The 72,089-nt window shown below is 40.0% G+C and overlaps 1 pseudogene; it reads left to right on the top strand.

Annotated features, from left to right (window-relative positions):
* The first annotated feature begins 21,965 nt into the window (after positions 1-21,965).
* On the top strand, positions 21,966-66,647 carry LOC128107878 (coronin-1B-like; annotated as a pseudogene).
* The last annotated feature ends 5,442 nt before the right edge of the window (positions 66,648-72,089 follow it).

Below are 72,089 nucleotides of genomic sequence, written 5' to 3'. Positions count from 1 at the left end.
TCTGCCACCTAAACTTCTCATAGAAGTGATTTCAATATCTTTAATAACATTAAACCCTAGAGAAACTGATGGGTTTGTATATGTTCTCAACCACCAAAAAAAAAAAAAAAATCTTATTCATCTGAAAAAAAAAACCAAAACCCAAGTCTCTGAATGGCTACTTTGTCTAGGTTGGATTGATTCTGGTTATATCCTTGATATCTGCCTCCTGGTGATCCTATTCTTGTGTACAGTCAGCTTTCCACCTCCCTGACAAATGACTCGAGGTGATGAGTTTATGAAGGAGAGGTTAATTTTGCCTTATAGTCTAGGAGTTTCCAGTCTGTGGTTAATTGGCCATGCTGCTCTTGGGCTTGTAAAACAGCATATCATGGTAGGAGTATGCATTGGAGAAACATTTCAGCCATGGCAAGAAAAGAGGCAGGAAGAGGAAGGTGACTCAAAGGAACTTCAAGGACATGTCCCTAGTGACCCAATTTCTACCCACAAAGCCTCATTTCTTGAAGGTTCCATGACCTTCTAGAAGTAGGCGGTCAGGTCAACCAAGCCTTTGGGGGACCCTTATCTAAACCATACCATCAGAGATTCTTTTTCTTTGGTATGCGCATACCTGTGACTTTCCTCTAATCAACAGAATATGACAAAGGTGATGGGATTGATGTGATCAGGCTTGGCAGGGTTCCAAACCCTGTCATACAAAAGGCAGCTTTTCTACCGATGTCAAAGGGGCAGGGGCATTGGGAAAGTCCTCAGAGTAAGGAATTGCCAGTGGCTTCTGCTAAAAATCACCAAGAGATGGAGATAGTGCCGTATCTGGTAAAAACTGTATGTGGCTTGAAATGGATCCTCTCTTCAATTGAGACTATAGCTATGACAGAAACTTCATTTGCAGTCTTATGTCACCATGAAGAAGAGGAGCCAGGTAGGCATTTATCACATGACAGACACATGGAATAGTGCTGGTCTAAGCTGCTGTTTGTGATGATGTCATATAGTAGAAACCTTTTCAACCTTGTCCCCATTTTAGATTATCAAAGAAAAATATTTTCATTGACATTGCTTGCCTGGCATTTTCATGTCTTGTTCCATATTGAGTGCCTGTTTTTTTTTTTTAAATATTGGCTTAGTTTATACTTTAATATCAAGGATTTTGGAGTAGTAAGCAGATTTGTATACTTTTTTTTGTGTTATAAGTATTTGTATACTTAAAGAGAACTAAAATATGCTTGCCTATTTATTTGTTGATTAAATAATTACAAATCCATCATAGAAATGGTTCCTCTCTTCATGAACCTTAATTTTGTTTGAAGAGCCCATGAACAATGATTAGTTTTAAAATTACAATTAATAAGTATTAGCAACTGAAGGGAGAAAATAAATAGATCTCTAGGATCTAGAATAACTAGAGGGTCTCTCCCAGAAAAGACTTTTGCAGAGTTAGCATTTAAACTGAGATTCAGCAGATGAGAAATGGCAAATATATCACTGAATTCCCACTAGTTTAGAACTCAGTGAGTTCTCTTGGTGTGAAATTGCATTTGCTCATGTGTCTGTTTATGTGGGGGTAGAGATAATACAGTTGAGAAGCAGAATAGGAATTGGGTTCAGAAGTAAATTCAAAGGAAATAAATGTTTGGAATTCAGGATATTGAAAGAAAGTATAATGAATAACAGAAAGAATACATGCTGGAATATCATATTTTGATGAATTGAGAAGGAATGGTATGATGGAAGACCATGATAGCAATTCTTAGGGTAAGAAGCAAATATTTTAAAATCATGGAGCTAGATATTGAGTTTTATCTAGCAAATTTGGGCTAAGCACATAACTATTCTCATATTTAAAAGAGCAGAGTCAAGCAGTTTCTGGTGCGTTGTATATCCATCTTTGTCTGACATCTCTATTTTTTCTGTGAATCACTCTGCTGGCTTTTATTAGGCTAGAGACATCTAAAAGCACCACGGACCTAAATCTTTTGCTTATGTCATTTCTGCAACTCACTGCATTCAGAAGAGGCCAGTATGCATCCTGATGCTGCCAAGAACATAAAGAGTTTTCCTTCTTTTGGCTTAAGCTCTTCTCTTTCCAATTAGTTTCTTAAATGTTTGCCTCTTAGGTATTTCTCTTGATAGCAATAATCTTTTTCCCAGAAGTATGTTTAGATATGAGAGTACATCTGTCTTGAGAGTCTGGCACCTTATTAAATGTAAACATGTGCTGTGTGAACATTAATAATGACTGGAAGAAATTTTGGAGATTTGTTTGGAAAGACTAGAGGCAGGAAGGAGACAGGAGAGAGAGAAGGAAAAAGAGAATGAGAAGAAAAGAGAAGAGGATTGGAAAGAGAAGGAAAGGGAAAGAAAAAAGGAAAGGAGGATGGAAAGAAGGGACAGAGAGGTAGAGAGAGAGGGGGAGAGAGAGACATTACAGAAAGAGACAGAGAGCATGTATGGAACAGAACAATAGACAGGAGAAGGAAGAGGCAGAAGAGAAGAAAATGAATGAGGAAATTCTTTGAGAGAGTTGATGAAATAATGAAGTAAAATCAGTTTGACTTAAAAAGCGCTGGGGTTGTGAGACAGTTATGTCAGCACGATGCTCATGGAGCAGACAGAGAAGACGTAGTATGCAAAAGGGGAGCAGCCTTTTAGGGAAAATTCCATTTGCACAGATAGGAAAGTCCCAGCAAAGAAAAATAATGGTTTGAGAATCCAGTCAGGTCTCCTTTTCTGGGTTCAAGGTTTCAGAAGAAGAAGCTGATTCAGGTCCAAGTCACAAGGGACTTAATAAGTTGGGAGCAGGGCTGTTCAAGATTGAGACCAAGGTAAGAGACCCTAGGAACTAGAGAGACTTTTAAGGTATGTTAGAAAAGGAAGACTGCCAGGGAGTCTCCTCCAGGAAGACTCATACCTAGCACCCAGAATCTGAGCTCTGGGGTTGGGGTTTAGTCAGGTGGCTGCAGAGGTGGAATTGGAGAAGGGATAAACCACAAGCCTGGCTGTATACTTAGGAGTGTGAACTAGTCTCTAAGTGATTCTGGATCTATAAACACCCAATGACCTCAGAGGAAGTAAAAATAAGCCAGCAGTTCCGGTGTATTATTTGTGTTTTGACAGAAGGGGTAAACTCATCACTTCTAGAATTCCTGGGAGGTATTTTTAAATTATGCTATTCTTCCTTTTTTTCCCCTACTCTTTACTTTAGATATACCACTGTCTGTCAGGATGTTAGTTTAAAATGTTGTTGCTATTATTATTGATAACTAACCTGTAGTCTTTGGAACATTTCCTTTTTTTTTTTTTTAAATTTAACTCACTATGACATGAGAGCTTTTAAGGCAGCTATCATCTTATAGACTTTCATTCAACCACAATTTGCTGTTCATGGACCAGATGTTCTGTGTGGCTAAAGTGATCACAGTATGGGTCCTGGTTCTTCAGACATCATGGCAGCAGTTTGGTTTAGAAAGGCTTGCATTACACAAACAGACATGGCACAGGGCTATACGTGCTCATCGGGGTATGTTACTCTTTACCAGAGTGGAAAGGTGACCGGAGCTCAGGAAGTTGGTGGCATGCAAAGACAGAAATGAGGATGGGGAAGGCTTTCCAGGGCAAGGGAATGCCTGATTTGAAAGTGTGAAGGAAAAAGGCACATTTCATGTTAGATACAGATGGAAGGGTATGACTGCAGCATGCAAGGGAGGTTTAGGGGAAGAGTGAAGGGCGGATGTAAGGTGGAGAGGAGCCAGTTCCTAGAGACTTGGTGCAAGTGTAACTAGGCAGCTGTTAAAGGATTAAAAGCATTATGGGAAAGTCTTTGTTTTAAAGATAGAACCCTATTAGCTGTACTTGGGGAGGTTTTGGAAGGCTAGATGAAGGAAACAAATTAGTAAAGCTTGCCATTGTTGGTGTGAGGATTGAAGTGGGTCTGGACTGGGTAGGAACAGATGATGGTGGTTGGATGTATCTGAGACACAGGAGCAATGGAATTTGGTAGGTAGTTGGATAGTAGGTCTGAGGAAGGAAGGGGACTCTCTGGTAAAGAAGGAGGAAATGTATTTGGGGAAAGATGAGGATCTCAGTTTTGGATATGTGTTTGAAAATCCTAGAGATAAACATAAACCCAAGGAAGTGGAATCACCCGGTGTATTATGGAGAGAGGTTTTCCTGGGAATACTAACAGCTGAGAAAAGGGTCAAATGAGACAGGCCAGCAGAAGAACAGAGGGATTTGCCAGAAAGACTAGAGAATCTCTTTTTAAATGGGTAGATCTGGATATTTTGACAAGTGAATGAAATCTTTGTCCAGAAGATGAAAGGCTCAAACTTAGAGCTTCTTGATACTGTTGTTGCTCAAAACAGTGAACATTTCTCCTAAATGGTCAAGTATATGAGAAGATTCTTCATTAGATCTTGAGAATGAATGGAAGCTTGAAGGTGAGAATCTAGTTTAATTCCAACTGTATAGAAGCAAACAGAAAAAAAACTCTTGGTATTGTGAGTAGACTTTCTTGAGTATTCCACTTTATATATATGCATGTGTGTGCATGTATACACAATCTCTCATCTTTTTATATATTGACTTAAATTTACTTTGTCTAAAAGTTTAATTCAAGAAGATATTGTTACTTTGAATCTTTTGTGGAAGAGACATCTTAGAAAATATTATCTGAGACATTAGAAATTATTGATATAATCATGTCATTGGCTTTCTTTTTCTTTCACCTAAAACTATGTCTTTTCATATCAGTAAAGAAAGATATATAGAACTAACTGTCAGGAATTCCATTATATCTATGCTCAACAGTAGATAACCAAACCCACACTAATGAGAATTTAGATAATTTCTAATCTTCTCTATGTAAGCACTGTTGCAGTGAATAGCCATCCACACCTGTCTTTTTTGTAGCTGCTAATGCACCATATTTATAGAATAAAAGCAGAATTGCTGCATGAAATGATAACATACAATTTTAATAACTATTACCAAATCACTATTGTACAGATTGCTCCAATTTGCATTTTTACCAGTAAGATAGGGGTTTATATTTTCTGCTTACTAACAATTTGTTTCCAAAATGTCAAAACCTTGCCAATCTGATGAATGAGAAAACGTGGTAGGATAGTTTTAATTCTTATTATGAATGTGATTAGAGATAGTTATTATACTTCAAAGCATTTTGTAACTTATTTGTACATGCATTTGAGTTTTCTATTTTGTTTCTTAAATCAATCATAGCAATTAATTTTGTATATTAATGATAAGAATATATGCATTTTCCTAAATTATGTTTTGTCTTTATTTTATTTATGGTGGTTAGTAAAAAACTTTTTAAAACCTTTTTTCTTGTAGTTAAATTTATCAGCAGTCTCAAAATTCTTCCCAAGTTGCATAATTTGGATTGTGAATTAGTAAGAAAAGTCTCTTATTTAATCCTCTGTTGATTTATGATTTTGTTTGCTTTTTGCTCTTTGCTCCCTAAAAATTTAAACTATTTGGAATTTTTCCCAATGTAAAGTTAGAGTCCTTGTATAAGGACTTAAATTAGAGCTATTTCTAGATAAGAGAATAATTAAGAGAGCAGAATGTTGAAGATATTCTTCTAATGTAAAGGTAGAGCGACTGAGAAAACGTTGCAGAGGCAGTGTATGTGAAAGATGGTTGCTATGATTTTAACACAAAAAATTACAAGCAACTTTATTTGTCCTCTTAATTTTCTTTTAGTAATGTGCTGAATAGAATTTAGCCAGATGAAGAAAATCCTACCCTTCTATTAGCTTGAAGGCAGACATAAAGAATTCTGATTATGCACATCAAACCCACCACTAGATATCATATCATGTGTGTTGGGAAGGCTAGCAAAAAATAATAAAAGGTACATGTGGTATATCTCAGTGGTAGAGAGTTCGTCCACCATGCATGATGCCCTGCGTTTGATTTACAGCATGCATGTGCATATGTACCCTGCATGTGCACACCATACACACAGAAAAAAAAATAAAAGTAATTGTTGATTGTGTGGAGGAAAAAAGGAATCTTAGGACTGTGGGCAGGAATATGAATCTAAAGCTAAGGTGTAAAAAGTATGGAAGATCTTCAGGAATTCTTAAATAAACCTATTATGATCCTAAAGTCCCATAACTGGGTTCATAGCCAAGTGAAAAGACATCTGTATGTCAGAGAGATAGTCATTGTAGCATTATTCACGATTGTCAGGGAAAGAAACAAGTTAGATTTATATCAACTGAAAAAAATGCATACAGAAGATATATCCATTCAGCTTTAAAATGCAGCAAATACTGCTATCAGTAACAGCGTTGGGCAATCTGGAAAACACTATGATAAATGAAATAAGCCAGACATAAGAGGTCAAATATGAATGATCTCATGTGTGTGGAATATATCTTAGAAAAATCAAAGAACTGAGAGCAGAATAGATATTTTCCAGGAACTTGGAAAGAGGAACATGTCAGTCAAATAGTTCAAGACTACAGACTGAGCTCTGGAGATCCAGTGTGCAGCCTGGTGACGGCAGTTAATAATGCTGGATGGTGCACTCAGTTTTCTGGGAGGGTGGATTTGAAGTGTTCTCCACACACCAAAAAAACAAACAAAAATAGGAACTCTATTAAGCAATGGAGATGTTAGCTTAAAGGGTGGTAATCATTTTATAGTGCATGTATGTATTAAATCATCATATTGGAGCATAGAGATGAGATGTTGCTCTGTGGTAGAGTATGTGCAGAGTATATGAGACCCTTGAAGTTCAATCCCCAGCTCTGCAAGAAGCAAAATGTTATATATATTTAATTATGTAATTAATTTATGTGAATAATTAATTACATAATTAATTAATTAAATTTATTTAATTATTGTGAATTTTATTTTAATAAAGCTGAAGAAAAACCACAGAGTTATTTTATGCCATCCCTATCACCTCCAAAAGCCAACCTAAACTAAACCAAAATATGCCTAGAATTCCAAGTAGGATGAGGGGAATCCTGAGTTCACAGCAAGGCTTTGCAAAGCCTTAGTGTAGAATGAGAGTTCAGAATCAGAAATAGGGTCCCTTGTTGGCCTTTTGGCTATCATAAAGTGCAGGCACAGAAAGAGAAATCACCTAGTACTCTTTCTTGCTAAGCAGATTTCACAGTGAAGCTGCAGAAGGATTATTGACTACAGTGTTGGACAGTAGCCCCAGTGGAGTGATAAATAAAGTCTTTATATAGCCCTCGGGTTGAGTTCTGCAATCCAGTTGGTTCAAGTTAGGTTAGCTATTACTGCCAATGAGTTTCTGAAAAATTTGTTTTTATAGTTTTTTTTTATTTTTAAATTTCTGTTATGAGATTATAAGCACATACTTTCCAGATTCGCTGAGCTCCGTTTCTCTGCAATGGTTTCTCCTGAAGCCACCTGGATCAGCAGAGAAGTCTTGTTCCCTGTGGTGGAGACAGAAGTGAATTTTGCTCTTCAGATAATGATTACAAGAGTGAAATCACAGACTAATGTTTTAAATACGTCTTTACCTATAGTTTCAGCTAGTGAATGTTATGGATAAAACTTTTCCTATCAAATACACATACATACAGAATATACCCAGATACCCCAAATTCATTCTTCTCTCATTTTATACTTTCCTGATCACCTGTTTGTGATTGAAAGTTATTATCTTACTGGCTGACCATTTTGTATGTGTCTTCACAGTGCACTCTGCCCAGCATTGAGGTAACAAAGGAAGAATGAGATGTTTTCTTCAACGATGTGTTGACTTCAGTGAGTGTAATCCAGTGTGTAAGTGTTAGGACACGTAGGTACAGGGTGCACTGTCAATTCTATTTCCCATTCACAGTGAAATCCATGCATCCCTCCTTTGAGCCCTCCTTGCTTTTTAGCTTCTCTGGGTCTGTGGATTGTACCATGATTCTCCCTTACTTGACAGTTATTATCCACTTATGAGTGAGTACAAGCTGTGTTTGTCTTTCTGGGTCTGGGTTGCCTCACTCAGGATGGTCTTTTCTAGTTCCATCCATTTGTCAGCAAATTTCCTAATGTCATTGTTTTTAATACCTGAGTTGTGTAAATATACCACATTTTCTTTATCCACTCCTCAGTTGAGGGACATCTAGGTTGTTTCCAGTTTCTGGCTATTACAAGTAAAGCTACCATGAATATAGTTGAGCAAGTGTCCTTGTGGTATAGAGGAACATCCTTTGGGTGTATGCCCAGGAGTGGTATAGCTGGGTCTTGAGGTAGATTGATTCCCAATTTTTTGAGAAACTGCCATGTTGATTTCCAAATTGGCTCTACAAGTTTGCACTCCCACCAGCAGTGGAGGAGTGTTCCCCTTGCTCCATGTCCTCTTCAGCTTGAGCTGTCACTTGTGTTTTTGATCTTAGCCATTCTGACAGGTATAAGATAGAATCTCAATGTCATTTTGATATGCATTCCCTGATGACTAAGGATGTTGAACAGTTCTTTAAGTGTATCTTGGCCATTTTAGATTCCTCTGTTGAGAATTCTGTTTAGATCTGTACTTCATTTTAAAATTGGATTATTTGTTTTTTTGATGTCTAGTTTTTTGAGTTCTTTATATACCTTAGATATTTGCCCTCTGTCAGATGTGGGGTTGTTGAAGATCTTTTCCCATTCCGTTTGCTGCCATTTTGTAAAGTTGACAGTGTCCTTTGCCTTACAGAAGCTTTTCAGTTTCATGAGGTTCCATTTGTTTTGTCGATCTTAGTGCCTGCATGATTGATGTTTTGTCCAGGAAGTCGTCTCCTGTGCCAGTGCGCTCAAGGCTATTCCCCACTTTCTCTTCTATCAGGTTCAGTGTATCTGGATGTATGTTGAGGTCTTTGATCCACATGGACTTGAGTTTTGTATAGGGTAATAGTTATGGATCTATTTGCATTCTTCTACATGCTGGACATCCAGTTAGAGCGCCACCATTTGTTGAAGATGCTTTCTTTTTTTCATTGTATATTTCTGGCTTCTTTATCAAAAATCAAGTGTCCATAGGTGTGTGAATTTACCTCTGGGTCTTTTATTAGATTCCATTGATCAAACTATCTATTTTTATGCCAATACCATTCATTTTTATTACTATTGTTCTGTAGTACAGCTTTAAATCAGGGGTGTTGATACCTCCAGAACTTATTTTTTTTTATTATTAACTAACTTTACTCATTTATTTTCCATCCCAACTGAAGTTTTCTTCCCTCCTCTTCTCCCATTCCTTCCCCCACCTCCCTTTTACCCCACCCCCCAATCCAATCCTCCTCTGTTTCTGTTCAGAAATGAGCAGGCCTCCTATGGGTGTCAACAAAGCATGACATATTAAGTTGAGGTAGGACTAAGTTCCTCCCCTTGTATTAAGGCTAGGGAAGGCAACCTAGTATGAGGAATAGGTTCCTAAAAAGCTGGACAAAGTGTTAGGAACACCCCCTGCTCCATCTGTTAGGATTCCCACAAGGAGGCCAAGCTACACAACTGTTACTTGTATATAGAGGGCCTAGGTAAGTCCCATTCAGGCACCCTGGCTGTTGGTCCAGACTCTGTACTCCTATGAGTCCAAGTTAGTTGTTTCTGGGGGTTCCCTTGTGATGTCCTTGACTTCCTATCCCCTGCTCATATACTCCACAAGTTTGTCCCAATGCTTGGCTGTAGGTCTCTGCATCTATTTCCATCACTTGCTAGATGAAGGCTCTCTGATGACAATTGGGGTAGTCACCAATCTATGAGTATAGCAGAACATTGTTATGCATCATTATAGAAGTTCTTTTAATTGTACAGGATTGTTTTTAGCTATCCTGGGTTTTTTGTTTTTCCATATGAAGTTGAGTATTGTTCTTTCAAGGACTGTAAGGAGTTGTGATGGTATTTGATGGGTACATTGAATCTGTAGGTTGTTTTGGTAAGATTACCTTTTTTTACTGTGTTAATCCTACTGATCCATGAGCATGAGAGATCTTTATATCTTCTGAAATCTTCTCCAATTTCTTTCTTCAGAGACTTGAAGTTCTTGTCATACAGGTCTTTTACTTGCTTGTTTAGAGTTACACCAAGATATTTTATATTGCTTGTGGCTATTGTGAAGGGTGTGGTTTCCCTGATTTCTTTCTCAGCCCATTTTTCATTTGTATATAGGAGGGCTACTGTTTTTTTTTTTTTTTTTTTTTAGTTTATTTTGTATCCAGCCACTTCACTGAAGGTGTTTATCAGCTGTAGGAGTTCCCTGGTAGCATTTTTGGTGTTGCTTATATATACTATCACATCATCTGCAAATAGTGATACTTTCACTTCTTCTTTTGCAATTTATATCCACTTGATCTCCTTTTGTTGTCTTATTACTCTAGCTAGAACTTCCAGTACTATATTGAATAGATATGGGAAGAGTGAACAGCCTTGTCTTGTTCCTTGTTTCAGTGGAATCACTTTAAGTTTCTCCATTTAATTTGTTGTTGGCTATTGGTTTGCTGTATATTGCCTTTATTATGTTTAGGTATGTCCCTTGTATCTCTGATTTCTCCAAGACTTTTATCGTAAAGGGGTGCTGGATTTTGTCAAAGGCTTTTTCAGCATCTGGTGAGATGACCATCTGGTTTTTTTTTGAGATTATTTATATGGTGGATTACATTGACAGATTTTTATATGTTGAACCATCCCCGCATGTCTGATTCCCAGCAGTCATCCTAAAATATTCTTATTGTTTCCTAATTCTCTATTTTGTTAGTTAGAGAATCTTGGATGGTTAATGTATATTGAGAATGGGATTTTTGTTGGGGTTGTTTGGGTTAAATTTAGGAGTAAAATCTCTGGACATTTTTATTATTATTCATTATGAACTGGAATATCACATATCACTTTCTTCATCCCTGTCTAAGGTGTCACATAAAATTCTGTCCTAGAAGTTGAGAGAAAAATAGAAGAGACGGTTTCGGCATTCCTCTTTCTCACCATACTGTGTATTTCCCTCCCTGATACAGTATCTGCTTATCAAATTCCACAGCCATTGGCGACCCTCATTTCTCCAACTCTTACACATCCCAGGGCCTTTGCGTATGCTGTCTGGAATTGTTCCCTTTTGTTCTACTCGTGGCTGTTACTTTCCCACCTTTCTGTTTTTAGATGACGGTATAGATTCATAGCTGGATTGTTCAGTTTTTTTTCACACATAAAATAAGGATGGGCAGATATTCCACACTCATTTTTATTTGGGTCACTTAATATGAACAACGAGTGAAATTAGCATAATGTTTTCTAAGTAGATGAGAAATTTGAGGACTAGAAAGCTAAAGTAACATTATCAGAGCCAAGAAGCCTGTGCACAGTGAAATGCATTTGAACCTAAGGTTCCTGGTAGACATGGCCCTGCGGCTTCTATCAGGTGGTTGTTTTGTGTGTGGGTCATGGTGCCTCATTTCCAAGGAACAGCATTCCTTTCAGATAAGTCATCTTTGGTACCAACTCTGCGTTTTCTCTCCAGTGCCTGCTTCTTTTTTTTTTTTTTTTAAACAATTCCTGTAATCTGAAGTAGATCTTTTAGAACTCAGTGGAAGAAGGATTTTGTTTTCCCTGCAGAAGGGAAATTCCCACTCTTTTCGGAACTGATTAGAAGTGATGCTTTCCCTGGGGACATAATCAGCCCCGGACAGTTTGTTCTGATGGAATCTGAATTTCTGTCTCTTGCCTTGCCCTGAGGAGGGTGAGCAGTTTTCAGCCTTTACTTTTTAATGACCATGTAAGGAGAAAAGAGCAAGCTGATGCCAGGGGAGAGGTCAATCATACTGGAAACGGTGAGGGAGCTGCAAGGTTAGAAGCCGTGTGTCACTGGCAGGGGGCTGATCTGGGAGTCCTCTCCCTGTCCTTGGTGATTATTTCAAGGAACTTAATCAAGTCCACTGTAGTTCTCTGTAAATCAGAGAGAGAGAGAGAGAGAGATAGAGAGAGAGAGAGAGAGAGAAGACTAATTGCCAATTTCTTCCTTTAAATTACATCACATCCTCTCATTAAACCACTCCAGTGCGCAGCTGCGCAAATGGAAGTGTCAACTCTATCTACTTGCAAAGTTTCTTCCTTTCATACCTCTAAGCTGGGAAGAGGGGCAACCCTGAGGAATCAGAATTTCAGAGAGTCCTGACAACCAGCTAATGAGAAGATGAGAGAAATTGCTCAGGATGAGACATACCCTCCTCTTTCCTTGGAGCTGTCTTGGAGTTCTCAAAAATGCTTTAGTTTTCATATTATGCTTTAAAATATAACATTGTATTTAATGTTATTAAATATTTTTAATATTTCATTCCCATACATTCTTCCTTGGGAACAATGGTGTCATAGATAACATTTCTTGTTTTTGTTGTTCTATTAATTCATTAATTCACTCATTTATTTTTTTGAGATAGTGTCTCATTATAGTTCAGACTGTCCTTAGATCTGCAGTGTTCCTCTGGCCTCAGCCTTCCAAGAGACAGGGTAACAGGCATGTGCCTTTGTGGTGATGTATTTTGTACCCTAATAAACTTATCTGGGCATCAGCAGCCACTAGACATAGAGGCCAGACAGTGGTGGCACACACCCTTAATCCTATCACTTGGGAGGCAGAGATCCATTTGAATCTCTGTGAGTTCAAGGCTACACTGGAAACAGAGTCAGGCAGTGGTGACACACACCTTTAATCCCAGCACTTGCGATCTCATTCCTTTATTTGGAAAACACACATGCTCTTAACCCCGGGAAGTGACATGGCTGGGTGGAGAATATGGTATATAAAGCGTGAGGAGACAGGAACTAAGAGCAGTTCAGCTGAGATCCATTCAGATGAAGACTCAGAGGCTTTCAGTCTGAGGAAACAAGATCAGCTGAGGAATTGGCGAGGTGAGGTTGACTGTGGCTTGTTCTGTCTCTCTGATCTTTCAGCTTTCACCCCAATATCTGACTCTGGGTTTTTCTTTTTTTTTTTTTTTTTTTTTTTTGGTTTTTCGAGACAGGGTTTCTCTGTGTAGCTTTGCGCCTTTCCTGGAACTCACTCGGTAGTCCAGGCTGGCCTCGAACTCACAGAGATCCGCCTGCCTCTGCCTCCCGAGTGCTGGGATTAGAGGCGTGCGCCACCACCGCCCGGCATTTGGGTTTTTTTTTTTTTAATTGATAAGACCATTTAGCAATTCATGTTACATACCTTCATGTTCAACTTAGAGAAAAATTTTAATACTGTTATTTTGAAATGTTTTCTGTGGAACTGAAGGCCACTGACAGTACCCACAAGAGCACTGTTGCGTGGCAATTTCCTTCCAGATAAACATTCCATACTGGAAGGAAGCTAATTAAGACACAGAATGTTAGGAGAGAGGGAAAGCAAAGGATGTCCTGAAGGGGGAGGACACATATACATCTTGCAGAAAAGCTCACTGAAATAAAGAAGTAAACAATTTAATACCTTCTGAAAGTCTCTGAAACTGGCTAGATTCACTAGGTCCTTTCCTCCCCAAGGTTATACAAGCAACAAGGACTTCCAAGAAACACTGGCAGGCTAGCCAAGCTAACTAGAAGGGACTTAGAGCAGCTGAGCCACCTGGAAGAGACAGAGACAAGCAGAAACATCTGTAAGAGGCAAGGACAAACTGAGATGCCTGAAAGAGACACCCTCCAACCTGTTGAATTGACTTTAAATTGTGCAGCAGGCTCCAATATTGTAGCTTTCATGAGACTTCACCCATGCTGGTGTGGGCTTTGGGGATGCAGTGGTCTCTGAGTCATTTCTGTTCCAATAAGTAACCCTTCAGTCATATTCCTGTGAGTTCCCCTATAAAATTCATAGGTTCACCAAGTTGGATGTTGGCAGTATCTGTACCTTGGTCTGTCGTCAGTTCCCTATCTGGGGTGACCAAATGCTTGTTCAAATCTCCCCAGGAATAGCATCACACAGAAGGCACCACTGTAGGCGGACTTTTCTTTCCCGGCCGCCAATCCCAAGTAACCACACAGAGGCTTATATTAATTACAAATGCTTGGCCCATAGCTCAGACTTGTTACTAGCTAACTCTTACATTTAAATTAACTCATATTTCTTATCTATGCTTTGCCATGTGGCTTGGTACCATTTCTCAGTATGGCATGTCCATCTTGCTTCTTTCTGCATCTGCTGGTGACTCTCCAGCTCTGCCCTTCTTCCTCCCAGCCTTCTCAGTTTAGCTCTCTCACCTAACTTAATCCTGTTCAGCTATTGGCCGGTCATTTTCTTTGGTAAACCAATCACAGTGACATATATTCACACAGTATTAAGGAATATTCCACACACCACTGTCATTCTTCCCACTCTATTAGGGAAGGTTGCCTATGTTAGGTGTGCATGGTGGTGGTGCAAATGCGCTCTGTGTCCTGCAACACCATGGTGGAGCAGAGACTCAGTTTATACTTTTACCTAAATCTTCTGCACTCAACATCCAGGAGCTCTAGCAAATGCCATTTTATCACTGCTGTGGCTGGTCTTTAGCCTGTCACAATGTAACCACCTGTTCTCTGAGTAATTTCCTACTTTAGCTGAGTATTTCCTTGTGCTGTCCAGTGGAGTCTGCCACAGGGAAGCAAGTGTTAGACACCCAAAGCAGGCTCCAGATTGGCAGTGCTGATGGCAAGGTCTCTACTCCCACCTGAGCTGGGTGTTGCTAGGGAATAGTATCCTAAAGTGTTTTTCAGAAGCTCTTAAAAGCTGGCTGAATGCTGCTAACTGCACCGATCAGCACCTTCTCTGTCTGAAAACATCCCATACTAGCCACCGGGATGTTCCAGTGTCTGAGCAGACTCTCTGTGGTATCCACCCATATAAAATACAACCAGTGTTTGTAGCTGGGCATTGTCTTCCATTGACCAAGGCAGCTGGACAGTTTTCTTTTTAAATCAAAATGTTCTCTTCATGAAGTGTGGCTGTATTTTGTTGTTTCTTCCCTGCACCTTCTTACATTTGGTACAGAAACTCAGGAGAGATCCTGAGGTTTTCCTTTGGAGCCTTGTCCCTTCTTCAACTGAACCAAAATTACAGACTTGGCCCTCATGTGGTATGGATCATTTGCTTTTGCTGGCTCCTGCTACCTACGACATTTGACTCAAAATCTAAGAGTCTTTCTCTTCAGCCATTTTTCTCCTCCATCTCCTCTATCCACTTATTTCTCCCTGCCGACTTGCAGCTGCCTGCTCTGTCTCACTGGAGCCTGGTATGGAGGTCTTCATTGGTACACTAGGTAGCCCCCCTATGCCATTTTAGTCTCCTCATCCCACCAATGAGAAATGCCTGTCCACAAGATCTTGGGCATCTCTTCGACAAGTCTTGGTCCCCAGGGGACACCTTCAGATACAGACCTTCCTATGACACCCCTTACTGTGTTGACCTCCTTCTGTCTCTTTGCCTATACCATTAGAATCTTCCTTCTGGTGGGATTCCTGCTTACGACCATTCCTTTCCCTAAATCTCTCCCTCCTCCTTGCCGTGTTCCTGGAAACTCTTTCCTGCCACCATTTGAAGGATGCATCCTTTCCTTCCTGTTCTGTCTCTGCTCCTGGAGCTTGCTCTGTGTCTCTTGCTCACTGGCTAACTAAACTAACCATGGACTTTTATCAGATTCATGGACTCCTCTCACTTGCATTCTCTAATATCTTCTCAAGCTCAGAGGTGGCATTAAAGCCTTGTCACTTTATTTTTACTGCAGTATGGCTTGGCCTCAGTACAAATTAGATAATCAGTCCCGATGGTCAGAAAATGGCACACTTGATTTCCAAATTCTCACAGATTATGACAACTTCAGCCACCACACAGACAAATGATCAAAAATTTCCCTCATCTCTAAGTTTTCTTTGTTCTCTCTGTTCATATTATTCCTAAGCCTTCTTTGCCCTCTCATTTTCATCCCTCCCACTAATCACTCAGTTCGGTCTTATGGAGATTCAAATGTCTTTTGTGTATGAATAGTATTAAAATATTGTCACATGCTGTTCTCCTCCATTGAAAGGTGGCTCTTGAGGGGGGATTTGGCCTGCTCACTTAAGACCCATGTGTGTTTGCTTAAAAATTTCCTCCAAAGTTTTTGCCGTGCTTCAGGTTGGCCACCTGACTCTGTGACAGGGGAAAGGAGACTAAAATAAAGCACCCCAGGGAAAGATTGGAGGTGCTTAAGAAGAGCTAAGAGGTAAACTATTCCCAATAGAGATTGCTACTGCTTATCTCACAGCACCTTCCTTTTTTTCTTCATTTTTTTTTTTTTACTATCTTTAAAGGTTTTGCTAAAATATAAGCTTTCTTTATCTCAGGTTCGCAAGTTCATTGGGTGTAGTTTTAAAAGAGTCTGTAAGATCTGTAACAAAAAAATGAGCTTAAAACTTCTAAGAAAAGAGTTAATAGTAAAAGCTTCTAACAAAAGAATTAATACTAAAAACTTATAACAAAAGAATTAATAGTAAAAACTTATAGCAAAAGGATAGATAACTAAAAATCCAGGTGTAGATAATCTTGGTTTGCTACAGTATACTTGTGCATCACTTGGATTCAACTCTTGTTTATGAAAATAGATTTTCTATTAGACTAAGGAGGCAACACCAGGCATCCAAGATGATTTGTTTTATTGTATTTTCCCTAGACTAATTAGACAACACTAGGCCTTTAAAATATCTTGGATAAGAAACAACACACATTTGATGACTGAACTTTATAAATTCCTAAGGTTATAAAAAGTCCATCCAGCTAACAAAAGGTAAAAGATATATGTCTAACCATTTAATATCTTTGCTAACTCTGTTAATCTTTAGATATTTGAGTCATAAAAACCAACCAACCAACCAACCAATCCATGGTATTAAAACATCAGTAAAATGAGGTTTCTAGCCTCCCCTTGGACTGTATTTGTCTTTTAGAGTTTGTATAATATAAAATAATATTCAAATCAGGCGCTAGTTGATCACCCTCAACCCTCTCAGAGAGATCTGCTGAATATGGCATTTAAGGTGTTTAGTGGAAGGGAGGAACAGGAAAAGGCTTCCCATGGTAGACAGAAACATCAGCTTCTAGCAGCTGCCCTTGAGGCCATCTTTATAGAAGATGCGTCACCTGTGGCAGACTACAGGAGTCCAGCTCCTACCTTTCCCATCTTTTCTAGGGTTCTTAGGAGGAGGAGAGAGGGATCAGAAAACATTAGCTAGAAAGAGAGACCTGGAAGACAAGAAGAAAGACAGAAATACAGAATAGCTTTGGGAGGGTCTGGGTCAATATTGATTGGCCTAGAAGGTTTATTCAAAAGACTTTTTATAATATGCCAAGGGGAGAGGCAAAAGACCTTCCTCTTACAAGATCAAAGCACACTGCACAGCCAAGTGTAGACCCTTCCAAACACCTGGTAACCATGCCTGTGGCCAAATCATCCATTATGCAGCCCTGCTGGGTAAAGCAAGCTCAGGTTCTTAGACCCTGAGTAATTTGGGCCTCCACAGTCACCAATAGACTCATCCTGGGATTTGCTTCGAGTGTGGCAGCACTGGTTACTGGGTGAAGAACTGTCCTTCACCTTGTCCACTACCCAAACTGTGGCCAGACAGGACCCTGGAGAGTTGACTGCCCCTCTTGTCTTGTACAGGTATGTCAGTCACCCAAGTTCCTCCTCCACAGGAAAATCTCTTGGATCTTCCAGACCTGGCAGCCAAAGACTGACCCTGCTCTGGGACCTCTGCTCAAACACCACCAAGATTACCAGGGAGAGGCCCAGGTAACTGTCCAGATAGTGGGTAAGTCTCTGTCATTTTTAATTTAATACAGAGGCCATTTGGTCTATACTTCCTGCTTATTCCAGTAAAACTCATTATCCGATCTCTGTGATGGGTGTTGACGGCTGGCCCCATCAGCCCAGGGCTACAGGTCCTCTCCTCTGTTCCCCTAGGGGCCATCTGATTTCCCATTCCTTCCTGAAGTTTCTATGGTCTCCTAGCCTCTGAGGACCAAGCTCCTCTAGTTTAGCTTTCTTTTAAATACAAATTAAATATTTTTTCCTATTTCATATAAAGTAAGTAAACTAAATCAGTCATGGAAAAATAAAAAACACCCCACAGAGATACCTTGACAGATATAATATTCATCCGGTCAAAATTTTCAAAGTCTGCTTTCACCTTAAAAACATCCTGGTTTTATAATAGCTCTGGGCATAAAAGATAGACATGTTGCTTTCTGATGATACAAATTTAATAACTTAAAAAAGTTAAAATTACCTGATTTTTCTTAAGTGAAAATGCTTTGAAACTGAGGCTCAAATTTCCTGTCTAAATTCATCTCAAGTGTAAATTCAGGCCTTGCCTTTTCCTGGAGGTAACAGGAAACTGAGATAGGTAAACTCACCAACAGGTTTCAAAACAAAACAAAACAAAACCCCTCAGAACTATCATGCTGTTGTTACTGACTTAAAATCTAAGAAGGAACCAAACTGAAGCCATTTTGAATAAAACTTCCATTTGGAGTAGGGGTCAAATAAAGTTTAAGTTGCCAAGACCCTCCCTGGGTGACTGACATCCTGGGTGGCAAGTTGAGACATGAATGTGGAGCAAGCTGCCCTGCCACAGTTGAGTAAACCAACCAATGAGAACAGGATGAGTGTACTACAAAAAAATGTTTCCAGGAAAGTTCCCTATCCCTGAGTCCTGATAAATTGAAAATGTAATTGTAACTTGGCACAGATGTTGGTGACTTTTGTGATTTTTGTGCTTAAAAACTCTGTAACATTCTGGATCTGGGTCACAGTTTAGCTCTGGAGTCTGTTCTATGCCCCTGATCCATCAGTAGGAGCTTGATTACAGTAAACTTTTCTTTCCTATATTGACTAAGTGTTTGAGTTGTGTTGGATCCAAGTGGACTCCATAAGAACACCTTGCTTTTTACTATTTCCATATGCTCCAGTGGTGATTTATTGCTTCTTCAGTGACCACTCTCAATAATCAAGCATCTGTCTCATGGTAAATGATTGGGCATTTCTAGATACAAACAAAAGACAAAAGTTTATACAAGTTATTCAGGTTTTCAGGGTCTGAGGAAGTGATTTAAGTTATTCAAAAAATGAGACTGTATCAGTCAGTGTTCTCTAGAGTAGTGGTTCTCAACCTATGGGTTGCAACCTCTTTGGGAGTTGAATGACCCTTTCACAGGGGTAACATACTAGATATCCTACATATCATATATTTACATTACGATTCATAACAGTAGCAAAATTATAGTTATGGAGTAAAAATGAAAAAAATTTCATGATCGGGGTCACCACAATATGAGGAACTGTATTAAAGGGTTGCAACATTGGGAAGGTTGAGAACCACTACTCTAGAGTAATAAAACTTATAGAACAAATCTCTGTCTCTCTCTCTCTATATATATAGAAAGGGGATTTATTAGAATGACTTGTGGGCTGTGGTCCAGCTAATCCAACAATGACTTCTTATGAATGAAGGGTCTAAGAATCCAGTAGTTATTCAGTTCATGAGGCTGGCTGTGTCATCTGGTTTTTAGTATATGCCAGAATCCCAAAGAAGTAGGCTCTAATGCCAGTGAAGGAATGGACTTGCTAGTGAGGTAAGAGTAAGCAGGCAAAGAACAAAAGCTTCTTTTTCCCATGTATGGTCCAGGTTAGAGGTGGGTTTACCCAGTTCAAAAGATCTGGAGTAGCCGGGCGGTGGTGGCGCACGCCTTTAATCCCAGCACTCGGGAGGCAGAGCCAGGCGGATCTCTGTGAGTTCGAGGCCAGCCTGGTCTCCAAAGCGAGTTCCAGGAAAGGCGCAAAGCTACACAGAGAAACCCTGTCTCGAAAAACCAAAAAAAAAAAAAAAAAGATCTGGAGTAAAGGTGTGTCTTCCTACCTCAAAAATTCAGATTAGAAGTGGGTCTTCTCACGTCAAAATAAGCAAAACCCCTCACAGATATGCCATCCACTTTTGGGTTTTAGTTAATTCCAGATGTAGTCAAGTTGACAACCAAAAATAACCATCACTGACTTAAATATAATAACATGATTATTAAAAATTTGAACTTCAAACTCTAACACATCAGTGTTAAATATCTTTTTAAATCAATAGAGTTGTGGTAAGTGATTACTGCTGGTGACAGTTTTAAGTACTGGCTACTAAAACTTTAAAAAATCATTAAAATTAACATAGTGACAGTCTCAAATTTTTTCCTTTGGTTTTCTGTTATAAATATAGACTTAAAAGTGCCAGAGACATCTCTGTCCATTCTGTATGTCTCAAACCCTCTTAATGTGGTGATATGAGGACATCAGGACAGAGGGAAGAGTGTTCATGCTTATTTCCCAGAACTCTTCAGGTCCTCACACCTTGCTTCCCCTCTTTCTGTTCTCTTTCCTTCCAGGACATTTCTGTCTTGTGCAGATGAATGTTCCTGTTTGTGTTAATAACTTTTCAGTCTTTATTTGTGCTACAGCTCAAAGGCATGAGCCTGCTTGGGCTGTCTGCAGACACTTATTAACTGCTTTCTCTAGAATGAGGACTTCAATGCAGATTAAAACAGCCAGTAGTCCTGCTGACCTCTTTTTTGTCAACCTTAAAAGATGCATGTAAGCTTCAGGGAGTTACAACTTGGTCCATCTGCCCCAGCTCAAACCTGCTCCATGTCCCTTGTCTGATTAAGTACTCCTGTCAATCAACAGCTTAAGTGCCCCCACCTGTCCCACCTGTCCCCAAGGATGGGCTTTTTGTTTGACTTGGTCTTAGGGCTCCTTCCTACCTTCCCAACTACCAGGACCATGTAATAGGCTTGGAAGTTTCAAATATATGCCCAAGATAAAGATTCCCCTAAACTCCAAACTTCACCTCCTATCCATAGTCTCTATCTGTCCCAGCAGATTTCCTTCCAGCTGGCAGATGCAATCCAGGAATCAACCTGGGACCTCCAACTATTCCACAACAGCTCAGCCCCCAGATTTAGTGGTCCCACAAAACTGAAAAGCCCTCTACTTGGTGACCGGGAGGCACTTGTTTCTTCCTCAATGAAGAATGCTGTTAACTATGTAAATCAATCTGGCCAGGTGGAAGGACGGATTAAAAATGAACAGGAGCTGGCATGCAGAGTCCCACCCCTGGGAGCTGACGCCAATGAAGGACTCTCACTATGTCTCCTGTGGGCTCATGGCTCATGCCTTTCTTCTCCTGGGCTCTCTGATTCATATTCTACTCATATTAATAATCAATCCCACCTCTTCAGAGTTTTTTTTTAAATTTAAATTTTTATTGATTCTTTGGGAATTTCACATCATGCCCCCAATCTTGCTCATTTCCTAGTCCTCCATATCCGTCCCTTACCCTCATAGCATCCCCACAAAAGGAAATTTAAAAAATATTAATTAAAAACAAAACAAAAACCACATTTTACTCCTCCATCTTTCTGTCTCTCTATCACCTCTTCATTCATCTTAGTGGTATTGGGAGCTCCAGTGTATCATGCAGTATACCCTTTTGTCCACTCAGCTTTACTTATAAATGTTCACTGCAATGAGTTGGTTCAAGGCTTCCGGCTTCTGGTACACCATCAATACTAGACTTTCATTGAAACTTCTCTCAGTTATCCTGCTGTTGCCCCAAGTCATGGAGGTCCTGTAGCTGTGGTTCATCAGGACCAGTCCCTTCATCACTCCAGCAGGTCATAGATGGGTTAGATGTTGGTTTGGGCCAACTCAAAGTCCTGCATGTGTGCCTGAGTGGTAGGTAGCTGATTAGGTCAGTCTAGGCTGCTGAGACCAACCCTCTCAGGCAAGGGGTGGAGCCAGCTCTTCTACACCATGCCATCTGGGCCAGCTCTTCCATGTCTGTGGTGAGGGGTGGGGCCAGCTCTTTTGTTGTAGTGGCCAGCGAAGGGCATGGTCAGCTCTCCCAGTGCCAGCAAAGGGTGGTGCCTGTTCAACCCAGCCCTCAGATTTCAACAGGTATGGTTCCTATGGACCATGGACTCAGATATGACTCTCGGCAGCAGCTCAGGCCCAGATGTCACCATGGCCCCGGTATCAGCATGGCTCTAGGACACCAACATGGTCTCAGGTGGCTAACCAGACCCCAGGTATCCCCACGGCCCTCAGGGGTACCAGGCTCTTCAGAGATTTTTAAGGAAAAAAGAAATCGATGAGCTGATCATATGCTCTGTGAGCCAGATGCTTCTGATGGAATTCCCTCAGGTTTCCTACTGTCACTTGCTGGTTTGAGCCCCTGCTTTGGACTAACATTCCAGACAAACCTTTTCCAATGTGCCCACTCAACCGGAAGTAGCCAGAGGTTCACCATTGCCCTTTGTCATAAGCAAAGGCTGGAATGTTATGTCCTCAAAGCAGGCCCCACAGTGGCGATGCTGGTGGTAAGGACTCAAGTCCCCGCTGACCTGGGGTTTGCTAGGAAATGGAATCCTAAAGCATTCCTCAGAAGCCCTTAAAGGCTGCCTGAATCTCTAACTGTAACTGTCAACACCTCATCTGTCTGAAAAAAGTCCCCAGGCTAACCACCTGGCTGTCTTGCTTCTGAGCTGCCTGCCCTGTGTCCACCCACATAAAACCCAACAAGCTTTTGTAGCTGGGAGTAGTTCTCCAATGTCCGAGTAGCTGGACAGGTTTTATTCATTTGTTTGTTTATTTGTCTTTCAATTAAACTGTTCTCTCCATGGAGAGTGACTGTGTTCAGTGGCTTCTTAGTACCTGGCCTAGTACCCCATGATGACACCTGCCCCTGCTTACATTTAAGGAAGGGTTCTTGGTTCTCTAGCACCTTAACTCCCTGAAGATGCCAAGCAAGCTTATCAACTTGGATTTTAACTTTTTTTTGATGAAAGAATAAAACTTGCGTTCTTTCCATCTTTCTACAACCCTAAGTACAAACCCTGGGGAGGAATGCAGTGAGATGGTTCAGCAGGTAAAGGAGTTTTCTACTTGTTATGTGACACGACTCCTTCCTGGGTCTTGGTAGACATCCCTTGACTTTCTGTTTCTATAAATTTTCCTAGTCTAGATATTGCATGATAATGTAATATTATGTTTATCTGTTTGTATCTTGCCCATTTCCTATAGCATATATATTCAGGATTCATTAGTATTGTAGTGTGACAAACAAGTTCATTATGTTTAAGGTCCACTAATGTTCATTCATTCATTTATCCATTGTTCATTCATTGATTTATCCATTATTTGGGGACACATGGGTTGTCCCCAGGATTTGGCTATTGTGACTAAGGCTGCTGTGGTTGTTGGGGTACAAGTATCTGCTGTGTATTTGTATTCAGTTCCTTATGGCTTTGTACCCCAGTGAGAAAAGAAGTGGGTCTCATGAAATTCTGTCCTTAAGTTTTGAGGAATTACAGACTTTTTGGGCAGCTTACATCCCCGCCAGAGTGCACGGAGGTTTTAGTCTCTGCATCTTTATCAACATTAGGAATCCACTCTGAATGACAGCTGTTTTGTGCAGAGGAAGTGGGAGAATGCCTTTTCTGATTCCCAGAGTGTCTCTGCTTTCCTGGAATCTCACATGGAATTATGCAAAGGGCAAGTTAGAGCAAAGAGCTTCACCGCTAGTTTGATTTGGGAATCTTTTCTTTCAGAGAACTTAGAGCTGGGAAAAAGTCACTTCCTGGAGAATCTTGAGGTCAAAACACATCCAGATTCTCCAGGTTATAAAACATCCCTTGGCAGCTAGCATGGCAAGAAGAAAACCCTGAAGATCATCTCACACGTATTCCAGTTGTGAATTGTCAGCTCTCTTGCCTATGTGCTGCATGTCTTCCATACAAGTCTAGCTGGATATGACCTTGTGTAACTGCTCATACTTTTGTTTCCTCATTAGAAATAGAGCCATGGTGTGCTTGCATAATAGGATTGACATGAGTATCGCATGATTCGGTTTATGTGATTTCTTAGAATCCTGCTGTGCACCCAACAAGTGCACACAGTGTGACTATGTTAGAGTTTCTCTTTTTATCAGTGAAGATATGATAATTGTAGTCATATTAATATTAAAAATCCTTAAAAACAAGCCTGTTAAGGATGTTGGAAATGGAAGTATATCAACTTGAATCAGGGTTCTCATTTACAATTTTGTCTTTTATTCTCAGGAGACAGAGTCATTTCCAGAGTTGATGTAGGCTCAGTGGATGCAGGCAGAGCACATCTGCCATAATTGAGAGAGAGATTTATTTTTTCCTGTTCTGAAGAACTTAGACAATAACACAGTATTTAACTTCGGAGAGGCTGCTGTGATGTGTGTGGCAAAGGTGATGTTCTAAATCCGCAGTTGTGTGGTGACTGAGGAGGAACAAAATGACTCATCAGGATGATTTCCTGTAATAACCATGGACTCCCATGGCTCAGAACTTCAAGAAACAAAAGAAGAAACACTTGATTCCCTGTTAATGGAAGTTTTTTTGTACTATGTAAGCATCATGTGTATGTGTGCACATGTATATACATATACACAAAGTGTTTATGACAGTCCTATAACCCTTTCATTCTGTTGTTTAGTTCAACAGTAATTTTTTTTTAGTGACTTAACTGTTCATGTTTCAGTTTTAACCAGAATGGCATCAGATGTTGAGTTTATTGCCCGCTTCACATTTCATACCATTTCTACCTACTTAGCAGCTCTCCCAAGCACACTTGTCAGGTGTCCAGTCAGAAATGAATGTCACCGAAATTAGCATAATTTGAGCATGGTTTAATAAATGGATTATTATAAAACATTTGGGAGTTAGAAACCCCAGAATACAGTAGATCATCTGTTAGTAACAGAGGACTTCAGTGGGGAGGAATGAGAGAAAATTCTGGAATTCTAAAGGAGCCAGGACCAAGAGGGTTATTTTGAGAGGAGTGGCCATTGCCAAGTGAAAAAAGAAATCAGTTAAAGTCAACTTCCCAGTGACTGATCCTAAGGGAAAACAGAGTCTGAGTCCACTGATCTGGTCCCATGGATTAGCTGTCATGATAGAGCAGGATTATTGTGCATGCAGGAAGTATCTTTAGGCTTCTTTCTTTATCACATCAGAAGAAAGACTGTCTGGCTATATCTTTCCTGTCATATTCTCTCCTGTATCATAGATCTCTTCTTTACCACTAATTCCTTCCAGTCACTGGATAATTTTGCTTAAATTTATTTATCTTACCCCCCCCCACACACACACAGCAAAAATCATCCAAACATTTCTTCTGTATATCCTTTAGCTTCCTGAAAAAAAAAAAGGTTAAAAGTCATGAGCTGAGAAAGTGCTAGGCAGGTGAAGAGTGCATTCTAAGCACGGAGAATGACAGCTTCAGCAGCTGGAATAAGCAAAGCCCAGTGTGGGCGGAGCCTGATGTGGTAGCAGGTAGCACGCTGGATAGCAGAGGCTAGAGAACTCAGGGAATGGCAAGGAGCCAGATTCTGTGTCTGTGGGAATCTAGTCTATTTACTGTTTTTCAAATTACTCCAAAGCTTAGTGACATAAGAACGACAATTTTATTTTTACTCAAAAGTTTGTCTGTTGTTAGTAATTCAGAAAGCAGCTGACTGTCAGTTTTCATTTATGGTCTTATTATGTGATCATGGCCACAAGTTGTCTGGGGCTACAGTCAGGGGGATTGAAGATGTGACTGGTGGGAGACGCTAGCTCTCAGCTGAGAGTGTTCACTGTGGTCCCTGTGTGTGGCTTTCTAGAACAGTGGTCTCATGACAATTGAGCTTTTGTAGGCTTCTACCCAAAACACCAGGTCTCAAAGAAAATAGCTGGCAGCCTGGTGGACTTTTTTCTCTGTCTTTTTGTCAGGTATTTGATAATTTTGTACAATGTGTTTTGATTATGTTCACCCTTCATTTCACTTCCCCCAGTTCTATCTCCATTTCCAAATCCTGTGCCCCCTCCTTTTCCTTTAAAAACCCAAGTCCAATTTGTTCTGTCCACGTACTATTGGATGTGTGATACTCACTGGAGCATGGTCATCCTACCAGGGACCACAACCTTAAAAAATGGACTCTTCTCCTAGAAGCTATCAATTGCTCCTTGGCCAAGGTTGGGACCTTGTGTAACTCCCCTTTCCATGCTGGGATTTTCTACAGGTCAATTGCTCCTTGACCAAGGTTGGGACTTTGTGTAGCTCCCTTTTCCATGCTGGGATTTTCTGCAGGTCAATTGCTCCTTGGCCAAGGTTGTGACCTTGTGGCTCCCTTTTCCATGCTGGGATTTTCTACAGGTCTTGTGCAGGTTGTCTCAACCATATGCGAGTTCGTATGTGCAACTGCCATATGCGAGTTCGTATGTGCAACTGCCCTGCTGTGTCCAGAAGACACTGTTTCCTTACCATGTACCACTTCTGGTTCTGAAAATTTCCCACCCCTTCTTCCACAACAATCCCTGTGCCTCAGGGGGAGGGTGTATGATAGAGATGTCCCATTCCTAAATGAGCATTCTGCAGTCTTTTTCTCTTCACCTTGACCAGTGTGAGTCTTGGTGCTAATCATCATCTGTTACAAAAAGAAGCTTTTCTGATGAGGGTTGAGAGATGCACTGATCTGTGGGTATAAGTCATTAGGAGTCAGTGTAATACTGTCTCCATTTATCAGAAGAATGCAGTGCTCTCCCCAACCCTCACTGAATATGGTACCATAAGTCTTGTGTCTGGCAATAAGACATGGGAATGCAAATAGGAAAAGAAGTAGTCAAAAAATCCTTCTCTGTAGATTGTCTGATTCTATACATAAAAGGCCTCAAAGAGCCCAGCAGAAATCTACAATTGATACATGTAGAAAAGTAGCAGGAGACAAAATTAATACAGGAAAACCAGTAGCCTTCTTATATACAAGTAACAAGCACATTGAGAAAGAAGTTAGGGAAAAAAATTCCATTCACTAAAAATATCTTGTCAAACCATAGAAGTAGAAAACTTATACAACAAAAACTTTAAGACATTGGTGGCTCTTTTGGACTGAGCTCAGCAAGTTACACTCTGTCATTTCCACTGCATGTCATTAATTAATTAGAAGTGAGTCACAAGGCTAGCCCCAATTCAGTGGGGGTGGAGTTTACTGAACTTTTGGTTGGGAAGAATTGGGCTACAAATTGTTTAGTTTGTTGATATGGCTATTGCAGAATACTCAAGCTTGGATGATTCATAACTAACAGATTTATAATCTCATGGTTATGGAGACTGAGAAATCCAAGATTTAATTGCTGCCCTTTGATATTTTAAAAATATTTTCCTTTATTTATTTATTTATTTATTTATTTATTTATTTATTTATTTAGTGTGTGTGTGTGTGTGTGTGTGTGTGTGTGTGTGTGTGTGTGTGTGTGTGTGTGTGGTGTATGACAGGAGAGAGGCCATGGCAGATGTACAGATGTCTGAGGAAAACTTGAGGTTTAATATCCTACCTTTAACTATGTGAGTTCTGGGGATCAAACTCAGGTCATGAGACTTGGTGGCAAGTGCCTTTCCCCATCTTGTCAGCCATCAAGAATGTATTTCTAATGTCACATAATGGAAGACAAAAGGCTAGGAGAGAATGAACCCAGTCCATGCCCCTTTTATAGTAGTTATTAATGCATCCATGAAAGACAGTCCTCATGACTGAAAAATCTCTTTTGAGACCCATATCCCAAACATTGCCACTTGGATCAAATTTCTAACACATGAATTTGAGGAGCCACACATTCAAACCATAGCATATGTGGAAATTGTGCATGAACCTGTACATGGAAGTTATGCTGGTCTTACAATTAAATGCTATCACTCAATCTATCAATAACCTTGATTAAATACTAATGTGAGTTAACTTATGTTTGACAAATGTCACTATGATTGCTGTTCATCCTATAAAAAACTGTCACGAGAGCCCAGGGATAGTGCAGGCATGAGATAATGCAGTCTCAGTGTAGAGTGCCTCAGGAAGGGAGAAATGAGCAAATCTGCATTAAATGGTAAATTCTGTTGCCAAGGTGTGGTGAAGGGCTGCATGTGGAATGTGTGGGAGAGGGTATGACACGTGTGACTCCCAGGCTTCTGGGTGTGAAGCTACTTAAAATTACAGATGCCATTTATGGAGTCTGAACAGTCAAGGAGAAAGGCAGATATGAGGGGGAAATCCAGATTTCAGTTTAAGATAAATCTGAGTTGGGTTAGGGACATCCAAGTGAGTTTGCCAGGAATGCTGGCAACCTGTAGCCAAGTTTCTAGTTGAAATGGCCAGAAATTTAATGTAGTTTTAGTAGAAGATATACATTCATATACATATATACATATACAATGTATATTTCATATATCTTAATTATTACATATATATTGTGTATGATTTCTTACCCACATGGGCTACTATAAATATCTGACTGGAATGTTAGGTACGTTCCTGAATTGCTACTAAAAAGGGCTTTTCCTCCATGCTTTGCAGGCATCTTTCATACTTCACAGCCAAAGAGGCACCGTCTGATACTCGGGTTTCTGTGAATGGGGTATTTGTTCAAAATAATTAAACATTCCAAGTGTTAGAAATGATGCTCTCTATCTGTTTCCAAATGACTTATTTAGCATATCATGTTCTTTTTATTTAGAAAGCACCTCTTTCTCACAGGTATGAAGTCATAGTCTATAATTAACTTAGAAAGTGAGCATCACATCCTTTTACTTAAGGTTCTTTATTTGGCTTCCTGTCAGAACTATTCTGAGGTGAATGTGTTGAGAATCAGAAAAGTGTATTTACATATGACCTGCACATCTCTTTTGTGCTAGCCCCAAACATCCCTAGATTATGTGTAGTAGATAAAATGTTGGAAATGGTAAGAAAGAGTAGTTGTATCATTTCCTCAATACATGAGTGTTGTCTGTGAATAGTTTCAACCAACCATGGATGGAAACTACTTTTAAAAAATTATGTCTGTATATATTTTAGGAAGTATCTACAGTAGTATGTTTCTTTATGGCTTTTTCAAAAAAGTTTAGTGTTAGTTATCCCTGCCTCTATTTCCTCCTCTACCCTGATTCCCCATTGAGTTTTTACTGTCCCATTAGAACATTTTCCGCCTTTAATTCTACATCTATATTCTATCTCCCTTCTTTCTTCCTCATGGACCCTTATTAATTTCTTGACCTCCATTGGTATTACACATGAAACACACATAACTGAAGATTCAAAGCCAACATCTACATATGGAAAAAAAAAAAACAAGTGATGTCTTTCTGGGCCTGGGTTACCTCACTTAAGGTAATTTACCTGTGAATTTCATATTTCTTTTTTATAATAATTGAATAATATTCTGTCATGAAAATGTACCACATTTTCATTTTCTATTCAGCAGTTGATGGGTATATAAACTGTTTCTATTTTCTGGCTATTGTGAATAGAGCAGCAACAAACATGGCTGAGCAATTATCTCTGCAGTAAGATAAAGAATATTTGAATGTATGCTCAAGCCATTGTTCTTAGTTACCCTTCAGAACTTGATGAGAAGACCTTATTGCTGAGAATACCATATACTAACATCTTAAAACATGGAAAAATCAAGCAGGAAGCTTCCACCCTACTGTCTACCGTTCATGGTGATTTTTTTTCTTGGTTTTTTGAGACGGGGTTTCTCTGTGTAGCTTTGTGCCTTTCCTGGAACTCACTCTGTAGCCCAGGCTGGCCTCGAACTCACAGAGATCCACCTGACTCTGCCTCCCAAGTGCTGGGATTAAAGGAGTGTGCCACCACTGCCCGGCTTCATGGTGTGGTTAAGTGTTAATGTGCACTGCCATAGAAGAAAAGTAATCATTGGTCTTACCCATCTGTAAACCCTGTGAATTACAACAATGACTGTCCTGAAAAGGTATGCCTGCTGGTGTAATAGTAGTATGACTGTTATGGGAGTCACCAACCATTTCTGTTTCTGGGTTTAAGGTATAGTCCATGTGATAAAATCCATATCTGGTACCATTATCTGGGCCTAAAACTTGTGTTAAAATAGGTCATATGCACAAGGGGAGAACCTACTACTACTAGTCTACTGAATGTATATAGTATAAAGACAATTCCTAAAAACTTATTGCTATATCAGTAGATCAGTGAAGCTCACATTCTTCATCAGAGAAGCTTATTTTAGTGGTAGATAGCAGTTAACACAGAGACCCACAACTGATCAAATGCAGAGACTGTGAAGTATTAAACCCTGAATAGGATGTCTGTTTCACATCCCTTCCCCAAAAGCTCACGGATCTTTGTGGGAGAGGGGGACAGAAAGATTGTAAGAGCCAGAGTGATAGATGACTTCAAGGAAACTGTGTTTGATGGATGCAGCAGGACAGATGCACATCTGAACCCATAGTAATTTTTGACAGCATGTACAAGACCTGCCAAAGCTCAAGCCAGACAAAGTCCCTGCATGGAGAAGAGAAGGAGGGCATGAAGTCCCCACCCATAGCTGAAAAGCTATTGGAATTTGGTAGCCATTAGGAAAGGAAGAGTCAGTTTTCTTTAAGAATGTGGTTTTTGGTTTAGGCCCAGCACTCAAGAGTATATATGCAACACATATTGGACTCCATGGGTTTAAAAAAGAGAATATGAAGTTGGGTGAGTTAGGGAGGAGAGGTGTGGGTGGATCTGGAATTGGGGGGTGAATACCATCAAAATACATTCTGTGAAATTCTCAGAGAGTTAACAAAACATTAACAAAATTGTAGTATGTATATTATCATCATCTGTCTGTACTAAACTTACATAGACTTATGGTCATTATGGTAATCTGCCTTATGCCACCTTAGGTCAAATCAAATCAACAAACATGTATTGCCCTTCTAAATAATATAGGTCAGCAACTATATTATTTGCATTGTATCAGGCACTGTATGCCACCCAGAGATGATTTAAAGTATGTGGAAGGATGTATATAATTATATGCATACAATATTTTTTATAAATAGGATGTAGTATCTGTATATTTTAGTACCTGCAGGGGTACCCGGAGTCAATTCCCAATAGACAATTGAACACTATAACAACAAAAATGTCTATATCTTTGGTGTAATTGCATTTTTTCTAATAGTTTTGGTTCACGATTGGTTAAATCTGCAGATATGGAATGCATAGATGTAGAGAGCCAACCCAAACCAAAATCTAGTGCCAATCTCCTCATTAAAATTTCCCTTGGATACTAACTAGCGAAGGTAGACCCTAGTATTTGTGCTTAACACATATAGGTAAGCATCCACGTACACACTCACATGTGTACTTGTGTTGAAAACATATAAGCATGTACTTGCACACATGTGTACACATGCATGTACATATACATTTGATGCGTGAGTGCAATAAACATGTTTCTAAGAGCCCTAGAAATCAATAAAGCAAGGAGGAATTCTTTAGGGTATACTAATGTGCAATTATAATGCTTCTTTTTTCCAGCCATGGAAACTAATTTTTAAAATTACTCTGAACTGCTATAACATAATTTTTTAATAGTAAGCCGCCTCTCTCCAGGGGGAGCTTTCCTAGGTAAAAAGCAACATAATGGTTTTGTTCCTATTGTACAGGTTTCCTAAAAGCCGGCTTCCTAATTGTCATCCCTTAGACCTGCAGTCCAAGTTGTCTTATGTGTTTGCAAGCAGTTTATTCCAGAGTCAGTCATTCCCTGGAACTAAGTGTTTTAAGGACAAATATTGGTTTATGCATTACCCAGTATCTACTCACATTAGCCAGTGCAGATGGCTAGATCTGTAGGTGATTTTCAGAATTCCATATACTGCACTTTAAGTCTTAGGCTGGATTGGTGCTATAGGGGTACAGTGAGTGACATAATTTACAACATAATTGCATTTTATATATGAAAGAGTGACATGGAGAAGCTGTGAGACCTGCCTAAAAAATTGCCTCTAACCTGGAGGAAGAATCAGCTTTTTATCCTTACGTTTTCCTCTCCTTATGATCAAGTACTTTTCTGAAGTCATTGGAAATCTTCCTTCTACACATCTCCCTAAGGCTTTAAAACAGGGATGACCTAGGAGCAAGTATTGCTCAAGGAAATGGCTGGGAGTCATTTCCAGTCTTACAAATAAGCTCATGAAGTACTGTGGTGTGACAGACACAGCTTCCTGTGACTTTGAAGCTGAAGATGCTGAAAGCTGAGTGATTTTCGAGATCACCAAGACATAAATAACTATCAGTAAAAATAGCAAGTACAGTGGTCACTTGTGGAGATCAGTGATGTCCACCTGCAGCTCAAACTGCCATGGATGTTTTTCAGAAGAAACAATGTGTTGAGATTTTAATTTCTTTTTTCAGGTTTTGAGAATTACTGATTTTTTTTTAAACCTCAAACGGTGTCACTGATTTTCCTATAATTAACTGTGGCTTGGTACCATTAACCTAAACTGTATTCAGTTCCGGCACACTGGAAGAGTAGCAGATAGCATCATAGAACTCTGCCTTATGCCACCTTAGGCCCAAGTCAACACATATGTATTATCATTTTTCCAATACTGTTCTATGATAACTTCCCCGAGAGGAACCGTGAGAAAGTATCCTTTATTTCCTGGTTTTCACTAGGAAATGAGTTAACTGGGAATTGAATATTGCTTGGCCAGTAGTCAAACCAAACAGGACTAAGAAAACCTGTCTAACCACAGCCTTACCATCCTTCTCAGGTTTTAGAATTAAATATCATTGAATCCTAAGAAACTAGAAAAGGATGCCCAAATAAAGCCAAAACATAAACACCAAACAAAATAAAAAGACAAGAAGCAATTTAAATTTGTAAATTTGTATAAAGATAAAATTACTGAGATGCTCCAAAAGCTACAGAGAGGTCCAGTCTCAAAAAACAAAACAAAACAAAAAAACAAACCAAACCAAACCAAAACAAAAATTACTGAGACCAAAAGCTTATCATAATTTAGATATTATAAGGCATTAAAGGCAGTATCGACTAATAAACAGCAGAAGACTGACTAAAAAACCTGACAATTTGGTAGGTAGCTATTGACTAATAAATCTGTCAATTTGAATGGAATGGAAAAATTCTTTATAAGACTCTCATAGTTCATTGGAGAAAAAAACAGCTAATCTGAGAAACTATCCCAAATACAGAATTACTTCAATATGTATACACACTATAGACCTCAATTGCTTCCCTGGTGAATTGCACTATATGTTTAATGAAGAAATAGCACTCTTTCATAAAACTGAAGAAGGGAGAACATTACCAGCTTTTCTTAGAGGGTTTCATTGTCCTGGCATCAGAGGCCAGAAGTGCCTACGAGGAAAGAAGAGACCAACATTGCTCATGAAGAAAAAGTAGAAAGCCTGAAAGGTACTTCAGAAAAGTGTATCCAATTTATGTTACAAAAAGATTATCTTGTCTCTGTGGGGTTTGTGCCAGGAATTAAAAGGTTTGCATATCATTAAAAGGTCAATTACTGTAATCCAACGTATTAACAAACAAACAAGAAATTGTACAGAGAATCTCAATAAACAGTAAAGCATTTAAGTCCACCATCCTTTTATTACATATATTTAAAATCTTTCAACAAAGTAAGACAAGGGGAAGTTTAGCTTGAAGAAAACTTCTAGGAAAAACCTAAATCTCACAGCGTAGAAAAACAGGATACTTATCCCTAAAATTAGAAAGAAAATACAGGTATCTAGTTAATGTTGAATGTGACTGTAGCCACTGAAATAGGGAAGATAATTAGAAAATAATGCCAATATCAGAAAGGAAAGGGCTAACAAGTGTTGGTGAACAGTGACCATGAATATAGAAATTTGATAGAATCCATGAAAAATACACGAACTTTTTGATCTATAATGGTGACCTGCCTGTAAGATGCATTAGTGCAGTAGTAAGTAGCAAAAAGCTTACAGGAGTAACTGACCAGTATCTGATTGGATTAAAGGCTCACTCCATGAGTGAAACTCATCCCAAACACTGCTTGGGTGGCCAAGAACCTGAGACTAAATAGGACAGGGACCTAGAGGAAAGTCAAATACTTCTGTCCTACTAATAGAATGTAGTGATAAAATGACTCCTAATGACATCCTGCTATACTTGTAGATCACTGCCTTCCTCAGTCATCATCAGAGAAGCTTCTTCCTGCAGCAGATGGGAACAAATACAGAGACCCACAGTCAGTCAATGTACAGAGAGTGAGAGACCTTGGAACACTCAGTCCTAAATGGGGTGTCTCGCCAGGCTCTCCCTCAGGGCTCAGGGAACTCTGTGGAAGAGGAGGTGGAAAGAATGTAAGAGCCAGAGGGCATGGAGGACACCAAAGCAACAAGGCTGTCTAAACAGAGTAAGACCGATGTACATGTGAACTCCCAGAGACTGAGGCAGTATGCATAGGGCCTGGAGGAGTCTGGTCCAGATGGGATCCCAGCCATAAGAAGGGAAGTGGACACATGGTCCTGTCCTTAACCCAGAAGCTATCTTCAATTGACAACCACTTGTAAATGAAAATTTAGTTTTTCCCAAGGGAGTCTCACTAGGTATGCAAACCACTCTTCAGAAGTGTCCCTATGCCCAGCAATGGACGTCCACGTCAATGTAAATGGAGCTCAATGGCATTTTTGGAGGTTCTTTGTCTCATAATGCTTTCCCAGAGAGTTTCTTATAAAACTTTACAGGTCCTTTGTAGATATATTATGGTTGTGGGTTTTTTTTTTTAAATGGGATTTCTGGGTGCGTGAATGTGTGTGTCTGTGCATCTATACGTGTGTCTTCTGTTTTGTTTTTGGCTTTTTCTTCTGTTTATTTGTCTTTGTTTTTTTGCCCTATTCTGGTTTGTTTTTGCTTTATCTCATCTTGTTATTATTCTTTTAGATACCTGTTTTCTAATGAGAGAAAGAGAAAAAGGACTGTGGATTTGGATGGGAGAGGATGTGGGGGAGATCTGGGAGAAGTTGGGGGAGGGGAAACTGTAATCAGAATATAGTGTACGAAGAAAAACCTATTTTCAATATAATAAATATAGGAAAAAAGAGAAGAAATAATGGGAAAAATCATATCAAGGTCAATGACATAAACTTATTCTATGAAAGCTATAGATTGTTCTATAATCTATCAGCATCAATCAAAACACTGAATAAATAATGTCAGTTTCTAACATAAAGCATGAAACAGTGACAAACCTGTACAAAATAAGTATACAATTTGTATGTAGAAAAAGTATAAAAGGTTTCTGACAAATTAAAGACTATATAAGTAAATGGAGAGATACACTCACTATGTTTGTGACAATCTTAAGGTATTGATTCCATTCAAAATAATTCATAGGATCAATGAAACTTCTAAAATAAAAAAAATTAATATTGCTTTCCTCTTAAAGTTAAGAGATTCTAGAGTCCATGTGGAAATAAATATGCTATAGTAGCCAAAGGAATTTTGAAGAAGATGATGAAAACTGGGTTGATACTACTTATGTCAAGGCTAACTATGGACTTGAAGTAATAGTTATTATTTTTACAAATAGATGAGAAAAAAACTGAGGTCAGGCATGGGTGGCATATGCCTTTAATCCCAGCACTCAGAAGGCAGAGATAGGTGAATATCTGTGAGTTTGAGGCCAGCCTGGTCTACATAGCAAGTTCCAGACCAGCCAGAGCTACACAGTGAGAACTTGTCTAAGGCAAAAGAAAGTATTGAACATAAAGGCGCAAATAAATCCACTAATTTATGAAACATTGATATTTGACCAAGCAACAAAGGTAACTAGTGGGGAGACTTTCCAGGGAGTTTTCTCAAACAAATGAATAGCCATATGGAAAATTTAAAAAACAGACAAATGACAAAGAACCATTTTTCTTCATACTTTGAAACCTGGGATCATTTATTTTATTTTATTTTATTTTTTGGTTTTTTGAGACAGGGTTTCTCTTTGTAGCTTTGGCACCTTTCCTGGAACTCACTCTGTAGTCCAGGCCGGCCTTGAACTCACAGAGATCCTCCTGCCTCTGCCCCATGAGTGCTGGGATTAAAGGCGTGTGCCAACACCGCCCGGCTTCCTGGCATCATTTATAACACTTAACCTCAAGAGGATCGTATGTCTAAAAGTAAATTCCAAACTTCAAAATTCTCCAAAAGCAAAGAAAGGAGAGAATCTTCATGATACTGCCAGACAAATGTTCTTTGAGATGATGCCAAAGGTGTATGGTCTGAAAATGAAAGCAATAATAAATTATGCATCAAAATTAAACATTTCTCTCCAAAGACACTGCTGTAAGATTGAAGAGAAAAGATACAAACTAGGAAGAAACATTTGACAATCAAATTCCATGTAGGGCTAGAAGTCAGTGTATAAAGTTGTGCCAGCAGCCAGACTCAGTAACTTGTGAGAATTTCCCAGGTGGTACTGGTTTTGAAGGCACGAAGGGGTCACGAAGAGCAGCTGAGGCTTGGTACTGTGAGAGGCCAGGAGAGGCCATTGGTGAAGGTGCAGCCAGAGTAGCGGTAGAGACCGCAAGATTGAAGGGGTCGTGGAGGAAAATTGAGGCTTGGCACCATGAAGAGAGCCCAGGAGCGGCTATTGAGAAAGTGCAGCCCAGGTGTAGCCGAGGACTCCAGCATTTTGAAGATGACAGGACCATGGGGTGACTACCAAAAACAGCAGCAGCAGGGGAGTGAAGACTGAAACACAAGCTGAGCATGCTGCAGAGGGCAGAGATGGAGAAGTGACCCAAGCTCCTTGGAGGAGCTTGAAAGACGGTAAGTGACAACCAGACACTCGGCACTGAATTATTTATGTGGTTGGAGTTTGGTTTGGCTTTGTTTAGATTGCGAATGTAAGAAAGTGTTTAACTTATTTTTGATTTTATAGGAGCCCACAGTTGCGAGACTTGGAATTTTTTTAAAAAAGATTTTGGATTTTAAAAGAGAGTTTGGATTTTTTCAGAGATTGAACTTTCAAAGTGTTTGAACTGGTACAGACTATGAGATTTTTGTTTTGTAATATGTTCTATGTTTGTGGTATTTATTAATTTGAGATCTTGGTGATGAACCAAAAAATAAAAAAGTAAAAGGAAAGGTTATGTCTTGAAAAGTGTTGTAGGTCAAGTTAACAAGGGGTCAGTTGTGCTGATTAGTGTTATGTCAACTTGACACAAGCCAGAGTCATCTTAGAGGAGGGAACCACAATTGAGAAAATGCTTCCATAAGACTGGATTGTAGGCAAACCTGTAGGGCATTTTCTTAATTAGTGATTGATGGGGGAAGGCCCAGTCTATTGTGGTGCCATCCTGGGCTGGTGGTCCTGGGTTCTATAAGAAAGCAGGCTGAATAACCTAGTGATCAGGACCCCTCCATGGCCTCTGCATCAACTCCTGCATCCAGGTTCCTGCCCTGTTTGAGTTCCTGTCCTGACTTCCTTCAGTAATGGACTACAATGTGGGAGTGTAAGTCAAACAAACCCCTTCTTCCCCAACTTACTTTTAGTCATGATGTTTCATTATACTAGTACCTCAAACTAAGACAGTAGTGAACTTTCAAAACTTAATAATCATAAAGCAAACAATAAAAAAGTAGGAAAAATCTGAGCAGATATTTTACCAAAATATATCGACAGTAAATAAGCACATGTTTGGAAAACACAAATTGGAGCTATAATATCACTATATACCTGTTAGAATGGCTCTAATTAAAATTTCTGGCTACCAAGAGTTTTATATTATGTGGAACTCTGAAATTTCTGGTGGAAATGTAAAATGGGAAAAGCCATTTTGAAAACAACCTCAGATTTTCCTACAAAGTTAAAATTTTCTTCCAGATGATCCAACTATTCCATTTCAGCCTCTTTGTAAGAGAAACAAAAGCATGTATCCGTACAAAAACTTCCATATGAGTGTTCATAGCTGCTTTACTTATAATGCCTAAAAATAAAAACTATTCAAATATCCATAAACAGAAAAAACAGATTGCTGTGGCTTGAATGTGAAAGGTCTTCCTTTGACTCCTGTGTTTGAACACTTGGACCCCATCTAGTGGAGTTGTGTTGGGAGATTGGGAGTATTCTCTTTTTTCTTCTTCCTTCTTGCCTTCCTGCCTTCCTTCATTCCTTCATTCCTTCATTCCTTTTTTAAAATTCTTCTCTCATATATTGCATCTTGACCACAGCTTCCCCTAGCTCCTGTCTCCCCAGTCCCCCTCCCCTCTCCCTCAAATCTATTCCTCTTCCTTTCCCTTCAGAAAAGGCAGGCCTCTCAGGGTTATCAACCAAACATGGCATATCAAGTTGCAATAAGACTAGGCACTTCTCCTCAAATTAAGGCTGGATGAGGCAACTCAGTAGGAGGATGAAGTTCCCAAAAGCAGGCAAAAGAATCAGAGACAGCCCCTGCTCCCACTGTTAGGTGTCCCACAAGAACGCCAGGCTACACAGCCATAACATTTTGCAGAGGTCTCCGTGAGCCCTTGTGAGCCTTGGTCAGTTGATTCTGTGAGCGATTTTCTTGTGCTGTCCTTGGCCCCTCTGGCTTCTACAGTTCCCCCTCCACCTCTTCTAAAGGATTCCCCAAGCTCCACCTAATGGTTGTGGATTTCTGCATCTTCTCCCATCACTTGGAAGCCTCTCTGATGATGAGTATGCTAGGCTCCAGTCTACAAGTATAGCAGAGTATCATTATGAATCATTTAATTGGTTTCTTTTTCCAGTTGTGTTTGGTTCTATCCTAGGTCTCTAGGCTAGCCAGTCTCTGGTTTCTGGCCCTCCAGGCAGTGTCAAGTGTGGGTCTCAAATTGGACAGTCACTTGTTGGTCACTCCCACAAGTTCTGCACCACCTGTGCCCCAGCGCTTCTTGCAGGCAGGACAAATTGTAGATCAAAGGTTTTGTGGCTGAGTTGATGTCTCCATCCCTCCACTGGAAGGCTTGCCTGGTTAGAGAGGATGACCAATTCAGGCTCCGTATCCCCTAATACTAGGAGTCTTCGTTAGGATCACCCTTATAGATTCCCGAGAGTTTTCATTGCACTAGGTTGCTACCTTACCCCTCAAATGCCCTCCAATTTCAATCATCTCTCCCAGTACTCTCTCCTTCCATGCCTCTAAGGAAATGCAAAGAATCATCAGGTCATTCTTCAAAAACTTGTACTCCACAAAATTGGAAAATCCAAAAGAAATGGACAAATTTCTTGATAGATCTAGATTAGCTTTAACTTAACAAAGTTACATCAAGATCAGAGACTGGGACTTTTATGAAGTGGAGCCTCACTGGAAGAGGTAGGCCATGGAGGGCGAGCCTTGGAGCTTTACAGCCCACGCCCACTTACTCTTTGCTTTCATCTCTGCTTTGTGATTCATCTGGATGTGAGCAAATGGCTTCATCTTCTTCTACTCGATACCAGATGGGCACTCCTTGCATTCCCCATCACAGTGGACTGTGCCCTCACACACGAGCCCAAATAAACTCCTTTAAGTTCTCCTACTCTGGTCTTTATTCACAGCAACATAACTAACATAGAAAATTGGTACCAGAGAATGAGGCTATTGCCATGATTACATTGTTTGTGGGCCTTTGGAAGTGGTTTGATGGAGAATTTGAATCTGTGGGCTAGAGAAACCCAAGAGGGCTATATGCAGAGTTTAATGGTACATTCTAATAAAAGTACAGGAGACCAGAATATTAAATATACACAGTAAAGTTTGGGATCCTGAGGTTCCCAAGGGGGGAAAGACTCCATTGAAATCTAGAGTAGAGGCTAGTCACATTCTATTCTGGGGGAAGAATCTGGTTATATTCTGTCTGAGTCATAACAATTTGAATGACTCTGAATCTAGAAGTAATAGACTAAGTTGGTTGATGAAGAAAATTTCAAGACAGTGAAACATTCAGGATGTGTAATGGTTATTGGTCACTTCATTTACCCAGATTTACAGTAAGGGGTGGTGGGGGGAATGGAAAAGAAAGATATTAAATGTGTGCAATTCAGTAAGGAAGAGATCTTAAACCCAGTTAAAGCTGAGGATTGTGCTGTTGTGGATGAAATGACTGCAATTGTTAACGAAAAACACTGAATTTTGCACCAAGACATTAAGGCTAACCTTCCTTCAATGAAAGATGCCACTGATGAAAGCTCCAGAGTGTAATCATGTAAACTTACTTGAAAACCTTCATTGGATTGTTTGATTGAGTTTTGTCTTTTGAGACAAGGTCTCATGAACCAGGGTGACCTCAAACCTGCTATGTGGCTATGTGCTGGGATCACAGGGGGTTATCAAACTCAGGGCTTTGTGTATGATAGCCAAACATTCTACCGACTGAGTTATATCTCCTGTCTCAGAGCTTTCATTTGTACAGACAGTGATTATGCAAAGAGAAACTTAAATGAATCCTCCTGGAGCAGAGTTGCCCTGGGAATTGTTTTCCCAGGCTTAGCCTCAAATGCACACTATTATCTGGATTAAACATTTCAGGTTGGCAGAACTTGGTGTAGTCTACATGGTACGAGTGTCACAGGCATGCAAGATGCAAGAGTGGGATCACGGAGGCATTCATTAACATTTTGAATTGCTTAGGCCAGGCAACCAATAGCAGGTCAGATTTCCTGCATGGAGCTCCTGAATGTGCGGTGTATGAAGCTGTTGAGGTGAAGTCCAAGTTGCAGAGGAGATCCAGGAAAACCGGAGATGCCTGAAACATGGGATCTTCACCAGCATAGCTGTAGGCACCAAGTTCATGCAGCCCAAGAGAGGCCACAGGTGCTATAGACAACAGGGTTGGAGGGGCAGGGCTAGCCAAGCCCTTTGGAACTCACCATGAGCCCTGTATGGGATTGCAGTGTTTGATGTTTGTCCTGCTAGGTTTCAATCTTGCTTTGGCTTGATGCTTTCTTATCCTCCCAAACCTCTCACTTTGCAATGAGACTATTTCTTCTGTATCACTTTGTGTTGAAAATATGTAACTTGCCTTTTGATTTTATAGGGACTCACAGTTACTCAAGTTTCACCACTGTGGAGTGTTTACCCACCAACCCCACAGTTCCCCAGAGTTTTCTTGAGTGCGAGCAGCAGGAAATATTAGATAGAAGGATTTATTGCGGAGAATCTTGCGGAGATAAACGATAGAAAATAAAGGATAGCCTCAAGAGGGCCTGGAACCTATTCCAACGGGCCCCGACTGTCTCTGCCCCAGGGTTTTTATAGAGACGCCAAGGGGTGGAGCAAAAGACCTCCTTCCCCAGCACAGGCAAGTGCAGACCATCTCAGACACCTGCACTCAGGCCCGTGGTCTAATCATCCTCTATGCGGACCTGCTGGGTAAAGCCACGGGGAACCCGAGAATGGGCTCCCACACACCACAGACTGTACTTTTGAACAGCATTGAAACTGTTAACTAAAGACTTTTGTAATTGGAATAGAGACATTTTGCATTATGAAATAGTCATTAGCATGTAAGAATCAAGGGTGGACTAGTGTGGTTTCACTGGGAAATGCTCCCCAACAGTTTCATGTGTTTGAACCCTTCTCCAGCTGGCTACACTGTTCTGGGAGGCTGTGGAAAGTTCAGGATGTAGCGGAGAGATAGGCTATGGGGGGAGGGGGGCAGCCTCTTCATAGCCCAGACCCACTTCGTATTTGTTTAGTCCTTCCACATCCATCCAGATTAGAACGAGCTTCATGTTTCTGTCACCATGGCTGAGGGCTACTCTCACCAACATGACTCTTCTGACATGATAGGATATACCTCCAAACTGTAAGCTGAAAGAAACTCTTCTCCCCATAAGTTGCTTCTTTATTTGGTCACAGAAATAAGAAATAACAACACATGAATACACAAACTGAAATATTCTCACAAGTAGAAACTTAGTGCGAGAATGTATTTGAAATTCATTATTTGGACTGAAAGAAAGCAGACAAGTAAGAGTACCCACTGTGTCACTCTGCTTTTATGAAATTCTAAAAAATAAAAACTAATCTGTAGTGATAGAAAAGAGAGGAACAGTTGCCTGGGAATGGCGGAGGGGTCCCTGGAATGGCAGCAGGAAGAGATACATAAGGTACGGTCAACTTCTGGGGTGATAAAATGTATATATATGTCTTAATTGTGGTGATGATTTCATGAGTATATGCTTCACCTGTAAACTGGAAATATATAATTGTGTGCTAGTTAAATCTCAAACCTATTATAGTACAAAAAACAAGTTTGTAAAGGGATGATGATCAAGGCAAAAGAAGAGATTATCTGAGTATTTTTCATGGATAAAGGTACAAACTAGAATATGAGAACTATAGAAACACCAAGAAACTAAGAAAAGAGCTTGTACGAATTAGATCATTTCAGATTTAAACTGTAAACTCTTTAACTACTCAAGGAAATCCTTGTACAAGAGTATTTCCAATCATGTCAGTTATTACCTTCAGCTCTGCTAAATTTTGCTATCCATCCTGCTCAGTGTTGCAGCTCAAGGGTCTGTCAGATGCCAGGTGCTACAGTTATGTAAAATCCGCTTTCTTCCCTCAGACAAGGAAGTCTCTGCAAACAAATGATTTTCGAATACTGCCTGGCTGTCCTTTCTGTGTGGGAACTTTCTGTCTTTGATGACACAGTGAACAAGTAAGCAACCCTGGCTGCATCCCCCACATCCATCCTTAGAGAGGACAAGAACTCTCACAAGATGTTAGCACTGGAGAGGAGAAAGAAGGCATTAGCAGATTGAGAATGCTTTGTCTTATTTGAGGGAATATTTGTAGAAAATGACAAGTAGGTGTTTTTATAAATTGTGGGTAATCATCAGAAAAGAGCAAAACATTGAATGTTTGACTCCCAAGTCAGTAGGAAAGGAGAAAAGATAAAAGGGAAAAGTGATACATAGAAACATTGGCAAATATGGTAAACAAATATTCATATCACAGCATTTTCAATACATTAAAGTGGAATATAATCACCAGTGAGTACAGATATTTTCTGATTGGCAACCTAGATGTCCAACAAGCAAGATCCAGGAATATGCTCTCTGTAGAAAGTACAATAAAAAATGAGAGAATGAAGAGATTTGGGTAATATATATTCCTACCAGGAAAAACAGTTTAAAACAAACAAAAAAAACCTTTGTGGCAATTTGTGAAATTTATAGAAGGAAAAAATGACAAACAAAGAGGTATGTGATACTGATGAAAGTACTAGACAGAGATCCTAACAGTCACCAAACATATTCTCCTAGGGAATATGCCCTTAAAATGTAGGAAGCATTAAATTTTATTTGCAGATAAGAAAATGGAAATATGATTGATGTTAGTAACACTTATTTTTATGTAATCATTTTGGAAACAGAAAAATAATGCAAATAAAATTAAGCTAGATTTGACCTATAACATAAAACAGGCATCTCTCTCTCTCTCTCTCTCTCTCTCTCTCTCTCTCTCTCTCTCTCTCTCTCTCTCTCTCTCTCACACACACACACACACACACACACACACACACACAATGTTTAAAGATACATATTGGGCTACAAAGCAACTATTAGTTTTAAATCACTGGCAATACACAAATAGTATTGTTTGAATACAAAGCACATGATCAGGAGCCAATAGTAACAATGTATCTTAAAAAGCCCACCTCTACAGCATTGAAAATATCAGTAAATAATTCCACCATGCAGAGAAAGGTTATGAGAAAATGGGAACTAGATAATGAAGTAGTTCAGGTCAGCACTGTGGATTGGAGCTGATAACTAGTTGCAGCTTTGATTATACTCTTCAATAAGAAGAAGGAAGCTATATAATCCCAGTTTCCAATAATCTAGTAAAGGGGCAGAAGTAAATCTAGAGCAGCAAGGGCATTAACGGTGAAGTCAGAAGTTAATGCATTTACAACAGTAACCTTCGCAAAAGTCACATGGAAGCTGAATAAATTAAAAGCTGATTCATCAGTTAAGAATAGTCAAAACAAGTTCTCTAAAAGTAGAAAGGAGGTAGCAAGAATTGCAAAGGGGTAAACTGTAGTAGTTATAGTGAGTATTTTATACTCATAATATTTTGAGAATGAATATCTGTAGGAACTGGAGAAATAACTCAGATGGCTTGTTGTTCTTGTAGCAGATATGTTTAAAAAAACAAAGAAGAAGAAATCCTGCCTCACATAAGGCCAGTACAACTTTGTACTAATATTGAACACAAGAAAATGTAATTTTAAATCTTTTAGAAACTACTGTGAAAAAAATCTAAAGAAAAACAATGCCTGTCTAAATTAGATGCTTTTAAAAGTTTAGCATGTTGGAAGGTAAACTGTCTTTGTGCAATGCAAGGGATATTTGTATAGCATTATAACCTAGCAACATGATCCAGTATGTTAGTAGAGCAAAAGAAAAAAAATGTAGGAAATCACTTACAGATTTTCTACACATGTCACTGTGATGGATTCCAGCTGAGTACGAAGAGAAGCATGCTCTAGGTGAAGACAGAGTCTCCACCAAATCCCAGCATACACATACTATTTATTTTTATAAAACCCTTCTAACATTTAGATTTTTGCCTCTAATTTTAATAAATATAATCTGTTACTACTATGAGGTATGCATCTAGATACACTTGTTGTCTCAGGTCATTACCTAAGACAATAAAAAGACACAATACTTAGAAATCTCAGAAAAATATGACTTGTATGTCCTATCTTGATTGACATATAAAACTCAAAGGAATTGCAGAAAGAACAGTTGCAATAAAAAAATTTAAGACTTTTAGATACATCAAGCTATAAAATAAGTAGAATTTTCCTAAGCTACCAACAGTCAAATAAAATTGTAGTGTTAAAATAAGATGCCATTCACAGTAAGAATAACCAACAGTTAACACACCCAAAATAGCAAGCCACCTTAAGGTATGTATCCTAACCTGTGGCCCATGGGCCACATGGGGCTGCGTGTGGCCTGGGATGTCTATGAATGAGGCCCAATACAAAAAGTTTACTTTGTAAACTTACTTAAAACATTATAATGAGTTAAAAAGTGTTTTTTTTCGTATAACTCCATCACATGGTTCTTGAGCATGAACCTTGTCATTGGCATCATTGTGCTGCAGTATTAACAGTGTGGCACACAGAAATTATGGAAGGAAAAATTCAGCAATTCTTTGGGGGTATACATTTTCAGATGTTGATCAAAGAACATTACGTATCAACTTGTAAAGAACAGAGCAACAGTTCACAGTTTAAGACACTATTTGGGAGGCCTTACCTTTTCGGAGGAGGGGATGGGGGTGGGTTGGGGTGAAAGGCTGGGGGGAGCGAGGAGGAAGGATGAGAGGGGGACCTGTGATTGGTAAAATGAATAAAATATTTCTTAATAAAGAAAAAAAGACACTATTTCTCCCTAAATTAACCTACCAGGCACCAGCTATGTATCTGGGGAGCTGTCTGCCTGTTTTATCAGAACACAGCTTGCTTACACTATCTGTGGCTCTTTTGGTCTACAGCATCTTAGATGAGCTACTGCTAAAGAGACTTCCTGGCTTTAGAATCCTTCATGATTTGTGAATAAAGCCCCAATGTAGACAGTGCAGTAAATATTAGATATTAAATATTAGTAAAAGGGAGATTAGTGAATTTGTTTATATATACAAGATTTTGTTTAAGAAAGTGAGCTATGGAGATAGTTAACAAATTTCTAATAAGCTCTATAAGGTTTTTGTAAAGTCCATAATGAACACTGTATTTTCAGCCAGGATATTAAAAACAATATCAGAAAGCCTGCAAGGAAAAAAAAAAAAAACAAGGAAAGCAAAAGATGACATGCATCAGATGGGAACTTCAGAAGGGAAAACTAAAATCACGGCGTATAGGAACGATGCTCATTTTGACTAGAAATTAGAGAAATCAAACTCAGCTGACAGTTGGAGTCTTTTCACAGTCTAGTTTGCAAAAGGTTCTTACCTTGGATGATCACAAATACTGACAGGATATGGGCGAGAGGGGCCATCACACTGCTAGTGGGTCAGTAATTCACTGACCTTAAAAAGAACAATGCAGCTATACTTAGTGAAGTTCTGGAGATGATGTGCTAGGATTGTTATCTTACTTTGGGGTTACCATTCTAGAGGAATCCTGTACTCATGGAGAAGAGACATTTGAAAGCTATTATTTGATTCTTTGTGATTGCCAAAGTTGAAGTGCCATCCTTGGAGGAAAAAAACCACAATGAACCCTTTTTTTTTTTTTCCCTCCAGAGGATGAAAATCATGCAGCTTCAGGTTAAACAGACTGGCTCTGCATTTACCAACAGGGGTAGAGTTGGCACTGATTTAGAGTCAGTGACAGCATTGAACCATTTGTGAAAAATTAAAAAATTCTCTCCAAAATAAATAATACATTTCCAAGCAGAACATGCCTGCAAATAAAGGCATGGAAGGTGGCTTGGAAAGACATGCCCTCAAACCCAGAGAGGACCTTTAGAACCAGGGGCAACAGCAGGGAGGAGGGGAAAAGGGAGGAGGGGGAGGAGGAGGAGGAGAAGGAGGAGGGGGAGGAGGAGGAGGGAAGGAACTTCAGCTTTGTGGTCTAATGATAGTTTTCTCTGAACTAAAATAAACACACACAGCCCCCATGAGCAAAGGGCAGCTTTCTCAGTGTCAGTGACATGAGAGGGCTGGTGGCTTCTGACACTGGAGGTGCTTGATAAAGTGTGGGAGGTGGCACAGTTGTCTGATCGAGAGGGTGACCAAGGCATATACATTCTGGAGGAGAAGTGGGCTTCTGTGAACCATTTATGAAAACTACATCTATAGCTTTAGAATATGGGCCAAAAGTCGGAAGCACTCCCTATCAGATCTGTGAACAAGACTTGAATAAGCCTGGCTCTGTTAAGTGGCTCAGTTGGAGTAAGGGGCCCATGGGCTAATGTGCTCATAGCTTACGTTTTGATTTTGGTGAAGAACAGATCTTTATGACAACTGTTCTCCACAGCCTCTGCCGTGGTTACATTTGGAGAAGGAGTACACAGAGGCACACATTTCTTCTTCATGAATTGTTTCCCATTTTCTTCCATATTCTTGAAAATTGAAAAGTCATTCTTTGAACAAACAGGACTCTGATACCACCCTTGTCCATTTGAGCCTGAATGTGGAATCTGACACAAGCCAAATACAACGAATGTGAATCATTTGGGGGCTTCTGGCTGTATCCTTTGCAGACCCAGGGGATCCTTGGAGTTGACTGGTCCCACTTCTCTGCCAATCAGCACCTTTTGTGGTCTTCTCTTCAGGACCACTAATTACTGAGATGTGATCACAAAGGACTTGTCTAATTGTTTTAATTCAGTATTTGGCTTAATTAACCTTTTAAAAAATTTAAAATTGTTTTAATACAGTATTTGCACCAGAATTTCATTTGGAAAGTTCCTTAGAGACATTTTTTAGGGTTCTAACCTGATACAACATTTCAAGTATAATCTGAATCTTATCAGTTTGTGTAACATGAATCTTAAACAGTCTTATTAATAAAAAAAAGACTCAGTGGCAGCTATTGGGGTGAATTCTAAAAGATCAGAGAAGCAGAACAAGCCACAGCTAACCTCACCTTGCCAACTTCTCATTGGATCCTGTTTCCATGAATCTTCAGGCTGAAAGCTTCTGAGTCCTCACCCGAATGGATCTCAGCTGAACTCCTGCTAAAAGCCTCAAAACTTAAAAGCTTCTAGTTCCTGGTCCTCAGGTCTTATATACCTTTCTGCTTCCTGCCATCACTTCCTGGGATTAAAGGTGTGTGTCACCATGTCTGGCTGTTTCCAGTGTGGCCTTGAACTCTCAGAGATCTGGATGGATCTCTGCCTCTGGAATGCTAAGATTAAAGGTGTGTGTGCCACCATTTTTCTTGCCTCTATGTCTATTTAGTGGCTATTCTGTTCTCTGACCCCAGATAAGTTTATTAGGATGCACAATATATTGGGGGACACAATATCACCACAAGTTTGAGTCCAGTATTAAAACTTTTTATGTCCTTTCAGTGATGGGTAGACTTTCAAGATTTGCCCTGTAAGGACTACAGACAGCATGGACCTCCCTAGCCTTTGCCCAAGTGTCTGAATAAAGTGTTTCATGTACTATTTATTTTTTATTTATTGAAAATAGATTTTTTCTATAATATATATATATATATATATATACACACACTATATATAGCTGATTACAGTTTCCCCTTCCTCTAACTACCCTCAGTTTTTCCTTACCTTCCCTCCTATCCAGATCCGCCCCCTTTCTGTTCAATGACTTGGTATTGTCTTCAGCAATGGAGCCTTGCTGAAAGTTTATGGAGACAACTTATAGTCTTGGCAGTAACCTGGGTTGTTTGGGGATTCCCACAGGACTCCTTTGGTCAATAACTCAATTAGATGTAACCCTTCCCTGATATTGGAAGCTTCATTTAGTGTCAAGAGATGTCCAGTTGGGGCCATGTCTCCTCCATTATTTAGTAATTTCATTTACGTCACCTTTAAAATATATTTTAGGAAGCTTCTACAGTATTAGCTTTTCATACTACCACTCAAGTGGTCCTTATTTTAGCTGTCTCTCCTTGTATTCCATGCTTTATTCCATCCTGCCTGCTTGATCATCCAGTTCCATTACCTCCCTCCACATCCATCCATAATTATCTATTTGCCCTTCCTAGGGAGCTCTATCCATTCCTCCTAGTTCCTTACTCTATGCCTAACCTCTGTGGTCCTATGGATTGTAGCCTGCTTATTGTAGACTCCACAGCTAACATCCACCTGTAAGAAAATGCATACCATATTTGTCTTTCTGGGTCTGGGCTACCTCATTCAGGATGATTTTTTTTTATTTCCATCCATTTATCTGTGTGTTTCATGATTTTATTTTTTAAAAACAATTGAGTAATATTCCATTGTGTAAATGTACCACATTTTCTTTGTCCATTCATCTGCTGAGGGATATCTAGGTTGTTTCCAATTTCTGGCCATTATGAATAGAGCAGCAATGAACATGGTTGAGCAAGTGCCTCTGTAATAGGATAGGATGAGGGGATCCTTTGGGCATATGCCCAAGAGTGATATATCAGGATCTTGAGATTGATCAATTAGCATCATTCTGAGGAACAACCACGCTGTTTTCCATAGTAGTTGTACACGTTTGCACTCACACTAGCAATGGATGAGTGTTTAAATCCCTTACTCCACATCCTTGCCTGTACGAGCTGTCATTTGTTTTATTGTTCTTTGCCACTCTGATGGGAGTAAGATGAAATCTCAAAGTACTATGATTTGCATTTTCCTGATGGCTTAAGGATGTTGAGCATTTTTAAAGTGTTTCTTACTCATTTGAGTTTCTTCTTTTGAAAACTTTGTCTAGATTTGCGCCCCATTTTTAATTAGGTTGTTTTCTTGATATCCAGTTTTTTGAGTTCTTTAGGTATTTTGAATATTGCCCTATATTGATGTGTAGTTAATAAACACCTTTTCTCATTCTGTAGGCTGCCACTTTGAGTGACTGTGTCATTTGCTGGGCAGAAACTTCTCAGTTTCATGAGGTCCCATTTATTAATTGTTGATCTTAGCTCCTGGGCCAACAGTGTTCTTTTAAGAAAGTCTTTCCCTGTGCCAATGCATTCAGGGCTATTCCCACTTTCTTGTATATCAGATTTAGTGTATCTGTTTTTATTTTTACTTTGATCCATTTGGAGTTGTGTTTTGTGCAGAGTGATAAGTATGGATCTATTTGGATTCTGCTAGATACAGCTATCCAGTTTGAACAGCACTATTTGTTGAAGAAGTGACTTTTTCCTCCAGTGTGTATTTCTGGCTTCTTTTTGAAAAAAATTTGATGTCCATGGGTGTGTGGATTTATTCCTGAGCCTTTGATTCGATTCCATTGATCAACGTGTCTGTTTTTGTGCCCGTATAATACTGTTTTTATTACTATACCTTTATAGTACAATTGGAGGCCAGAGATGGTGATACCAAACAATTCTATTATTCAGGATTATTTTAGCTATCCTGATTGTGTGTGTGTGTGTGTGTGTGTGTGTGTGTGTGTGTGTGTGTGTGTGTGTGTGTGTGTATGTGTGTGTATGTGTGTGTGTGTGTTTCCATATGAAGCTGAAAATTGTCCTTTGAAGATCTGTGAAGAATTGTGTTGGAATTTTGATGGGGATTGCACTGAATCTATAGGTTGCTTTTGGTAGGATGTTTTTTTTTACTCTATTAATTCTACAGATCCATGAGCAGGGGAGATCTTTCCATCTTCTGATTTCTTCTTCAATTTCTTTCTTCAGTGTCTTAAAGTTTTATCATACAAATCTTTCACTTACCTGATTAGAGCTAAATTCACTTTTGAATTGGCAACGTCAACTCTGGAGAGTAACTTATGCTTTTATTAATTGTCCCCTTACCAAGGGAGAATTTAGCTGTAAGGTTATTATATTATCTGTATATATAACATGCTATAATGGTATCTCATAAGTTCCTTTTGAATTTTCAGATTTTAATGGAATGAAAACATGTATTAATAAGCAATTCTATGACTATTGCTAATAAATCCACTAAAAGTCAAAATTTGTGACAAGTAGGAACACAGATCATTTGGCTGTGGGTAATAAAGACGTTGCTAGGTAAATCCTCACATGGGAGGGAGCCCCTGAGCCTGGAAGGATTAATGTGCTATTGCAAGTGGGACAAGGGCATACATGCAGAGGGGAAAGAAGGCTGAGGGGAACAGAGAATGTCTGTAAAACTTCCTGCCAAGATGAGTCTGAAATGCTGACCTCAATCTGATTTAGTATTAACTAAAATAAAGCATAATGGTACCACCAAATCCCCTAGGTCTGTAGGTTTATGAACTTGAACTTGTGTGTTTGTGTAGACAAGTATGTATTTGTATATATATATATATATATATATATATATATATATATATATATGTAGACACAGGCATGTATGTGCTTGTGTGTATATGTATATATGTATGCATGTATGTATATATGTATATGCATGTATATATCTTCCCCTCCATTTTAGAAAATACTTAAGTGATCTGTAACTTATAACTCCATGCCTTCACTCTGATTCCTTAGAATTACAGTCTGATGGTTTTAATCAGTGTCACAGTGAGGAAGTAAAAGGATAAAGAAGGTGGCATAGCATGAGAGTGTGTAACTGATGCTGCTACAAGGGTCATAGCCGGGTACTTGATTATACATATCTGAATGAAGTAACCTTGATAGGGACAGTTTTTGTGGTGAAGAGATAGGGTAAGAAATGCCAATCAAACTTATTCCTCAGCCACTTCTTCTTCTGTTTTCTTTTATTGCTGTTGTCTGCAGGGAAGTGGGAGTGTATCAAAGTCTGGCTTATTGACCCAATTACTTGTTCTCCTTATGGAAATAATATTAGTTCCAACTTTTTACCATGTGACTTTGCAGATCTCCATTTGGGTTGGGCAATGTTTACTGACTGCTCTATCTACCTGTGCTGGGTGTGTGTGTGTGTGTGTGTGTGTGTGTGTGTGTGTGTGTGTGTGTGTATTTTCATGTAGAGTGGTTCACCAAGCAGTATTGGCCATCATAATTCAGGCTTCTATAACAACGTATTATAAAGTGGGTAGCATGTGGACACTGAAACTTATTTCTTATAGTCCTAGAGGCTGGAAGTCTAGATCAAGGTACCAGCATAATTCAATTCTAATATATAAACTGAAAACTTCCCCATGTGTTTTCATATGGAGGAAAGAAGAAGACAGAATTCCATGAAGTCACTCCCATAAGGTCACTAATCTTATACATGTTGGCTTCACCCTCCTGACCCGATCAAGTCCCAAAGTCTCCACCTTCAAGCACCTTTCATAGCAGAATCAGTATATGAATTTGGGGAGAACACAAAGTATTTAGTCACTGGATGACTAATTAAAAAGTGGAAGGAAGTTCTTTGGCAAGATTAGCTAAAAAGAACCGACAAAGCCTGGATTATATAATTGTAAGGTGTAAATAGGCCCCCGGTACAAAGGCAACTTAGTTGTATCCAAACATCAGAAAGTCAGCGTGGTCAGCACGTGGGGAAGAATCTGCCAGCTGAGACTCCAATGTGCTTGTCTGAAAGAGCAGCTGAGGCAAAGATACCTTTCAGATAAAGCTATCCTGGCAGTAGGTATCAACTCTAGGTGTCACCTGAGGGACACATTGGCCATTGTGGAGAAAAGAGGGCACATAACCTGGGTAATTATAGCTAGCTGTTGTTAGTGGGTATTTTTCTCTCCCAAGTACAGCTGTCCGTCCATTGCCCTGTGAGTCCACAGACTTCTGAGTGAAGGTCCTCATAACTCTATTTCAGAGCCTGTGCTGAGGGAGGAGGATAAGCATGTAGGTAGCAAAGCTTAGGGGATAGGATCCCAATCATTAGGTACACAGATTTGGGTACACATATGATCTAAGTGTGGGCAATTTCCTGAATTCCTGTAAGCCTTTTTGTTTTTTTTTAATCTATAAAATGAGAATGATGAAAGTTACTATTTCTTTGTGCCAGCAGGCAGAGATAGGGAGAAATGGCTTAATGTAGATTTTTGTAGTCACTAGAAGGAGATGCATGCTGCTCAAGCCCATGTTAGCGATGTGTGTTCTAGATCTTCCTTGGCTGGGCGAGGCCGTATGACTTGATCTGGTAAATGCATTAAGAGTGGAAATCAGAGCTATCATGGCACTCTCAAAAGATCCACCCCCCACCTTTGCCATAGAAACTAATGTTTAAAGATGAGCTACTCAGGAGCAGAAACTCATTGCTGACTTGTGTGGGCCAGGAGTGTGAGGGAGTTATAACATTCTAGCAAACTGCAGGAACCTTTGATGTTTCTAGTTACATACATCAGCAGCAGCTGCTACTTCCTGATATCGCAGGGATGTGCTTGACAGAACTTCTGGCACACAGCAAGTATTAAAAATAATGTAGTTATTAAAACGAAGAATCTTATTATGATTCCATTAGTCAGAGTCTCCAGAAATCTTTTGTTTCAATGTCTTATCACTAGTGAGAAAGGAATACAAAGGAAGCAATAAAAATGCATGAGTTTCCATGGAATTTGAGTTTTCTGTTTTACAGTCATTAATTTCTGGTCTTGATGAATAAGCATACAGGCAGATCATTACTGCACATGTAATTATCTTAAAAAAAACTGCGGAAGTTGAGACAAGTAATTGCATGGCAAGTTTAATGCGAAAACTTAATTATAAATATATGCCAGTCATTCTCTATAGTTAATACCTATGATCATTCTTAGCTGGTTTATATCTGGATTATAGCTCTGGACAACATAGTGACTATTATAATTATATCAAAGCCTATTATAAAGATAATAGGACAGAAGATGAGAAAAAATCATATTAGGTTTCTCAAGGTAACATTCGCACTTGTTTTGTGACCTCCAAATGCCAGTCATAAGAACCACTAAGCGTACTAGGAGTATAGTTCAGCAGGTGAAATGCTTGTTAGAAAAGCAGTAGATCCTGAGTTAAGATCCCCACACCCAGGAAAAAAACAGAGCATGGTGGCATGTGTTTATAATTCCAGTGCTGGGAGGTGGAGACAAGAGAATTTGGGGGGTTTGTTGGCCAGTCAGTATAGACAGTTCTTGAGTGTCAGGTCAATGAGTGGTCGACCCTGTCTCAAAAATAAAGGCATAAAGTGATGAAAAAGATACCAGACATTGACCTCTCACCTCCACAGGTCTGTGCACAGGAGCATGCACCTTCACACATGGGCACATACACAGTTTACTGAGGGATGTGAACAAAAAGTCTTTATATTTTGAAATAATTTTTAAATCTGCAAAAATACTGTAACAATATATGGAACTCTGCATTTTATTAAGATTTAATAGTTTTAAGTATTTCTTCCATATTTATCTCCTCTCTGTAAGATAAAGATCCTCATTAAGGTTATTACAATATAGCTCTCAAGTTGTAACAGTTTAAAATTGATCACTATCTAGGGTTTAATTCTATTTCATCCTGACCTGTTGTTTCTCTAATGCCCTACAGCATCCTTTCTATTTCCTCTAGCCCAAGACCTAGTCTAAAACTGTTATATTTAATTTTCCTGTCTTTTTAGTCTTCTTTAATCTAGAATATTTTCTTAGTCTTTTTTAAAATCCTTTTGTTGAGTTTATACTTTTGAAAAATATAGGCCATATTGAATATTTCATCTTAGTTGGATTCAGGCTATGTAATGCTTGGGCAAATCCTACAAAAGGGATGTGTGTCTTTTGCAAAGTGTCACTTGAAGATGTTTAATAGTACTCTTCTGCCTCATTGATGCTGTTAATTGTGATTACCCAGAAAGGTTTTGTCTGCTTTCTCCACTGCATACTTACTGTTTTTTTCTCCTAAAAATAATAAGTCATTTATGGAGAAGACTTTAAAGACTATTTGCATGATTCAGACATACTCTAAAGTTGAAGAAATGTCATAAATGAAAAGGAAAGCCAACTCTATTGTTATCAGTGAACCAAAAAAACAAAAACAAGAACCAAACAAACCAACAACATTGATAGCAACAGCGTGAGTAGTTTTTGGGCAAGGGAATTAAGTTTGTTTTTCAAAGCTTCAAGAATAGGCTGCTCAATAAGAAGAAACAGAAAAAATTGGAAGATGTATCCAAACCAACACTCATGCAAATCTCCACAAAAAAGCATGAGAAGCTTGGAAGGGGAAGAATGACTCCTCCATAAAATCACAATGTCCCACTACTGATATCAAATATACTGAAAGGTAAAATTCCAGATGATGATTTAGGTTTCTTTTTTTGGTAAAAATGACCAGTGTCTCGAAAGAGGACAGGAGCAGACAAACTCAATCCAGGACCCGACAGGGAAGTTAGCAATGTAAAGGAAAGAACCTTCAAAGGGTGAGAAAACCAGAAGAATGAAAATAAAAACACAAAAACCTCAAGGGTACAGCCAAGGAAGTTCTAACAGGAAACTCTGTTAACATAGACAAACCAGAGCAATCTCAAGTAAATAACTGATTCATACACTTAAATGTTTTTAAAAAAAAACCCAGCAAGAATCCAAATCCCAAAGCAGCAAGTAGCAATAAATAATAAAAATCAGACAGAAATTAATGATATAGAGAGTGAAAAAAACAAATGCATTGACCTAGAGTTAGTTCTTTGTAAGAAATAAGATTGCCAAATCCCTGCACAATATGAGAGAAAGAATACTCAAATTAATAAAATTATAAATAAAAATGAGGGGTGACAACAGAATCCACTGAATTCCTGAGGATAATAAGAAAGTGCCTTTCTTTCTTTCTTTCTTTCTTTCTTTCTTTCTTTCTTTCTTTCTTTCTTTCTTTCTTTCTTTCTTTCTTTCTTTCTTCCTTTCTTTCTTCTTTCCTTCCTTCCTTCCTTTTTACATGCAGGTATTTATCAATCTGGTTTGAGGCTTCTGGTCTCTTCTATACATCAACGCTGGGCCCTCACTGGGACTCTTCCTATGCATCCTATTGCTGCCCTGTGTCATGAAGATCCTGCTGCCCTGGATCCACAGGACTGACCGCCCCCCCTCCCCCTACTCCCCCACATGCTCCAGCAGATCACAGATGGGGTGGATGTTGAGGTGGGCCAACACATAAGCCTGGTTCTAGGACTGGGTAGTTGTAGGGTTGGTCAGCCTGCTTTCCCTTCTCTTCACCACCATGGTGGGCTGGCCTCTCCAGCATTGCCCTGACTAGTTCACCCCTTGCAGTGATAAGCAAGAGGTGAGGCCAGTTCTCCAACTTTTATATCCTCAGGGTCGATTCTCCCATACCTACACTTCCAGGGCCAGCTCTCCTGTGATGCCCAGGCGAGGTGCAAGGCCTGCTTTCCTGAGTGTTACAGCTGGTGAGGGGCAGGGCCAGCTCTCCTACTCTTATGACCCCAGGGCCAGCTCTCCCGCCTCCCTCTGGCATTGATGGGGGGGCATGTCTTTCCCACCCATGCTGCCTCAAGACAGAGGAGTAATGGGGACAGCTCTCCCATGCTTACAACTTTGGGGCTGGCTCACTCACATCTCCACCAACAGGGTGGGCTCTACTGTGCTGCCCAGGTGATGTGCAGGGCCTGCTTTCCCAAGTGTTGCAGCTGGTGGGGGCAGGGACAGTTCTCCCATCTGCCTCAGGCATTGATGGGGGCAGAGAGGGGCTACATCTCTCCCCCACCCATGCTGCCACAAAACAGATGAGTAGTGGGGACAGCTCTCCCATGCTCGCAACCTACGGGCTGGCTTGCCTACACCTCTGCCAACAGGGTTGGCTTTATTGTACTGCCCGGATGAGGTGCAGAACCTGCTCTCCTAAGTGTTATACAGCTGTTGGGGAGCAGGGAAAGCTCTCTGGCTCTTAGGACCTCAGGGCCAGCAAGAGAGTACTTTTTGAACACTGAAAATTCTGGAAGAAATTGGTGAACTCTTAGACACATATGACTCAAAATTGAGTAAGAAGATAATGCCAGCAAAATCAGGTCCTATAACAAGCAGCCACCTGGGAAGAGTGATAAGAGATCTCCTAACAAAGGAGAGTCTGTGAATGGGGGCTTCAGCTCTGACTGCTGCCAGACTTTCAGAGAGGACTTGCCACTAATGTTCCCCAATTCTTCTGGAGAATGGAAAGGAAAGAAACACCACCAAATTATTTTATACGTTGTTGCCTGTTTGTTTTTAATGTTTATTTGAGACATAGTCTTACATAGCCCAAGCTAACTTCTAACTTGCTGTAGAGCTGAGGACAATGTTCTTCATATATTATTATTTTTTTAAATTTGCACACAGTATATTTTGATCATACCCACCCCAATTCCTATCAGATCCACCTCCTCTTTCCTGCCCCCTTCCACTTCATGTCTTCCTTTTTTGCAATTAAAATATCACATCACTTCTCTCCTTCCCATTCTTCTCTCCAACTCTTCTCATGTCCCCTCCCTTCAATCTATGCCCTGTCCCACCCACTCCCTCACAAATTAATGCCCTCTTTATTGTTATTACTACTATTATTATTATTATTACTGTATGTTTGCATAAATTTATGCATACAACATGCTGATTCCATTTACTATGGCTTGTGTGCAAATTATTGTAGGGTTGAACACTTTGAACTGGATAGTCATTTGGGAGGCTCATCCTTTGGAGAGGATAGTTTCCTTTCTCAGAAGTCACTTTTTTCCAGAAGACATTATCTCACAGTAGATGTCCTGGGCCTCTGGATCTTACAATTTCCCCATCCCCTCTTCCAGGACTTCACCTGAGCCTTAGCTATAGGGGGTTTGATTGCCGATGTATCAGATGAAGACAAGTACCTTGTGGTCAGTGTTCTCTACATTTTGACATGTTAAGGCTTTCTGTAATGGTGTCTGCTGCAAAAAGAAGCTGCTTTGATGAGGGATGAGAGCTATATTTCTCTGTGTACGTAAGGATAAGTATTTAGAATATGTAGGCTAGGGACAATTTTGAATCCTGACTTCCCTTCCTCCCATCTCCCATGGGCTAGGATTACATATGTAATCCTCATGTTTGACTGTTACCAAACTCATTCTATGAAGCTATTACCTTGATACCACAGCCTAATAAGGACACAACAAAACTATCCATTCTCCTGATGATAATAGATGTAACAATTCTCAATAAATAATTGCAAATCAAGTTCAAGAACATATTAAGAGTATATGCTGTGGCCAGGTTGTTTCCTTTCAGGGTGCAAAGTTTGCTCAACATATACAAATCTTTAAGTATAATTCAGCATACAAATAGATTAAAGATAGGAATCATGTGATTATATCAATTGATGCAAAAATAGCCTTAAGTGATATTTAATATCTCTTCATGAAATAATCTCTAAATAAAGCAAGAATAGAAGGCATATACTTCAACTTAATAAAAGCTATATGAAATTAACCTATATCCAACATTATATTTAAAAAGGAAAAACTGAGAGAATTTTCTCCAAACTCTGAAATGAATTAAGGATGCATTCTCTTTCCACTCTCATTTAATATAGTGCTTGAAGTCTTAACTAGAACATTAAGATGGGAAAGAAATAAAAGGAAACAAGGAAAGAAGTCAACTTTTTCCAAATTGCAGTGATCCTATACTTAAAACTCTGAAGACTTCAATGGAAAATTCTTACAAATGAGAAACATATTCATCACATCAGGATACAAAATCAAAACACAAAAATCAGTAGCTTTTCTATGCACAAATAATGAACATGCCAAGAAACAAATCAAGAAAAAGTTCCATTCATTATTGCTTAATAATAAATAAAATACCAAGAAATAAACCTAATTAAGTAGGGCAAATCCTTCTACAGGGAAAACTTCAAAACGATGAAAGTAGAAAGGCAGTAGAAGATGGAAAGACCTTCCATGCTCTTGGATTGGGAGAATTAATGTTATGGAAATGGCTACCTTGCTGAAAGTGATCTACAGATTCAGTGGAATCTCAATCACAGTCACAACGATAGTCTTCATATACTCGAAAAAAAATCTAAAGCAGAAAAGTTCCTGAATAGCTAAGGCAATCCTTCATAGTCATAACAATGCTGGAAGTATCAAATGCCTAATCTCAAATTACATTATGGAGATTATGGAGCATAGTAACCAAAGCAGAGTGACACTGGTACAAAAACAGAGAGAACAGGAATAGAATAGAATAGACCCAGGAATAAATCCATGCCATTATATCCACTGAATGTAGATGTAAACAACCTTCTTATTAAATAAGAAACACAGAACCAATGCAAAGAAGAAAGCCAAGAGGTCAGAGCTAAGAGCTAAAACCTTACCCTTCCTCCTGCGGTGGTCCTACCTCTCCGAACCAGAGCTACCCCTGTGTTAAAGTCTTTATATAGAGTTCCTGTTCTGCCTTCTCATTGGTTGTAAACCCAACCACATGACCTGTCTATATAGGCCTCCAGGTTTTCTATGATTGGTATTGAAATTAAAGGCATGTGTATCCAATACTGGCTGTATCCCTGAACACACAGAGACTTACCTAGCTCTGCCTACCAAGTGCTGGGATTACAAGCGTATGCCACCACTGCCCTACTTTCCTATGGCTTGCTAATAGCTCTGACCCCCGGGCAACTTTATTTATTAACATACAAATAACATTTTAATACAAATAAAATATCACCATAACCGAATCTCTAAGGAAGGCAACAAAGACACATATTGGTGAAAAGATGGCCTTTTAAAGAACTACTTCTGTGCAAACTAGATGACATTAGGTAGAAGAAACTAGATCCATATATCTCTCCCTGTACAAAAATCAAGGCAAAGGACATCAATGACTTCAGTACAACATTTGCAGATTTGACAGTACTAGTGAAAACATAGGAAGAACACGCACGAGTGCATGCATGTGTGCACATACACACACACAAACACACACATTTTTAAATAACATGCATGGGTACAATACCTTAAACAAGAGTAGAAACATATATGTTGTAGTAAAAATAACCTTAAATTTTTATCAATATACAAAAACTCATACCAGTGTAAAATATTTGAGATGAATAGTTGTTTTACTAATCCTATATTCCTATATCTCCACTAAGTGATGACAAACATCTATAACCCACTGAATGACCAAAACCCACCCACCCCACCTCTAAATAATGTGTTCTCTAGACTGCTTCTGTTATCTGGGAGGGACAGCATCCCCAGGGGATCTTGAAAAAATTGAGATAATAGTTAAGTCCTAAGAAAACTGGTTATAACATTTATTGTCCCATCTCTGTGTGATGGGAAAGTGCACCGCTTATCTGAAGTCCTGACTAGAATAGTTTGAGAGGCTGAACCGCTTCAGCTAGCAGCCTTGAAGTTGTTCTGAATGCAGAAATCTGAGGAAACTACAGCAGAGGCACTCTGAAAGGCTGGATCACTAGAGTCACCCATTTTTATTGGTGTCTGGTTCCCTTGTTCTGAAAATGCACAAACTTTCAAAGGTAACATACATATCTGTATTGACACAAGTATAGAATGTGCATTGTACATAAGCCAGACAAAGATGATTCTTTCATTTTATGTCTGAACAGGTAAAAGACATCTGTCAACTTTTTAAGTTTGTTTGGACTGTATACCCAAACCTTTATCCATGCAATACAAAAGGATGGCATGTCGGGCGGTGGTGGTGCACGCCTTTAATCCCAGCACTCGGGAGGCAGAGGCAGGTGGATCTCTGCCAGTTCAAGGCCAGCCTGGGCTACAGAGTGAAGTCCAGGAAAGGCACAAAGCTACACAGAGAAACCCTGTCTCAAAAAACCTAAAAAAAAAAAAAAAGGATGGCATGTAATAGTAAGACATGAGGACTCTGTAACCAAAAAGATTTATCATGTCTCATCCAGTCTCATAGATGTTTCCATGTCAAGGGATCAGAATATACATCACCTGTCTTGTAGTTTTCTAGGTTTATGTCTTTATGTCTGTAGCCAAGATTTTCAGTAGGTCTCCCCCAGTCAAATTTGGTCTGTATTAATTTTTAAGAAATTCTGAGCCTTTCATTTCCTGTAGGGGAAAAAAAGCATAACCTCTACCCCAGTGCAATACATTTTCTGTATTTTATTTTAAAGTTAAGACATCCCTAAAATATCTAGGCTGGTTTAATTCAGCAATTATTTTTACAATCCTATGCCTCTCAGCAGCTGCCATTCACTCATCAGCATTCAAAAAATTTGAAGTCAACAAAACACCATACAGAATCCAGACTTCCCGTGCATTTCTCATCTTTACATGGCTTATTCTTTTTATGTTATTTTACTCTTTCTTTAAAGACTTTACTTTAATTATTTTTAAACTATTTAAAATTTTTTACTATGACTATCTATACCCATTTTGTTTTCTTTCTTAAGCATCTATGTACACTGTAACCTAGGTTACTGTTACCAGGGTGGTTTTTTTTTTTTTTGTGGTGGTGGTGGTGGTGGTGGTGGTGGTGGTGGGGTGGTCTGGACCTGTTTTACTGAGCACCTGTAGCATTATCTGACTGTAAGCCAAACCTTTAATTGCTAAGTGGCAGCTAGTCTCTTCTTGTAACTTAGGTAGTTGGCTCTGCCTCTTCCTCAGGCCTGAGAGAGCTGAGCCTTATGCCCAAGGGCCTGCCTGAGAGCTGCATTTAACTGGGAGCTGTGCTTAACCCAGAGCTGCATTTTATGGCCCTAGCTCTAGGAAGTTGGTACCTACACTTTTGCAGGCATTTTTACTTAGCTTGCCAGCTGCTCAAGTGCTCTGTTACACGGCAGGGCCTCTTAAAAGAGCCCCACCTCTGTGCACTGTGAGCAGTGGGCTCTGTGTACATGCCCCACATTGGGCACCATGTCTAGTCAGATTTTTCTTTGAGCCTTCAGCTCCCAAATAACAACATGGAGACTTCTTATTAATTATAAAAGCTCAGCCTTAGCTTAGGCTTGTTCCACTAGCTTTTATAACTTAAATTAACCCATTTATGTTGATCTATGTTTTGCCTCATGTCTTTTTACCTTTCTTTCATTCTGTATGTCTGACTCCTTCCAGGTCTTGTAGTCATCTCCCTGCACCTCGATTATCTCTTCTACTTCCTCTCTCTGTGCTCAGAAGTCATGCTTATACCTTCTGCTTAGCTATTGGCCATTCAGCTTTTTATTATACCAACCACAGCAATACATTTTCACATAGTGCATACATATACCACAACAAAAGTCTTTATGAAGAGGACTATAGTAGCAAATGGAATAATCCCAAGAATTGAGAAATGGGTTTACATGAGATTAAAAAGTGTCTTCACAGAAAAGGAAGCAATCACAAAAGTGAAGAGACAGTCAACAGAACTGGAAATATCCTGTGCCAGCTACACATCAGATAGAGGATGAATGTCTAGAACTTATGAATAATTGCACACTCTCAAACCAAATCATCCAGTTAATAAATGGCCACTCGATTAGATAGTCATTAAAAGAAGAAACGCCAATGGTTAACACATACCTGACAAGAAATTCAGCATCCTTAGCCATCAACAAAATGCAAACTAAAACTTACCTGGCATTATTCTTCATTCTGGCTAGAATGACTAGTATTAAGAAACAAATGATGATTCCTGCCTAAAATCTATAGGAGGAACCCTTGTTCCCTGATGGTTGATATTATGAAAAATACTGTGCTGTGTAAATCACTATGGATGCTTCTCAAAACACTAAAGGTAGAACTTCCATATCACCAAGCTGTGCAGTTCCTGGGTACACATCTGAAGGACTTTAAGTCAGTATACCACAGAGATACTTGCTCATCCATATTTATCACTGCATTATTAATAATTGCCAGGAAAAGGAACTGGCCAAAACGTCCATCAGCAGAAGAATGTGAGACATGTACACAATGAAGTATTTCATTCAGCTATAAAGTAAAATGAAATCATGATATTTGCAAGAAATTGTGTGGGCCTGGAAATCACTATAATAATAAACACTGTGTGCTCTCTCATAGGAACTTAAACATGTGTAGTTTGTGTGTATGCTCAAACTGGAAAGGTAATCATGAGAAGGAGGAAGATATCCTACAGAAGGGGGGCAGGATAAAGAGAGTACCAGACAAAAGCTTTAGTGTGCATCTGAGGAGGAAAGAAACCAACCAGAGATGGGCATGGATCTTGGAGAAGGACTTTGGGCATGGGGGACAAATTAGGACAAAATATAATGAAATATGTATGAAAATTCCGTGCAGAAATCCATCATTGTGTATGGCAACTCCAAGAATTTATAATAAAAGGGGCCATGTACATATCCTATGGCATCCAACATCAAATTGAACAACCTCCTTCATCTAGCTTACGGCTAACCCTAGGTCCGACTCTGTATACTTACACATGCACCAGTACGGCAATGTGTCACCATATCATCTTATTGTTGCTCTCTCTCTGTATGACAGTATGGGAACATAGATGTATATTTTATTCAATGGAAAATAATCGAAAACTGGTATCTATTTTAATGTTCAAACTGTCCCAACTTGGCCAGTTGATACCCCTTCAGACTAATGCCTGTCTTTCTACATGCCCCCATTTCATTACTTTTCTGAACTGTAAGGTATTCTGTCTCATATTATTCCCGTCCTTCCCCAGGTCCAAATTTTCAGATCCCAATTCTAAGGTGACTGAATGAAATGCCAGGGAGTGCAGCTAGATTTCTGTATTTTAAAATAAAATATTCCCAGTGGTCCCAATGTTGAGGTAGCTATACAAAGTGCTCGGCTATTTGATAAGGATGTTTAGAAAAGGTCTCAGCATGTTAATCATCAGGTTTCATGATCCTTATCATGGATAATTGATTCCTTCAAGGCTCTGTTTTACAATTACAGAAGAACAGTATGACAACCAATTATCCTACAGAAATGTCACACTGCTCACTGATCAGATTGTGACAGGGTGCCTTTTTACTTTTGTACTTCCCTTTTAGATGGTTTTAATTCTTTCTTAATGACACAACTTAAATTTAGACCCCTATCATCTCTTTTCTCTCTTCCTTTTTCTCTGACTTATCATTCCACAGCAGAAGAGACTTAACACAAAGGGCATGTGATAACTTATCAGATTATGAGAGGAGAAGCAGTTGTTGGGTGTTGTGGAATATTTGTTTAACTATACAAAGGTGTATTTGTTTAACTATGTAAAGATGTGTTGCATTTGTTCAATTATGTAAAGATGTGTTGCTGTTTTATCTTGACTGCCTAAAGCACATGACTGGTCTAATAAAAAGTGGAATGGCCAATGGTGAGGGAGGAGGTATAGGTGGGACTTCCAGGTAGCGAGAATAAGTAGGTAGAAGAATTTGGGCTCAAAGAAGAAAGAAAAGTGACACCAGGGAGGCACCAGGGACCAGCCAGCCAGATACAGAAAAAGCAGGAAAGTAGGACATACAGAATGAAAGAAAGGTAAAAAGCCCCAGGTGAAACATGGATGCATAGAAACAGGTGAAATTAAGTTAAAAGAGCTAGTGGGACAAGCCTAAGCTAAGGCCAAGCATTCATAACTAAAAATAAGTCTCCATGTCTTTATTTGGGAGCTGGTTGCTGGTCCAAAGAAAATGCCAGCTACAGTTGAGTTTGTTTATCCACTCAGTTCACAAATAGCTACTGAACACCCACGATGTACAAGGACCTACTATGTGCCCAGAGTTTGAGATACAGCATGCACAAAGCATTCCTGCTTCTACCACCTTAGAGTTACTGGTTAGTGTTGTAAAGCAACATTAAGCCCTGGATCCAGGTAGTCCAGGTGCGGTGGTAGTCCCAGCATTGGCAAACAGTGGAAGGAGATCAGCCTGGCCTGTACAGTTCCAGACCAGCCAGGTGTAACAGTGAAACCCTGTGTTAACAGACAAGAAAGAAAGAAAGACAGCAAGTGCGCGCGCGCGCACACACACACACACACACACACACACACACACACACACACACACACACACCAGAGGTTGGGATCTGGAGCTGGGGGATGTCGCTGCTGCAGCCCTGCTGTCCTTGGTGAGCCACACATCATTCTCCAAGTGTTGCAGCAGAGCAAATTCTGGTAAATGCAAGAATGACTGGTGCTATGAGGACATCCAAATGACCCATGTTACCAGACACAACACAGTCTGTACAGCCAACCCCAAGTTGTTGGTGACTGTAGAACCCAGCACCAAGGTGGGGTGAGAGGACATTTTGGTGTTCACTCTAAGTAAAATGGGTCACACTGAGAAGGCCCACCCAACAGTGTGTGGGCACCTGGGGCCTGTCTGGACATTGGCTGGTGTCCCATAATGATGAAATCATAGCCAGTGGCTAAGAGGACTGCACACTCGTGGTGTGGCAGATGCCAGGGAATGGGCTGACCTCCTGACTAAGCAAGTACACCATGCATGTGAGCATGTCACTGTCTGGTACCCCATATCATGGATTGTGCTGCTCAGTGCATGTTGCAATAATGTGGTGTTTGTCTGAAGCATAGGCACTGTAGCATGAATCTTAACAGTTCTTATTAATAAGATTAAACCCAAGGCCAGTTATTGGGGTAAATGCTGGAAGGTCAGAGTACCAGAACAAGCCACAGCTATCTCACCTTGCCAATTCCTCAGCTGATCCTGTTTCCTCAGACTGGAAGCTTCTGTGTCCTCATCCCAATGGCTCTCAGCTGAACTGCTGATAGAAGCCTGAATGCTTAACCAGCCAAAATGCTTAACCAGGCCAAATGCTTGTTTCTGGTCCTCACGCCTTATAAACCTTTCTGCTTTCTACCACCACTCCCTGGGATTAAAGGCTGCTTTCTGGGATTAAAGGCGTGAGTCACCATGCCTGGCTGTTTCCAATGTGGCCTTGAACTCACAGAGATCCAGAGGGATTTCTGTCTCTGGAATGCTAGGATTAAAGGCGTGTGCTAACATTTTCTAGCCTAAGTATCTTGTGGCTTTTCTGTTCTCTGACCCCAGAAAAGTTTATTAAGGTACACAGTATTTTGGAGAACACAATACCACCACGGGGCACTGCCGAGAAACTGTCCCAACTGGATCGCTTGCACCCTGGTTTCACTTTTTATGTCAGCTGGAAACATAGGGATGCCTCTTCTGCTCAGCTTGCAAGACAAAAGCATCTGCATCATCCACCCCCAGTGGGACATCCTGGTGGCCAAGTAGGAGATGGATCAAGATGGATCAAGATGGCCAAGCAGGAGTGGGCAATTCCAGGCCATCTTTCTGGTGGAGGGCAAGGTATTCACCACCAGTTTTAGCCGCATGAGTGAATGGCAACTGGCACTCTGAGGCACAGAAAACTTTGAGGAGCAAGTGGAGCTGCAGGATCTAGATTCAAGCAATGGGGACTGACTGCCCTTTCATGACCCAGACACCAGTGTGGTCTATGTCTACCACAAGAGTGACTCCAGTGTCCATAAATCACAGACAGGTGCCTCTACATCCACTTCTTGAATGTATTCACCAGCAAAGACCCCCAGAGGGGTCTGAATGGCATGCCTAAGAGGGACTTGGAGGTCAGCAAGTGTGAAATTGCCTGGTTCTACAGACTGTATGAGTGCAAGTGTGAGCCCAACCCACAGTCATGACTGTGCCAAGAAAGTCTGACCTCTACTATGATGATCTGTACACGGACACAGCCAGGCCTGAGTTGGCTCTTGAGGCAGAGGATTGGATGAGCAGGCTGGATGCTAGTGCCATCCTTGTCTCACTAGGGGAAGCCGATGCCCAGTAAACAACAGGATCTGAAAACAGTGGGCATAACAGGCTATCCTACAGCCAGCCCGCCAGCTTCAGCTGCCCAGGAACCTCCACAGCTACTGACATCACTACCATTCCCAGTGACATCTTCACTGGGGCCCAGGAGTCTGGGAAACTGGAAAAGGTAATGCAGAAGCTGTGAGGGTTGTGGGCGCTGGTCAAGGAACATCCTGAGCTTATCAGCTCCCTGGACGAACAGCTGGGTTGCATGGAGAAAGGGATACATGGGACCACCAGGGACCTGCACCAGATACTGCTTCCTCTTCCACCCACTCCTCACCTGCATAGTTTGCTGCTTAGTACCTCTCGGGCAGGTCATGGTCAGTTGGCCTCTCTCCCCAGCCTGGGGGACCCAGATTGGAAGCACTACTTGGCCTTTGAAAAGTTTTTGTATCTAGGCCAACTCCCAAGTACTCTAAGGAACTATCTCCACTACCTGCCCAGGGCACCACCCCTCACCCCAAGAAAACAGCAGACATAGGTTCTATATTCTTATTCCAGATTAAAAACAAAACAAAACAGAGAAAATGAAAAAAATCAAGGAATTTTTTTCTGAGTAAAAGATCATTGAATTGGGAGTTAAAGGAAGAAGAGGAATTGCTGGGAATACCATAAGACCATAAAGGAGATAGTCCCAGCAGAACAGTCTGTGCAAAGGTCCTGTGGTAGAAGGAAGCATGGTTCATTGTAACCCTGTGGTATGACCACCATAGCTGGAAAGCAGAGGAAAACATGATGGAGGAAAAGTAAATATGGATAAGGTCATGCAAATTTCCTTGCAAAATATCCTAAAGATTTCCATTTTGCAAGCAATGTAAAGACAGTGGGTGATTTTTTTCTTTGAGAGTGACATGATTGGATTTTTGTTTGAGAAAGTTTACTTTCCAAAGGTTACTCAGATAGGAAGAACAGAGCAAAGGTAGCCAGAGATGAAGAAAACTGATTGAGAGATGGAGTGGTCTAATGGCAGGCACTGAAGATACATAGGAAAGGAGTTGGCTGAACTGTGGATTAGTTATTAGGGTAAGGAAGAGGCAGGTGAACATGTGAGCTCATGACTGCTGTCATATGAAAGACAATGATGGAAACATCACTGAGATGGCAGTACTTCAAGAACCAGATTTGGGGCAGATCATGCTCACTCTTGGCATGTGGGATCTGGGACAAGACATCTGAGTGAAGGGCTTTGGTAGTCTAGAGCTCAGGGGAGAAATATAAGCTACAAGTATTTGGTAAAGTTTGAGTTATTTTTGTATCTAAATGACATTTGCTGAAATCACATTTGAGGATAAAATCATCTATTAAGATGGTAGAGAGAAAAAGAAAAAGAAAGAAAACCTAGTCTTGGGAAACTCCAACATTTGTGAGGCATAAGAGCAGGAAGAACATGTTGTAGAGAGGTGATCGCTTGTTACTAGTCCATAGAGAATACTATGGGACGGAGGGCCTGGGTAGCAATGACCAGTGCTGCTGAGTGGTAATGACAGTGAGCAATCATTGGGATGAATTTACATGAATATACATGAAGGCATAGGGGTTTTTTTTGTTGTTGTTGTTTTTAAGCCTTTGGGGGCCTACCAACCAGCTCCCAAATAAATACATGGAGACTTATTCTTATTTATGAATGTCCAGCCTTAGCTTGGCTTGTTGCTAGTCAGCTTTTCTAACTTAAATCAACCCGTTTCTCTTCTTCATTTTGCCTCTGGGTTTTTTTACCTTTCTTTATTCTATGTGTCTTCTCCTCTTACTCTGTGGCTGGTTGTGTGGCTGGGTGCCTGGCCCCTGGTGTCCTCCTCTCTTCCTCCTTTTTTTTTTTTTTTTTTGCTCCTTAACTCTTCTTCTCTTGAGCCTAGATTTCTCCTATTTATTTTCTCTGCCTGCCTGCCTGCCTATCCCTCTCCTGCCTAGCTACTGATCATTCAGCTTTTTATTAGACCATCATGTTTTATGCATGCAAAGTAACACAGCTTTATAGAATTAAGCAAATGCAACATAAAAGAATGCAAAATTTACATTATTAAACAAATATTCCACAGCATAAACAAATATAATACATCTCAAACTAATATTCCACAACATGAAGGTCATTGTTGGACTTGCCAAGATACATGAGTGAAATGATGGAGGTGAAGGTAAAATTGGAGTGAAAATGGGAGAGATCAAGATAGGATGCATGGAAATCTTTTTGAAGAGTGTTGGCTATACATTGGAGGAGAGAGTTGGCATCATGACACTTTTGATTCTGCCTTTCCTAAAGCCCACTTTGCATTTAGGTGTGTCATAAATTCTCCTTGCCTTGTTTTGACCACTCTAAACATAAATTTGCACTGTCTATGGTCATACCTCAAGAGAGCCCCACCTTGGTAAGGGTCTTTGCTCTTTTTCATTCTAGGTTCACAGATAGCCAAGCTGATGAGATGGTGTTTGTTTATATCAAAAGCCCTTAGTCTTCGGTTGTGTCTTCAACTGATAGTTAGAAAGGAACCTACCACTATTCAGTTTTGCCTCCCATGCTCACTAAAACGTTGGCCACAAGCACAATGAATTATGGAAAATGGCTTTTGTTTCCTCTCTGTGGTGAACTTGTGAGCTTTCACTGTGTATTCTAAGTCACACTATGCTAGAATATGTCTTCTTTGTCCCGAAGAAGTAATATTTACACAGTTGCACCAAAACCTATCCCTCACTGACCAGACAGAGGGACAGACATGGATGTCATCTGTCTCACTGGGCTGTATTATGTCTAACTCTAAAGCTCCCTAAGCTGAGGTGCCCAGTGTCTGGGGTGGAGCCCTCTAACAAGGCTTTCTACCACTGTGAATGGAGAAGGCCCTACTTCTCACCCAGATCCCAGATGGCAGAATGTGAAGGGTAGCATCTACATGTCACTGGTAGGTATATTTGAAATGGCAAATAGCTTGTTGACTTGGGGCTTATAACCTTGTTCCATTTCCTGTGGTTGGCTGGACAGTCAGGCAGAAGCCCTTCCTACTGGAACGTACTCCTACAGAGGAGAGGGAAGAGGCCAGAGTCCAAGTGCTGCTGTGCCAGGGTTTAAAATGTACAGTTGGTGGTCCCAAGTCTTCAAGTGAATCTGATCCCTTAGGTAAAAATAGATAGAGATTGTGCAGTCAATTAATTATGTGATGGAAACATATATCCCATATTAGTCCAAAACTTAAATTTGTTGGGGTTAGTTTTTAAAATGAGATAGAGGGACACTTAGCCTTTCTTTAAATGGGCTAAGTAGCAGAGAAAAACAGGATTCAAAACATTTTCTTCCCTTATCCCATTCTTTTGGTATGATTATTGGTTGACTCCTCAAAAAGACAAGTAATTGGTACTGAAGTCTTGGCTAGAGGTTGATTGATTTTACAACTTGACCCTGAGCTGAAGATCTTCCACCCAAGGGCATATACACTCTTCTCTGCTATTTCTGTTCATTTCCTCTGTGGCCACACTGTGTGATTTTATATGTACTTAATGACCTGAATATGGAGGGGAATCTGGAGAGGTGAACACGAAATATGAAGCCAGGCAAGTGACTAACAAAGTAAATTCCCATGTCTAGGAAGGAGGAACAAGAGTAATGTGAGTTGAAATTGAATCTCCATGGGAGTCCCCACTGGGAAAGAAAAGTTCAGTAAGAACAATTAGAAGACAGACAGAGTCTTCTCAAAAGCCAAAGAGGCCATGGACTTACGGCAGGATGCTCCAGGAAAACCAGGCATGGAATGAAGATGCCAGAGAAACAGCTGGGGCAGGATAGAGGGGCCTAGTGCCTTGTGGGGCCACAGACATTTAAAAGGAATACATTGCTTTTAAAGTCTCAGCACAGAACAGTCTTTGTAGTGAGTCAGGCTACTCTTGGGGATCTACGCAATTGTCAACAGGTCACCTAGAGAACATGGCTGTTTGGAAGGTGGTGTTGAGATCTGTTTGATCTGGTTGCTTTATAAAGTCTCTTTGCTTGATAGTAGTAGTTCCCTGAGTTGCAGCTGGTATAATGGGAGTTCCGTTCACACCAGCATTGAAGGGAAAGAAAGCCTCCAGTGTCTTCAGATCTTGCTGTCTTTAATCATTTTCTGATACAGAAACACATAGCCCTCTTTCCTTGGTACAAACACCTGGGAGCTCCCTGTGGCTTCACTGCACAGTACCAGCTCCAGTGGAGAGCCACTGGAGACAAAAGACAGTTGGCTAAAATCCAAGTATTAGGTTGGGGATATAGGTCAGGGGTAGAGCACATGCCTAGCATCTGTGAGACCCTGGGTTTCACCTAACTGTTGCCTGGAAACTTGTTCAAAATAGTGCTGGGGGGCATTTTCATCACTGTGATGAGGCAAAAATTACAGAGCAGCTCGGAAGAGAGGAGACTAATACAAAAGTAATAGATGGCCACACTGTGTTAGCTACAGTGTTATCAAATACAGCAAAGCTCCAGAAAAACCCAGTTCTCTGCACTTGCAGGCAGCCAGGCAGGTGGTTTAGGGAGCCAACAAACAGTTTTCTAATCTGGTGAGACGTGCATCTCTGTGGGATTCTGGAGGGTAAAGGCCGAGAGTTGTCATTTAGCAGGGTTTGAGTCTTGAGATATTTACTACATTCCTGTCACAGTTATAGTTGTAAATGATGCAAGTTTGTTGTTTGCAAAGCACACCAACAAATAGTTTGTGGATCATCTTTCAATGAATAATAGAATCCCATAGGATGGATGAAATAAATGTACCCTATGAGAGAGCAGCCCAGAATTACCTGCTGGTTGTGGGACAGTCCAAGGGATTGATGTGCTCTTAATCAGAGTGCATGGGGTCCATCAGCCTCAGAGAGGATGGTTTATTTGCCTATTTTGCTGTCTTGCACAGTTCCACACAAGAGACACAACAGTAAGAACAGATCACCTGGCCAAGGCCCCAGCAAGTAGCCGTGGCTGAGGATGAGATTGCTCTTGACTCTTGGTTAATGCATCCATTCTCTACAGGACCTGTTAGTGAACCCCCGTCTTTCATCAAGTAGTGCCACTGCTCCATACCCAGAGCTGTTTCTCAGAATCCTTTGAAGGTATTGTCTGAGTCTCCTGTCGCTGACCTCTTCTGTGGGATGTAGAGGAATATGGTGGTTTTCATGAAGATCAATTTTTATAGGCTCATAGAGAGTGGTGCTATTAGGAGGTGTTGCCTTGATGGAGTAGGTCTGGACTTGTTGCAGCAAATGTATCACTGGAGTTGGTCATAGAGGTTTCAGAAGCTCAAGCCAGGCCCAGTGACATCTCTTTCTTCAGATCTAGATGTAGCACTCTCAGCTCCTCTCCAGCACCATGTCTGCCTGTGCGCCACTATTACAAGAAATTCATGGAGTCTGCCTAAAGGGTAAGGAATTTGTTAGAGAGGAAGACTCACTACAGCACGGGAGATTTATTGTAGGGTCCTGGAAGTCTGAGTTACAGTCCCACTCTGTTTTTCTGCCTGAGTCATCTCAGCCTCCAAGCCTACAGGGAGAGAAGAGAGCTATGTAAGTGCATCTCAGGTCTTAAGGGTAGCCCTGAGGCCAAGCCCCAGGGACAGGTATTTCAAGGTCATAGGTTGGTAGGACAGTTACCTGCTACATCTCTAGGGGTGGTGCTTCAAGGTCATAGACAGAACAGATATCCACTACATGCCACCATGTCCTGCCATGATAATAATGGACTAAACCTCTGAACTATAAGCCAGTTCTGATTCAGTGTTTTCATTTATAGGCATTGCCATTGTCATGGCATCTATTCACAGAATAAAACCCAAACTGAAATAAGGAAGGACAAGTTTTTTTTTCCTCTAAGTTTTCTAATAATTGTGACATTTGCTTCAGGGTTTCTCTGGACAAAGTACCATAGGACATGAATATACAATGACTTGGGCAAATGGGTTTTATAATCATGTATTAG

The sequence above is a fragment of the Peromyscus californicus genome, unplaced genomic scaffold (assembly GCF_007827085.1).
Source record: "Peromyscus californicus insignis strain IS unplaced genomic scaffold, ASM782708v3 Scaffold_12__1_contigs__length_115047231, whole genome shotgun sequence".
Taxonomy (NCBI): domain Eukaryota; kingdom Metazoa; phylum Chordata; class Mammalia; order Rodentia; family Cricetidae; genus Peromyscus; species Peromyscus californicus.
Note: the sequence above shows the minus strand (reverse complement) of the source record. Positions and strands in the feature narration are given on the sequence as shown.